Raw genomic sequence first — 72089 nt, 5'->3', positions numbered from 1 at the left:
TTCTAGATCAGATCCAAGGCCTCAGATTTATTGGATGAAAACTTATTAGAAGATAAAGTCATATAAATGACTTTTAGATGCCGAAACATCATGTTTCTCTAGAAGAAATATGTAGGCACGCTCCTTGACCCCTTGGAGTCCTTCTACTTGAAGGAACTGAATTTTCTATGGAGAAAATTAAAGAAGGGGATGTGGACTTGGGATGTGATGTTTGTTGTGGTGCCTCCTCTCTTACTATAAATAAGACTCGTATCTGAGAGTCCAAGACATCGAAGTCTCAGCAAATCCTCTTCCTTCCTTTGTTAAGACAAAGTCTTTCTTTAAGACAAGTCTGCCATTTTAAGACAAGGGCTTAGGAAGAGAATTAGCAAGGACTAAAAGAGAGGGAGAAAGAAAAAAGAAAGGGAGAGGCTAAAGAATAAATCTAGAAAAGTTCTAATCTTAGAAAAGCGAGTGAATTCTGAAAGAAGAATTCAGCAAGCAAGATTTTGAAGGAGTACTTCTTTGATCGAATCCTGTGTAGATCACTATTGGAGGATATACACTTGTATGTCTTATAGAAGTTGATCATCACTAAATCAGAATTAAATAGATATGCTTCCTTAATCTAGCTTTTATACTTAGCTCTGATTGATGTCAATAATGGGATCTTAGGTCTAGGGTTTCGATGAATTTGAGTTTCATTAAGAAAATTTTTGAAATTCAATCTTTTGCTATGCCACCGTAACCCAACATAATGGCCTCAATAATTGCCTCAATGAAGGCCTTAATAGCCTTTCTATACTAACCCTTATAAGGAGGTGACAACACGTGAGTAGGAAATCATAAGGATATTGGTGAGTATCCAAAAAGAATAGCCATATGGGCATTCGTGTTGTGCATGCATGCCATGCGCACATGTATGGCATAACCTCCCATCCAAGTCGGGCAAGTGTTTCTGTTTGTCAGCCCAACACCCACAAGGCATTCATCTCGTGCACGCACGCCATGCGCATGTGCGTGGGCGGCATGGTTACTAATTGTTTGATCGGCAATATATGCACAAGAAAATTATAAGGATATCAATTAATTTGGCAATATGCATGGCTAAAAAGAATAGCAATACAACGTGCACAGTGCAACCAACCTGTCAAGCTAAGTAGCACACATGTCGTCATTGGGCCAACACCTGCAAGGCCCAATTAGACTGGGAACTCATAGAATTCAATAATTAAAAGTTCATTTCCATTTAAACATCCAATGTAGAATTATCAAATAAGGACTTAAAATTTGAAGCATCCTAAAAGAAAATAATAAAATTTTCTAATAGTTTTGTGTATGGTTAACACTCTTTAGAATATTATATCATCCAAATCAATCTTTTTGAAGTTGTTGTCAACAAAAAAGTTCATCTTAATTGTCATGGAATTGAGCTTAGTCATGAAAATTGAAACATTTCTTCAATCCTAGTTTTAACACTATTAGAACTCAGCTCATCTTTTCCTTCACCTAACAAACCAATTTAAGAAAAATCACAGTTTAGGTTAGGGGTGCTGCGAAGTAGTTAGGATGTCAAGTGATTCATACATAGAGGATGAGGTTAGCCAACACCTTTTACGTTCACCAATTTCCATTGAAAATAGAGTCACGAAAAGTATATCACCTTTTCTGTAATATTTTCCTTTATCTCATTGAGTTTGTGTTTGACAATTGAATGTTACATGGAGGTCTGGAGCTCATGCTCAAATGCTTCAATCATAGAAGACAGATGAAGAAAGAGATACATAAGAAAATGACTATTTTAAAGGCAAATTGGGAAATGGTGGCCAAGAGTCCGATTGCTAATTACATTAGAGAATCTTCTACAACTAAAGTGAAAAAAGATGGAAAAGAGGAGTACAAGGGCATCCAAAGACCATTTAGGTCCCCCCCTTTTCCTGTGTGGGGTTGACACGGGGGCATCCATCCCTCTCTTTGATGCATAAAAGCATACGTTCTGGTTGTTTAATAATCCATCAGACCATTTAATAATCATTCAAAATGCAGGGCCTTTATTGGTCTCGAGTTTTGGAAGTTGACACCTCCCATGCTCGGCTCAAGCCACCGCCAAGCACCTTAGTTAAGAAGCAAAGTTGATTAGGTTAAAAGGTTTGATGCTTGTCTGTAAGCTGGAATCAATATTATTTTTTCTGCTAGTTAACCAATTGAACTTGGAATCTCGACCTAGCTCTAGATGTCTCTAAAACATTGAATTTGAAAAGTCACCTAAATATACATGCATAATGATAAATTGACTAGTACAATGACCTACATCTTCTCAACTAGATGATCACATCTTTTGTGAACACCAACAAACTTGGTCAATTGAGCAAGTTTCTTGATCCAACCTTTCTTGAGTTAGGTTTAAACAATTAAATTAAGTGTAATTGGTCGGGATGGATCTGTTCCCTGATCGACTTCCTATGAGGATGGATTTGAGCTTAGCCAATTAGACATATTAGGAAAATTATACACACACACACACACACTAAAGAATTATATGTTCAATTTAAACATATTTATTATGATAGATTTAGTATGAAATTTAGGACTTGTAGACCAAAAATGTAACATGTTATCTAAACAAATTTAAAAAAAGAAAGTTACGGGTTTACTTTCATTTGTATTGTTTTTGAACAAAAGTATAAATTTTATCAATTTGGTGGGTTATATTGTACAGTTAGGTTGGATAAAACTAAATTGATAAATTGATTAAAAGTTAGGTCTAGCATCGTACACTATATAGGGTCTGGCATTGATCAACCTCCACTATGAACCAACTTAGAGAGTTGATATTCTTGGAGGCCAACAGGGCTCTGATGATAAATCCTTCAAAAGGTTTCTCTCATTTGTTTTTGAAGTTTCTTCTCTTTATTGTGCTATTATAAGTTGTTATAGGTTTTGAACACTTTGATTCAATTAGGTGTTGGGTTGTGATCATGTTATTCTTTACTATTTTTTTTTCCAAGAAAAGGAAGGCACAAGCCCCATGGTCCATGTGAAAATTAAACCATAGATACAAGAAGGGATTCCCAATTGACTAATAAAAATGGTCTCCATCAATAAATGTCTAAAAGAGATGACAAGAAAAGGAACATATACAACAAGTTTAGTACTTTCTTTCCATTCCTATTTTCAAGTAAAAGCCTGTAGGAAAAATTAGGATTTAATGACATATTTATATCTAACATTCTTTTGTTTCTTTTCACTTAAGGCTATTATTTTATGTTTATTACCATTGTTCATGAGGAATTTCTTGATCTTGCTAAATTGTGGCTACCAAATAATGAGTTTATTTCATATCAGATGTTGTCCATTTGAAATCTTAAAAGTTTCCACTATGGTGTAATTTTTTTCAAAACAAACTAGATAAATTACAAGGCCTTCCCCTAAGATTAGATGGTAAATTATACTTACAATCATAGCTTGAAAACCTACAATTATCCTTTTGAGGTTTTCGTTTATCCAACACTTCAATCCATAACTTAACAAAATGTTAGTCAAACTGTTAATCTTAAATGAGACCCATATACCATGTCTGAAAGATTTTAGAAATGATCAAAGTAAATTTAAGTAACATAACAACCACTTAGGGATATAAGAAAACACGTATATCCTCCTTTGTTGGGTTCCGACCGTACATCAGAATATGAATTTCAAAAATTTTTAACATATATAGAAGAAGTTTTAACAATTAAAACTAGCCGATCGGAACGCAAACCCAAGAATCACCTTATACATTTCAATCAAACCAAAACAAGCATGCATAAGGACAGAAGTAATACTTCCTAAAGATGATGATCTGATAACATAATGATTTTTACAAGACTCTAATATAGAAGCCGTCTAATAGTGATCCACACAGGACTGATCAGGATCCTTTCCAACCAATGTAATGCTGCAGCCTTCTTCACAAGAACACCGTTGGCTTTTTTTTTTCAAGAACCGATTGCACCACCATCTGTATGCCTTCGAATCCTCCACTAGGACCATACCAAGAACCTCTTCTCAAGAGATCTCACCATCCAAATCTGATTTAAAAATCTAACACTTGGATTTTCCAAACCCTAGGACAAGCAACCCTTGCTTTCCTTTTTCTCTCCTCTCTTCTTTCTATTTTTTTTCTCTTATGTTTCTTATCTTTTTTCTCTGATTTTTCTTATATTTTCCTCTCTTATCACATGCCTAAACACTAGGATTTTTCATCCCTTATCCCGTAAGTGGCGTGCCCTTTATATAAGGCATGAAGGGATGCGAAGGAGACCAAGGAGATGCCAACTCTTGGCGCTCCACTTTCTCATGTGGAGATTAATTTCTCTATGTGATTTTAATGGGCGTAGAAGAGTCCTTCAAATAGAAGGACTCCTCCCCTTCTGCATCCAATAAATCTCCTAATTAATTAAGCATGTGATAATTAAGGAAACACGTGGAATAATAAGAGGATGTTAAGAGACTTAAGTGAGAAGGACTCTTCCTTCTCACCGTAAGAAATAAATGGGGTGGCATTTATTAAATGGCATGGACCTAGGTGGCATGGAGGACTTCATTCACACATGAAATTCTTTCATGATAAGGTAGTAAACTAATTAAATCCATACCTAATCCAATTAGGTCAAAGGCAACAGGTTAAGCTTAGCTCAAACACTTTGAACTAACCTAATTGGGAACTTGGGTTAAGACAATATACTAGCATATCAAATTAATCCATAGAATTTATAACAAATCCTAATTAGATCAAATCAAGATCAAATTCTAAAGTGTATGACCCATTGGATTCCATATCTAGCCAGCAGTGGACTCATGCTTATGACCTAAACCAATCCAATTAAATTAGGTCAGCCTAAATGTATCAATTAATCAGAACTCTTTCTAATTAATTTTTGAATTAAACTTCTTTAATTCTTGCAATTTCACAAGTCAAGATTAATGTCTAACAATGTGTTATGACTATCCAAAAGATATAAAATTTGATAAAAATATCAAAATTATCCTTTAGTGGTAAGTTATCGTACAATTCAATCCTTCGAGCATACAATATCTCAGATGAGCTATGGGTATGGAATCATGTCAAACTCAAATACTTATTTATATGTATCTCAATCAGATGGTGATGATTCAGTTGATGATACATTAAAAATTTTTTTCTAATTATCATCCTGCTTTGGCCAAAGACTTTTCGAATCATCAATCTATGAGATCACATAGGATATTCGCTCCCCTTATTAGAAGTGACCGATCTCTTATTTACCACTCATAACCTTCATGTACACTGCATCATATCTAGAACACCCCACACAAGGATCAGAGAACCAAGCTAAGGAATGAATCAAAATATGGATTTATGTACACAACGTACCATGGTGATCTCAGGTCTAAGGATTACTTGCACAACTCCCACTAGAGAACAATATGCTGACATACAAATAAGGCTCCATCAGATATTCTCTCGTAGATCAATTCAATGAACTCATTTTTTAATAAGCACCCACATCTTTGTATTAGTGTCACTATATAAGTGGTTGTGAGATTAACCACCCTCTCTATCAAGTATACATAGGATGTGCCAGTCTTACCGATATCATTGATCCTCGACTCAATGAATCAATGACTGAAAATATTTTAGATTAAGACTATCAAAGATTTAGGTCTCACTAGCATGATCTCATCATGGTCCTAAAATCATTTTTCTAACCTATGGGGTTCATTATAATCTTAAACAAGCAGAAGATGCTGCATATAATGAATCAAAATACCTAACTTTATTAATAATAAATATCAGTTACGTGAGTTTGAAAGATAAAAATATAGAAAAATATCCTATCGCATCAGTCATGTGATTGTCTTATAGGGCATTATTCTTTCAATCTCTCACTTACACTAAAGTCAATCGTCCCTATACTTGATGCTCATGTAATCTAGGTGACGGTCAAATTACTACAATGACAAGGCCTAGTGAATGGATTTGCTATATTATTCTTGGTGTCAACTCACTCAACGATCACATTGCGTCTTTCGATTATCTCCCGAACGAGATAGAACCGCCTTAGGATATGCTTGAATTTGTGATAAGACCTTGGTTTCTTAGCTTAAGCAACTGCCTCAGTATTGTCACAATAAAAAAGCACTGGTTGTTCAATTTTAGGAATCACACCCAACTCTAAGATAAACTTCTTCATCTAGATGGTTTCCTTAGCAGCCTCACTAACAATAATATACTCGATCTCAGTGACTGAGTCAGTAACAGTCTGCTGTTTGAAATTCTTCTAACTTACTGTACCACCATATAGGGTAAATACATATCTAGATATGGATTTGCTATCATTCAGATCGGATTAAAAACTAGAATTAGTAAAGTCTTTTAGTTTTAAATCAGATCCACCATATATGAGAAAAATATCTTTAGTCCTTCTCGAGTACTTGAAAATATTTTTCATAGCTTTCTAATGATCTTCTCTCAGATTTGCCTGAAATATGGTGATAATGCTTAAGGCATAAGCTACATCAGGCCTGGCACACAGCATAGCATACATAATCGATCCTACAGTCGAAGCATAAGGAATAGAACTCATTCTATTTCTCTCTTCAGATGTCTTAGGAGATATCTTCTTAGAAAGTTGTATGATATAACTCATGGGTAAGTAACCTCTTTTATTTTCCTCCATGTTGAACTTCTTCAACACAAGATCTATGTACCTAGACTGGGATAAGCCAAGCATCCTTTTCGATCAATCCTTATAGATTTTTACACCAAGTATATAGGATGCTTCATCCAAGTCTTTCATAAAATTTTTTTGTTATAACTATATTTTGACCGATTGCAATATAGAGATGTCATTTCCAATGAGTAGTATGTCATCCACATATAAGATCAAGAAGACAATGGCACTTCCATTAGTCTTCTTATATATACATGATTCATCTATATTTTTGATAAAGCCAAATGATTTGACTGTCTCATCAAAATAGATGTTCCAACTCCTCGATGTCTGATTTAATCCATAAATAATTTTTTTTAGCTTTCATACTTGATTTACCCTCTCACAAGAGATAAATCCTTCTAGCTAAGTTATATAGACTTCTTTCTTAAGATTTTTATTAAGAAAGGCAGTCTTGACATCCATCTATCAAATCTTATATTCATGGTATAAAGCTATAATAAGCATGATCCGAATAGACTTGAGCATTACTATGGATAAAAGGGTTTCTTCATAGTCAACATCTTGCCTTTGTCTAAAATCTTTTGCCATCAGCCTGACCTTATAGGTCTCTACCTGACCATCTGCTCCAATCTTCTTCTTGAAGATCCATTTACGGCCTATTGGGGTTACACCCTTAGGCACATCAATCAAAGTTCAAACTTGGTTGGCATACATAGAGTTCATCTCGAATTTCATGACCTCAAGCCATTTATCAGAGTCACTACTCATGACAACTTTCAAATAGGTCAAGGGATCATCATTCTCAATGATGTGTGATAAGTTGTCATTCTCAATGATAAATCCATATCTGAGTGATATATTACATACTCTACTCGACCTTCAGAGAGAAGGTGTGTGTAGTAGCTGTGCCTCAACAATAGGCACATCAGGCTGAAGATCAACTTATAGACTCTCCATATATTACTTCTGGATAGACTGTAGATCTTGAACTTTCTCAAGTTCAACTATCCTCCCACTGTCTTCTTCTTGGATAAATTTCTTTTTCAGAAAAATGGCATGCCTACTAATAAATACCTTTTGTTAAGTAGGGTGGTAGTAGTATCCTATACTCTTCTTGGGATAACTTACAAACTTGCATTTATCCGACCTAGCACTTAGCTTATGTCCCTCAATATTTTTGACATAAGCAGGGCAGTCCTAAATCTTAAAATACTTAAGATTAGGCTTCCTTCCTCTTCATAACTCATATAGAGTACTAGGCACAGATTTACAACATATCCTGTTTAAAATATGTGCAGCGATCTCTAGCACATAACCCCAAAAGGAGATCGAAAGATCTGTGAAGCACATCATGAACCGCACCATATCTAGTAAGGTATGATTCCTCCTTTTCATAATACCATTTAGTTGTAGAGTGTAAGGAGGAGTCTATTGAGAGATAATTCTATTTTCTTTTAAATAATCAAATAATTTATTAGTTAAGTATTCTCCTCCTCGATCAGATCGAAGAGCCTTGATACTCTTATCAATTTGTTTCTCAACCATTTTTTGATACTCTTTAAACTTATGAAAGGCTTTGGATTTGTATTTCAATAAATACACATATTCGAATCTAGATAAATCATCAGTGAATGTGATAAAATAAGAGTATCCTCCTCAGATCTGAGTCGATATTGGATCATAAATATTAGTATGTACTAGGCCCAAAATGTCACTTGTTCTATCTTCATGTCCAATAAATGAAATCTTGATCATCTTATCCATGAGACAAGATTCACAAGTTTTATATGATTCAAAATCATAAGGATCAAAGAACCTTTCTTTGTATAACTTGTTAATCCTTGACTCATTGATATGACCAAATCAGCAGTGCTAGAGATATGTGATATTCACATCTTCTCTCTTTCTTTTCTTTATATGATCAATATGAAGAATATTATCATTAAGTGATAAGAATAAAAGATTATTATTTATAAAAGCATTACCATAACATTTATTAGAAAAATAAATAGAGCAACCATTTCCCTTTCTTTTTATTTTACAATCTTGTTTCAGTAACATAAGTATACAAATATATTTCTAATAATATTTGGTACATAGTAACAATCTTTCAATTCTAAAATTTTGCCCGAAGGCAACTTCAATAACTTGATTCCTATGGCTTTGACTTGGATGGACTCTCCACTAGTGCCGAACGGCACGAAGTCATCTTCATTCAGACTTCTTATTTTCTGCAGACTCTACAACGATTTGCAAAAGTATGAACCACAGACGATATCTAATACCCAAGAATCTGAAGTTGAAGTATTTAATGATAAGTTTGTTTGTATCATATATAAACCTTTAGCAACACTTGCTTTCTTGTACTTCAAACTTGTAAGGTAGTCCTTGTAGTTCCTCTTTCAGTGCCCTTCTTTACCACACTAATAATAGGTACCCTTGGTGGAGACTTTCTTCACCTTCTTTTTGAAGATGCTAGTCTTAGGGTTCGACCTTTTCTTAGAATCTTTTTTGCCTTTCTTCTTGGATATCTTATCCACAAGAAGAACATGAGCTTTTTCACCCTTGAAATGGCTCTCTATTTTCTTAAGCATGTTCAGTAGCTCAGATAGGCTAATGTTCAGTTTGTTCATATGATAATTTATAACAAACTATGAGAAAAGATCAGGGAGTGACTATAAGATCAAATCCTGACTAAGCTTACCATCCATAGCAAAATCCAACTGTCCCAGACAAGTGATCAGATCAATTATCTTTAGGATATGAGTCTGCACAAATGTGCCTTCACTCATCCTGGCACGGAACAACTACTTAGATATCTCATATCTAGCAGTCTGACTTTGTTCTCCATATAACTTCTTTAGATTAAGAAGAATGGAAGAAACATTCATACCTTCATGTTTCCTTTAAAGCTCATTGCTCATAGAGGCAAGCATGACACACTTGACAATCACACTGTCATCTTGCTACATCTTGTATGTGATCCTTTCCTCCTCAGTTACATCTTCACCAATCGAATCAGATGCAGGAGTATCCAAAATGTAGGAGACTTTCTCCTGTATGAGAACAATTCTCAAGTTCCTCAACCAGTCCACATAATTGGGTCTGATCAACTTGTTGGCATCGAATATACCATGCAGTGAAAGTGAGGATGCCATTATGCAATTAAATCTACAATAACAAGAAACTAATATGAGCGGATAACTCATGATGACATGGACAACTAGATTAAGACTTTTATCTAATAATTACTCTCATTATTTTATCGAATACCATAGTCCTCTCCTATGATAAACGAGAAATCTCTATTAATTTTTTCAGTGGGGTTGAGATTCTAATTCCTCACAAAAGGCCTTGTGGTTGCACAACAAATCTTCATGAGTTTAAAAGTAGGAACTCTTTCTAGTTGCATCTCATGCAACTCTCAACATCTTCCTGCCTCTAAAATATTTATAGCCTTGTGGTTGCATAACAAACTATAATATTTTAGTTAAATTAGATCCTTCATTTCTATACAGTCATATCTGAATAATGCTACCCTTGTGGTTGCACAACAAAGCAACATAACCAAAAATGTTGTAATCATCTACTATACACTAAGACAATCCCACATCAATCTCCATAGTATACCTTATGGTTGCACAATAAACTTACTACAGTTTCTGACATAAAATTGGCTTAGCATGAAGGAAGGCCTTTGTAGTATCTACATCACTAAGCAATCCAAATTCGAAACTCAATAGATCAAATTGGCCAGGTAAGAAAGTGGGAGGCTCCTTGATGATTTCCTTAGATACCAACAATTTGGCCAGATAAGTAAATGGACTTAATTAAAAAACTACCTTTGACACTTGTTTTAGACACCAACTGATCAATGAATCCGACATTCGGTTAGCAAGTGAATCCCAACAATATAACTTAATATAATTTTTAATGAGGGTTTTAGACTAATCTCTAGCACATCCTAACATTTACATCATATATAAAAATATATGTCATAAGAAGAAAAATAATAATATCATGCATCGTAATATGCTATTCAAGTTGTAATATCATTCATATACATATGCCAAAAATATGATTCCAAAAATCATGTAAGGTACATTCAACACTTGAGCCAAAGTTATTTGACTATGATTTGGATTCAACACTTGGTCCAATTCACTTGTCAAATTTGATTTAAGCCAACATTTTGAATCGTAATCCAACTTGGATTACATCATATTCAAAACCCTAATCACATTAGGTCTAATCGAATCAACAATTGACCTAAGTCCAATGCACCCTAAAAATTGATTAAAACATTAATCTATCATGAATCATAAAATTTTAGATTATAATAAATTATAAATTTAAAATTTAAAATTTAAAATCTAACTACAATCATGATCCAAAATAATTTTTGATTTAAAGATCAATATAATTAATCAATTAAAACAATCGGCAACATATGAATCAGATCAAATCTATATTACAATAATAATATTTGTTTGATTTAATTTAACAAGGATGGCTTTGATACCACTATTGGGTTCTGACCACACAGTGGAATATGAATTTTAAAAATTTTTAACATGCATGGAAGAAGTTTTAACAATTAAAACTAGCCAATCGGAACGCAAACCCTAGAATCACCTTATAGATTTCAATCAAATCAAAATAAGCATGCACAAGGACAGAAGTAATACTTTCTGAAGATGATGATCTGGTAACAGAATAATCTCTATAAGATTCTAAAGTAGAAGCCCTCCAACAGTGATCCATACGGGACTGATCAGGATCCTTCCCAACTGATGTAGTGCTACAGTCTTCTTCACAAGAACACCGCCAGCTTTTCTTTTCAAGAACCGATTGCGCCACCAACTATATGCCTTTGAATCCTCCATTAGGATCATGCCAGGAACCTCTTCTCAACAGATCTCATCACCCAAATTTGATTTAGAAATCCAACACTTGAATTTTTCAAATCCTAAGACAAGCAACCCTTGCTTTCCTTTTTCTCTCCTCTTCTTTCTATTTTTTCTCTCTTATTTTTCTTGTTTTTTTTCTCTAATTTTTCTTGTATTTTCCTCTCTTATGACATGCCTAAACACTAGGATTTTTCAGCCCTTATCCCATAAGTGGCGTGCCCTTTATATAAGACATGAAGGGATGCGAAGGAGACCAAGGAGATGCCAACTCTTGGTGCTCCACTTTCTCATATGGAGATTAATTTCTCCGTATGATTTTAATAGGCATGGAAGAGTCCTTTAAATAGAAGGACTCCTCTCCTTATGTGTCCAATAAATCTCCTAATTAATTAGGCATGTGACAATTAAGGAAACGCATGGAACCATAAGAGGTTGTTAGGAGACTTAAGTGAGAAGGACTCTTCTTTCTCATTGCAAAAAATAAATGGGGCGGCATTTATTTAATGGCATAGACCAAGGTGGTGTGGAGGACTTCTTTTCACACATAAAATTCTTTCATGATAAGGTAGGAAACTAATTAAATTCAGACCTAATCTAATTAGGTCAAAGGCAATAGGTTAAGCTTAAATATTTTAAACTAACCTACTTGGGAACTTGGATTAACACGATGTGCTAGCATATCAAATTAACCCATAAAATTTATAATAAATCTTAATTAGATCAGATCAAGATCAAATCTCAAAGTGTGGGATCTATTGGATTTCATATCTAGCCAGTAGTGGACTCAGGCTCATGATCTAAACTAATTCAATTGAATTAGGTCAACCCAAATGCACTAATTAATCAAAATTTTTTCTAATTAATTTTTAAATTAAAATTTTTTAATTCTTGTGAGTCCATAAGTCAAGATTGATATCTAGCAATGTGTCATAACAATCCAAAAGATATAAAATTTGATGAAAATATCAAAATTATCTTTCAATGGTAAATTACCGTGCAATTCAATCTTTTGATCATACAATATCCCAGATGAGCAATAGGTATAGAATCATATCAAACCCAAATACTTATTTATATATATCTCATTCAGATGGTGATGATTCAGTTGATGATACATTAGAAACTCTTTTCTAATTATCATCCTGTTTTGGCTAAAGACTTTTCGAATCATCAACCTATGAGATCATATAGGATGTTCGCTCCTCTTATTAGGAGTGACCGATCCCTTATTTACCACCCACAATCTCTATACATACTGCACTATATTCAGAACACCTCACACAAGGATCAGAGAACTAAGCTAGAGAATGAACTAAAATATTGATTCATATATATAAGGTACCATGATGATCTTAGGTCTAAAAATCATTTGCACAACTCCCACTAAAGAACAACCTACTGACATACAAATAAGGCTCCATCAGATGTTCTCTCATAAATTAATTCAGTGAACTCATTCTCTAATGAGTACCCATATTCTTATATTAGTGTCACTACACAAGTAGTTGTGAAATCAACCACCTTCTCCATCGAGTATACATAGGATGTACTAGTCTTATCAGTATCATTGATCTCCGACTCAATGAACCAATGACTAAAAAATATTTTAAATTAGGACTATCAAGGATTTAGATCTCACAGACATGATCTTATCATAGCCCTAAAATCATTGTCCTAACCTATGGGGTTCATTATAATCTTAAACAAGCATAAGATGCAGTATATAATAAATAAAAATATCTAACTTTATTAATAATAAATATCAAATACATGAGTTTGAAAGATAAAAATACAGAAAAATATCCTATCACATCACACATGAGATTGGCTTATAGGGCATTATTCTTTCATCCTTCCCATCCAAGGGCAATTTCAATTTTTCATTTGAGATAAATAGCTTCATTAATATTGTTAATTTAACTAGACGTAAGTGCAGGTTCTACAAACTATTGGATGTAAGTATAATAAACATAAATATCAAAAGAAATTTATAACTTATTCTAATATTTAATAATTATGCTTTGGTTATTATAAGTACTTAATAATATTTTTGGTTGATCCTTGAATTAAATTGGACCCTAAATCTAGATATGATCATCCAACTAGTTAGGTTTGAGTCTAGAAATAAAAATATTTTGCATATTCAATTTAACCCTACATAAGGCAGTTGGTTTAGCCTGCAAAAGTCGAGCCTACATGAACTTGACCCAATTGGACTTGATTGCCCTAATCTTAATAAGTAAATGATTCACATCTTAATCCAAATTCTACATTAAGCACAAACCTGTGTAGTTTGGACATTGTTGTTTGCATCTTGACCATGATGTTATTGAATTTCAATAATTGTGACAAATTTTAAGAACTTCAATGATCTAGATTGAAAATGAAATTGTTTTAGATGTATGGTAAGCCATTACTAGCAACCAAGGTTGAGACTTTGTTAGGTGACTACGTTTATTCTTTGCACACAATGAAATTTCTTTGCAAGTGCTAGACTTTTCTACTAACATGAAAACAAATGTATTGAAAGGGGGGAGTTAAAAAAAATCAAACAAGATGAAACTTGCCAACTAGAGAAGATCCAAAGTCCTTGTACTAGCCACTAGCATAGGGTCTATTTCTCCCATCTAATGGTTGCCTTTTTCTCGATGGATCCTACCTAATGGTTGTCCCCCCTCTCTCTATGTAACTTGGAACTATCATGAAGCGTCTAGCTATATTCACTTTCCTTGAAGCCCTGCATGCTAAATAAAATTAAAAAAGAAAATTTTGAACTCCAAATTCATTCCTTCTCAAAATCATTTGAACTCCAAAGTCTCCAATCTTGATCTTTGTAGTATCATTGGTGCTTAAAGGTGCACCTATTTCACTATCATTTTATTCGATTAGATGGATAGGATTCTTTCTCTTTAATTTCTTTTGTAATTATTTTTAGTTTTATTTTTTAAGGAAATTGTAAGTATTGTACTTTAAATGAAATATCAATAAATTTAGTTGTAATTAGGTGTTGAGTACTAGGATAGCAACCGTATGGCCAATGACTCATAGTAAGTCTAACTTATCCTAAACAACTGGTGCAGTTGGATTAATACCAATCCTTAAACTAAAATTCCTTAATAATGGACTTGCTGCAAGCCACATCCAAGCTTTACGATCCTTTAAGGAGTAGTGCTAAAAGACAGAAGAGAAATAACAAAGCTAAATCCAGCCCCACCAAGGACACTAGTGAAGCTAGCTTATGGTCCTAATTGTGAGGTGTGTCATCTAAAACTAGCAGAGGTGATAGTAAAATTCTCTCTTACTCTCTCCTCATGAATATCATTTAGTTAGGAATTGCAAAGTTGGGAAGCCTACTTGGTTTCTACTATGAAGCACATGATTATGATACAAAATCTGAATGTTTTATGCTTTCTCAACAACAAGATTATCTCGTATTGTAGTTAACAAAGTCCACTGCTGCCAGGCCCAAAATGAAGCTGTAAGAGTATTCCCTTGCAAGGTCTGTTTGGAGGCATTATTGCTCTTTGGAAAGGAAATCTTGGTGAATTTGACTTCTTCTTTAAATCTTCTCAATACTATATGGAATAATTGTTTCCCAGATGTGGCAATTCAAAAGAGGGGCTAAATTGGATTTGTTAAAAAATTATTTGAAGAACTTGTGCCCAACAACAAATTTAAATGTGTTTGCAAAGTGTTTAACAAAAAATACATATGCAACAAAAAAGTAAAACTAAATACAAACATAGAAGATTTATAGTGGTTCGGTGCTCAATTCAACACCTACGTCTACTTTCCAAGTCAATCCACTTGAAAATTTTAGCTATAATTTTATAAGATTATCATCCAATTATTTTCATAGATTCACAATCCAATTCAGTTGATTTTTCTTAGCTCACCAATCAAAATATTATAATCGATTATTTTTTTGAGCTCACAATCAACCTAGTTGATTTTTACTAGCTCACCAACCAAAATCTTATATAAATGATTATTTTTTTAGAGTCACAATTAATCCAGTTAGTTTTTATTGGTTCACCAACTAAAAACTTACACTATCTAATTTGTGGCTTGGACTAATCTTTAAAAACCTAAGTTTCTTCCTCAAGAAACTTATCACAATAATTTAAAGAATTATATATAAGAATTTAAAAATATAAATAATAAACTACTTAAACTCTTGAAGAAGTCGAAGTGGTTGAGCTCTTAAATTGCTTTGACTTCTTCCTTGAATGCTTAAGAAAAGATTGATCAAGACTTGAATACTCTTGCTCGATGGCTGTTGGCTCAATTCAATAGACTCTTTCTCTCTTTTAAGTTAAATAAATGTAGGATGGTTAGAATTAAAAGTACTTTTAATTTTCTTCCTCTCTCTTTTTGTTCCACTCAAAATAGCTTGAATAAAATCAATATGCTCAAAATTTTTCAATTGCTTAGTTCTCCATTTGAATTCTTAACTTTTATGGCCTTAAAAATATCTATAATTAATGCTCTAGTTGTTAAAAGTTTGAACATAGCTATTACAAATAAAATATAGTAGTTTGAAATAATCTGAAAAATCAATTATTATTCTATCAAAAATCTATGAGTCGACTCATCCAAGCTCTTAATCAACTAATCAGAAGTATTGAGTTGGCTAAGTGAAACTCTGAGATGGCTCAGGAATAGATAATTTTTTTTTCTTTCTATCTATTATGTCTGTTTGAGACTGAATTAGCTCTGGTATCTTCTTAGTCGGCTAACTTTCATTACTTGATTGGCTAACTGATTTTTGGGTTGGCTCAGAGAATTTGTGAATTTTTACTATTTTCTATATTCTTCTACCTCTGAGACTGAGTCAACTACCCAATTTTTGTAAGTTGGCTAAGCTCCAATGTTGGTCGGCTATATTATTTTTATGGATGGCTTAGGAGAATCTCTGAAATCTTCAATCTTTTATTCTTATCCTGAGTCTAAGACTGAGTCGGCTATCCAAACGGATAAGCCGTTTATGACCTTATCTTGGTCAACTTAGATAAAAATTGGGTCAGTTGAGGAAAATTATCTAAATTTTATCTCTTTCTATTTTTTCTTGAATTGAGACTAGATTGGCTAAGCTTCTTTCTTAGTCAACTCAAAGATGTGGCAAGAAAATTTCTTTTAATTTTAAGTAGCTTTTTTTGTAACATATTCTAGGTTAGATTTACCTTCTCAAACTTAATTTTTGAATTATTGAGAATCTTTTTAGGCTAGACTTTCCTTTATCATATTTCTTTTCTGCCGAACTCATTTTCTTTGCTTCTAAAACTTGAATCTTTGACTTGAAAATGCGAAATCACTTAAATTTATAAAGAATTCCTCTTGAATGAGGTCAACCTTAGAGCATTATAAGAAATCTTACAATCACTCTCAAAAGTATCATTAATAATCATGATTTGTACTCAAACTCTTTTAACATATCAAAAGTAATTTTAGGGCTAATAATCTCTTCCTTTATGATGATGACAGAATCCTTTGAGTACTATCTTTCCAGCACTAATAAGTTTTAAAATTTTGATACAAAACATCTTAAAAGCAAAGATCAAGCATTTATCAAATTTTAATCAAAGCTCCCTCTTTCTTATGTGAATAAGGCAATATTTTTGAAATAATTTTGATCAAATCAAATTTCCAGCAAATTTTATACAAAGCTCCCCTTTTGTTATGCAAAAAAATAATATTTTTAAATTTGCTCTTGATAACTTCCAATTTCTCTCAAATTCTCCCAATTTTCCAATTCATTCATTTCTCCCAATTTCTCCATTTCTCCACCTTTTTGTCATAATCTAAAAGGGTGAATACATTTTTCTTTCTTATTTTCTCTTTCATTTTGTTAAGTATAATTATTTATCAGCATAATCAATTATAATCCAATCAATCACTCATTCCATCATTTTAATGATAATGAATCGGTCATTCAATCATTCAAACAAGAATGCACTCATTCAATCATTTTGACAAAACTACAACATCGCATTGATAAGTAAAGTCCTTACACAATATTGAAATGTCTGTCCTTTTACAAAAAGGAACACATAAGGACAAGGCAAGCATACATAGACAAATATGTAAACATGCAAAGCATGAGGCATCTTAAGATGGGCATCAATCAAAGGTAGGTGCAGGGTCAGAAGTAGGTGGTAGATCTCAGGAGTCCAAGGGTCCTTAAACATGATCTTGCTTATCCAACATCTCTCTAATCACTATCTTCATGGAGCACAGAAGCCTGTTGACTATCTCCTCCAACTAATCTTTAGCTAATCTGATCCCCTGATGAGTAGAATCTTCTAACTAAGTGGGCTGAGTAGTAAATGTACAAGGGGCTTGCTCTTGTTGTTCCTCTAGCTCAGCTCTTTCTTTGTCTCTATCTTCTTTTGCTTCCTCTCTTTCCCCTCCTTTTCAAATCTAGTAGCCAATGACTTTAATGTAACCCATTCTGCTTAGTGATAGGCTATTGTATGTGTCAAAATGCCACAGCTTCTTTGAAGGTTCACCATCAAGATTTACTCCAAACTCCTTGAATACAAGTGTGAGGAACATCCCATAAGGTACAACTGGTTTTGCATGTGAAGCAGCATCTTGCATTACCTTGATCATGAGAGCTGGAAGGTTGAAGGGTATTTCTTTGATGATATGATGCATGATCGTTACATCCCTTTTAGTGATGAAGTCAAAGCATCCAACTCTCATAATAAAAATCCTAGCTATTGATGCAATAACTTGATCTCAAATGGCAGATGGCTTGCTAGCATTTCTTCAAAAGCCACTATATCTTCTCTTTCTAAAATGGTCTTCAATCCACTGTATTTATCTTTTAATCTGTCAGTTTCAGCTGTGGGTGCACAAAGAAGACAGCCAAGTGAAGCAGCATTCAGAAGTATTTTAACCCCATTCACTTTGGATTCAGTTGTCCTTCCTCCCACTTTGCCATTCTCATGGAATTCTCTAAAAAGATTGGGATAAGCAGGAAAATTCAAAGTGCATAGAAATTTCTAACCAAGATTCTTGATTTTCCTACAAATCTCAAATCCCTCCTTATCTAGGAAACTAAAATGTATGTCAGTAACTAATCTTGAAGATAGAGGAACAACTTGACTTAGAGAGGGAGGATGAGGTGTTGTTGGTTGTGGTCGAGGAGGTGATAGTACCCACGGTTGAAGAGAAGGGTGAGTTGATGCTTCTGAAGGGAAGGAAACAGTTTCCCTCCAGAATGCCCAAGTTACATCTAAAAATTATTCTAATGTTCTACTTGTTTAAGGATCAAATCCTTACCTGAATCGTAGTGGAACCAAAGATCAAATCTCAAATTATCTGATATAAACCTTTACGGAGGTCTGGATATACAGACCCTCTACTTTGCATGCATGTCAGACGTTGCAGGAAAGCAGGATGAACTCCAATTCAATTGGCTTCACAACTCAATCAATCGAGGGATAAGATGTGATGATGTGACATCTCACACCAGCAGGTAGGATGCCCAAGAAGGATCCACGTCCAAGGAGAGGAGGCGGCAACAAAGGGAGAGATGTAGAAGATGAAGGACCTTTCTTTTCACAAGCCTGTCTCTCTCTCTTTTTCTCTTCTCTCAATTTGATTTGTTTGCTATTCTATTCTCTTATTTCATCCATAAGTAGAGACCCTCTCTATTTATAGATGATTTTCATGATCCAATGAGAGGAGGACTCTTTATTCAAATCTGATTTGAATTGGTCCAATACTCGTGAAAGAAGGACTCCTACATGAGATATAATTGCCATCACTTATGACATCCACTTTGCACCCACTCCTACATCCACTTGGGACACCCCAAATAAGCACCAAATCAATTTTTGATCATACTTCATGAGTGGATATTTTCAGTGCAAGTAGAAATACTCATATATCATCTAAAACATGTCCGATTCGAATCTGATTCGAAGTCGGTTCGAAATAATTTTGAAAGACTGTCAATTCTAAACTCTTTAAGACTTTTGTACCAAATTTAACTTAAATTTTAGACCTATTTAAGTTTAATTAATTCAGATCTAATCTAAAATTAATTAGTATTTAAATTCAATCTTTCATATATTCCATGGATCATAGATAGAAATTGTTCATCCCCGAGATTGAACCTGAACCTCATGTGTAATGCTAGCTAGACATAATCAACTGGTCAATCTTGTTTGACCCATAACTCAATTCTCAATCAAGTTAGCTTATATGTTCAATCAAATCAAGTACTTTCAGATTGGACATATAAACATAGGTCAATTCCTTCCTACTTTGTCTGACTTGTGTGCATAACTCCATAGGTTCAAACTCTAAGCCGGTAGCACAGGAATCAATTTCTGCACTAATCGAGATATCATCTAGCAATGGTTCCTGACATCCAGATAGGTCAAATTATTGCAAAAAAATATTTCAGAATCCATACTCATGGTTATTGCATAATTCATCCTTTTAATCCTGGATGCTCTAGGATGGTCTCAGGTTAACTGTCAATCGAGATTGCTTCATCCATATTGTATTTCAACTTTTCAAATCTATCTCATAGATTATCCTAGTCAAGACTTTACTAAATTGAAATACAGCGATACATCAACTCCAATAATCCGAAGAGGTCAATCCCATCTTGATCCACACACAAACTTCGCAAGTACTTAACTGTACCCAGTAGCCTTCCATCACTGTATTAAAAATCTAGGTAGTTCGGCACCAAAGCACAGTGAGCTACTTACAAGTCACTATGATGATCTCAAGTCTGAAGGATATTTATATCTATGTGTTTTGCGAGTAGCTCTTGACAGCAGAATGCTTAGCAGGTGAGTCACTTGTTCAGTGATGATGTACCATTATATCTCACTTGTATGCCATACCAGTGTCACCACACTCCTTGGTTAAGAAGACAACCAACCCATATGGCACACAACGACCTTCACTCGATAAATATCATCATCCTGTAATGACGTATCATTTGATCGCAAACTTGTTTAAGAACTATATGATAAATCCTCTTTTTATCATACATTAGCATAGTTCTAGGGACTTCATCACAGTACAAGAGTTTAAGGAAGATGTCACTTTGTGATGAAAAATATTAGAATAACTATTATTCAATAATCAATAATTCATATACAAGGATAAACTCAATCATCACACGATTGATTTTAGGACACAATTTTCAATAACTCCCACTTGGACTAAAGCCAATCGGGGCAATATTTTATACCCATCCTCCATTTGAAGTCATCAAACTCTTTGATCCCGAGAGCTTTAGTGAAGGGGTCGGCTAGGTTCTCCTTTTCATCGATCTTTTGAAGCTCAACGTCACCTCGATTCATGATCTCTCGCACTAGGTGATAGCAGCGTAGAACATGTTTAGTGCGATGGTGCGACTTAGGTTCTTTCGCCTGAGCTATGGCACTGGAGCTGTCATAATACAGCAGGACAGGACCATCAATGGAAGGTATAACTCCCAGCTCGATAATGAACTTTCACAACCACACCGTCTCTTTTGCAGCATTCGATGCAGCAATATATTCCGCTTCACATACAGAATTGTTCACAGTATGTTGCTTGAATTTTTTTTAGCAAATAGCCCCTCCATTCAAAGTAAATACGTAGCCCGCATGCTTCTGCTGTCATCACAATCTGACTAAAAACTGGAATTAGTATATCTCACAAGTTTTAGATCAGAGTCTCCATAGATAAGTCCTTGGTCTTTAGTATTTCTCAAATACTTAAGAATTGCTTTTGCAATCTTCCAATGCTTCTCATCCGGATTTGACTGGTACCTACTCACTACCCTTAGTAAATAGGCCACATCTGACATCGTACATGTCATAGCATACATGATAGATCCCACTGTCGAAGCATATAGTATTCTACTCATGCGCTCTCTCTCCTCAGGAGTTGTCGGACAATCCTTCTTGAAAAAAGTAATTCCATGGCCTATCGAAAGATAGTCTTTTTTGGAATTATCCATGTTGAACCACTTCAACAAAATATCAATGTACATGGATTGGGACAATCCAAACAACCTTCTAGATCTATCCCTATAGATCTTCATCCCTAATATGTAAGATGCTTCTTCCAAGTCCTTCATGGAGAACTGTAATGATAACCATAGCTTCACACTCTGCAAAGTTAGGATGTCATTTTTTAGTAACAATATGCCATCCACATACAGCATAAAAAAAATGACCACAAAATCGCAAGTCTATTTGTAGACGCAAGGCTCTTCTCTGTTCCTAACAAAGCCATACGTTTTGATTACTTTATCAAAATACATGTTCCAACTCCTCGATGCCCGCTTAAGTCCATAAATTAACCTTTTCAGCTTACACACTTTCGACTCGTCTGTGGATGTGAATCCTTCAAGTTGTATTATATATACATCTTCTTCCAGCTCTCCATTAAGAAAAGTAATTTTGACATCCATCTGCCAGATCTCATAATCTAAGTGTGCAGCGATAGCAAGCATAATTTGGATGAACTTGAGCATAGCCACAGGAGAGAACATCTTATCATAGTCAATACCATAACGCTGACGTTAACCCTTAGCATCTAGACGGGCTTTATAGGTCTCTATCTTTCCATCCGCTCCTCTTTTTCTCTTGAAAATTCATTTACATCCTATGAATTTTATTCCTTCGGGCGGATCAACTAGTGTCCAGACACTATTGATCTCTATGGACTCCATCTCGAACTTCATAGTCTCAAGCCATTTTTGAGAGTCGGACCTTTGTATGGCCTCCATATAGGTGATCGGATCCTCATCATTCTCATCAAGTTTAATAGAATCACCATCCCAGACCAAAAAACTGTAGTATCTGTCCGACTGATGCGGTACTCTACCGGATCTCCTTAATGGGCCTCTACTGACTCCATATTCAATTCACCAACCAAATCTAATTCTGTATGTGTCAGTCCTTCCACCTCATAAACTTCATCAAGCTTAATTTTATAGGCATTAGCTCCTTCACCAAGGAACTCCTTTTTCAAAAAGACTATCCGATTGCGGACAAACACTTTTTATTCTGCAGCAAGGTAGAAGTAGTACCCTTTAATTTTTTTTGGATACCCTACAAGCAAGCATCTATCAGACTTCAGTCCAAGCTATCTATCTTTAAACGCTTGACATAAGCTGGACACCCCCAGACCCTAAGATATGAGAGCACCGGCTTATGCCCAGTTCATATCTCATATGAAGTTTTATCGACAGACTTGCTGGGCACCTTATTCAAAATATTGCAGGCAATCTCTAGAGCATATCTTCAAAAAGATATTGACAGACTGAAAAAATCCATCATGGATCGGACCATGTCTAACAAGGTTCGATTTCTCCTCTCGGATACACCATTATGTTATGGTGTTCCAGGAGGGATCCATTGTGAGAGAATTTCATTCTCTTCTAGATATGTCAGAAACTCACTGGTGAGATATTCACCTCCTCAGTCTGACTAAAGGATCTTAATACTCTTTCCAGTTTATTTCTCTATTTCAGCATAAAATTATTTGAACATTTCAAATGATTCTGACTTATGCTTCATTAGATAGACATACCCATACCTCGATAGATCATCTGTAAATGTAATGAAGTAGTAGTATCCTCTTCTGGCACTTATGTTCATAGACCCACATACATCAGTATGTATTAGACCTAGGACATGACTGGCTCTTTCACCTTTTTCTTTAAAAGGTGACTTAGTCATCTTACCAAGTAGACAAAATTTACAAGTAGACAATGATTCACAATCATCTATCTCAAAGACACATTCCTTAATCAACCTGTCAATCCTATTCTTGTTCACATGACCAAGCCTACAATGCCAAAGGTAGGATTTGCTGACATTATCTATTTTGGGGCATTTACTAGGTGTGTACATTATACTAACAGGTCATGATATTATGTATATGCCACATTGTAATTGTCCATACATAATTATAGTATCATTCATAATGATATCACAAAAATCATCTTTTATTATAAACTTGTAACCAAGTTTGGCCAAAAGGTTTACAGAGGTGACATTCATCATAAAGGAGAGACAATAATGACAATCATCTAACATGACACTACTGAACTCAAAGATAAGCTGCAAAGTTTCCAAGGCCAGAACTAGAACCAGGCTTCCATCTCCAATGTTAAGGAACCGCTCGCCCTCTCAAAATTTCTACTTACCTACATCCCTACAACGAATTGCATATATTAATAGGACTTTCAGTATCCAATACCCAGGTAGTAGTATTACAAACAGAAAAATTACAAGGTGTTATCATATAAATACCTTGTGAAGCAACCACTTGCTTCTTTCTCTTATTCTTAGGCCTGTTTAGGTCAAGGGTGGCTATATAAGCAGGATAATTTCTTTTTCAATGACCTAACTTCTTACAAAATAAGCACTCTGCCTGGCTCTTGTCAACTTTGACGGTTTGCTCTGCTTGAAATCGACGGCACGAGATTTTTGCATCTTTTTCTTCTTTCCTCTCCTAGAGGATCGACGTCCTGCAGATGAATCTCCCACTAAATTCATTGGCTCCTTTTAGAGCTGGTGATCCTTCTCAAAAGTCTACAGTAACCCTAGCAAACCATGGTAGTTTACTGCAGGCTTCATCATTCTATAATGACTAAGAAAGGGTAGGTAGAATTTTGATAGCAAATTGAGGATAGCATCCTTGCCTAACTATTCATACAATGGAAAGTCAAGTTTGCTAAGGCGTTCAATCTGCTCAATCATGTATAATACATGATCGGTGACTGAAGCTCTCTCTCATATATGGGCATTGAACACTGCATAGAAGATTTTATGTCTCTCCGCATCCTGGTGCTGAAGGACTCATTCAACATTTAAATCATCTCCTCAGGCTACGCATCCTCGAGCTTACAACTAAGTTCATCATTCATAGCTGCCCTCATCACGCAATGCACAGTCATGCAATCATTAAGCCACTTCATGTAAGTGTCTCTCGCAGTACGAGGAGCATTGACTGCAGGTTCTTCAGATGCCTGATCCATAAGGACATACAAAATCTTCTCATGCTCTAACACGATCTTCAACTTTTGATACCAGCTATTGAAGTTGGGTCCGATGAGCTTATCGCTATCCAACAGCGAATGGAGGGATAGTGTGTTGGCCATAACTGAAAGAATAAAATATTAGCCTATTAGTATATTAATTATTTTTTTAATCCTAAAGATATGGACTTTAGTCTAAAGGTCCTCTCACTATTTTTTTGCGAATTGGTAGCCTCTACCTCCAACTTGAGGAATTTCATTAATTTCTTAGTGGGTACTAGAATCCACACGGACTGCATTTGGGTCTGAGTGTGGCTCGGCCAATCCTAGTGCATCCATGGGTAGGTTCATAACCAATTGTTTCTACAAACAACTTCTAGCATTGGGTTTTGCCCCAGACTTCCCTTCAGCAGGCATGTGACGCCTCCATTGAAAATTCTGGTTAGGTCCAACCATTAATATGACACATCAAGTACATCCAACAAATGAATGTTCAGGCCTGAGTGTGGCTCGACCAACCTGAGTATTGATCTGAAGGTACATCATGATGGTCATATAATGAATGACAATTCCAATACGTAATAGACACCAAGCATGTGGCGCCTCCAATGTCTATTTAGAATATTGGACTCATTATCACACACCTTAATGGGAGGCAATAATCAAGTTATCTCATAACTTTATCACTTTATGGACTTAATAATTTAGAGAATTTGATTTCATTGACCTAAGAATAAGAGAAGAAGTCGACCTATAAGCTGCAAATCCTTCCATTGACTTCACCAAGTCATGTAAAAGATTAAACACAAGCTGGTCTAAAGACACCTAAATCAGTCACACTGATTCACCTTAATGGCATGGGTCTCCACGAATCGACTAGTGATCTAATCAAAACATAGCTTACCATATTGGCCAAGTAAGTGAGATCAATGGAAGGGATCTGCCCTTAACTCATCATAGACGCATCTAGGTGAATAGCTTCTAATTAAAAATCACTTGATTGAATCTACCAAACTTACCTTAGACACCAACTGGTTAATTAGTTTCGATTTGGCACACCAGAAGATTCGGGCTCAACCACGGAGCCATGATCATGGTCCATTTATTAGGGTCAAACACATGGACTTGATCAGACTTCAACTATTAAGATTGATTTAGAGAAATACTGACCTAATCTAATTCAACACTTGATTAGACTTAATCAATTTCTCTACTTAGTCCATATGTGTTTCTAACCCTAGGTTAACCCATTAAAAGGATCTGATTCATGCTAACCCTTTGCTTATCATATTATGTGGTGTCTTAATGATCTTCAATTTTCAATTCTAGATCATTCAAACTTAATTCAAAATTAAGTGTGTGAAACGTGTATTTCAGTCTGTAGAACTATTCTACAAGGGTTTCAAGTGAAGCATACCATATGTTTCAACATATGAAAATAATTTTTCATAATATGCTTAACAATTAAACAAATATAGGTATGATCTAAACTTCATTCATACATCTCATGTATTATGATAACTTTTAGATCAATACCAATTACATCATATTTAACATGTAATTCAGATCTAAAATAATTTTATATCTAAATTTTATCCTATTATAATGAATCATAAATTATTTTAGATCTAATCTAAATATATTTATGATCAAAATAATATATAAAAATCTATTTACTTTTTTCTTCATGAATTGGATCACAACGACACCCCTACATGTCATAAGAGAACCCATCGAATAGGCAAAAGAGAGATTAATCTCTTCAATCTCTTATGATCGGATAGTCTGGTGATCTCATCAATCCGAGTACTAGACTACCAAGATCTGAAATCTAATTTCATATATAATTACATCAACATGTAATTATTGACAAAACTATTTTATGTCTTGAACATATCTTTGATCTCATCAATTATGTTCTTCATCTAATCTAATTAGATTTGATGTATTATATACATCATATCAAATTTAAAATTTATTTTATACTAATTATAAAATATTAATTTTAGATTTAATATCAAATAAAAAAATAATTAGATACAAATATGAATGCATAAGGAATTAATTTCTGATAAAATTTATTTTCACGCAGTGCTGAATTATGATAGGATTCAAATCTAAATATCCATCAAAATGGATCTAATTTAAATTTGAAATAATCCTCACTTCATAAAAAAATAATAAAATTAAAATTTTGTTAAAATAAATTTTTAATTCATGTTGTTTTTCATCAAAAATTCTGCAACAATAGAATTCTGTTATAACATATTCATAACAACCTCAATCAACCATTAATTAGGTACCTCAAATCCAATCAAAATCAGATCAAAAATTTTATATAAATATATTTAAATGAGATTTAATATCACATAAAAAATTTTAATTATATCTCATATAAATAATTATAAAAAATTATATTTTGTATGCATATATTTTATGCCTACTCTGATACCAGTTGTTGGGAAGGAAATATTTTTCTTCCAAAATGCTCAGATTGCATCTAAATTTTTTTTTTAATATTTTACTTATTTAAAGATCAAATATTTACCTGAATTATAGTAAAATCAGAGATCAAATCTCAAATTATCTTATATAAACCTTCACGGAGGCCTGGATGTGCAGACCCTCTACTTCGTATGCACGTCAGATGCTGCAGAAAAGTAGGATGAACTCTAATCCAATTGGCTTCACAACTCAATCAATCGAAGGATGAGATGTGATGATGTAACATCTCACATCAGCAGGTAGGATGCCCAAGAAGGATCCACACTCAAGGAGAGGAGGCGGCAACAAAGGGAAAGATATAGAAGATGAAGGACCTCTCTCTTCACATGCCTATCTCTCTCTCTTTTTTTCTTCTCTCAATTTGATTTGTTTGCTTTTCTATTCTCTTCTTTTATTCATAGCTAGAGACCCTCTCTATTTGTAGATTCTCATGACCCAATGAGAGGAGGACTCTTTATTCAAATCTGATTTGAATTGATCCAATACTTATGAAAGAAGGACTCCTACATGAGATATAATTGCCATCACTTATGATATCCACTTTGCAGCCACTCTCAGACCCACTTGGGATGTCCCAAATAAGTACCAAACTAATTTTTGGTCATACTTCATGAGTGGGTATTCCCAATGCAAGTAGAAATACTCATATCTCATCCACAACAGGTCCGATTCGAGTCCGATTCAAAGTCGGTTCGAAATAATTTCGAAAGACTGTCAATTCTAAACTCTTTAGGACTTTTCTATCAAGTCTAACTTGAATTTTAGACCTATTTAAGTCTAATTAATTTAGATCTAATCTAAAATTAATTAGTACTTAAATTCAATCTTTCATATGTTCCATGGATCATAGATAGAAATTGTTCATCCTCGGGATTGAACCTGAACCTCATATGTAGTGCTAGCTAGACATAGTCAACTCTTCAATTCCGTTTGACCCATAACTCAATTCTTAATCAAGTTAACTTATATGTTCAATCAAGTCAAGTACTTTCAGATTGGACATATAAACATAGATCAATTCCTTCCTACTTTGTCTGACTTGTGTGCGTGACTCCATAGGTTCAAATGCTAAGCTGGTAACACAGGAACTAATTTTTGTACTAATCGAGATACCATCGAGCAATGGTTTTCGACATCCAAATAGGTTGAATTATCGTAAAAGAATATTCTAGAACCCATACTCATAGTTACCGCATAATTCATCCTTTTGACCTTGGATGCTCTAGGATGGTCTTAGGTTAACTGTCAATCGAGATTGCTTCATCCATATTATATTTCAACCTTTCAAATCCATCTCATGGATTACCCTGGTCAAGGCTTTACTAAATTAAAATATAGTGATATATCAACTTCAATTATCTGGAGGGGTCAATCCTATCTTGATCCACATATAAATTTTGCAAATACTTGACTGTACCTAGTAGCCTTCCATCACTGTATTAAAAATCTAAGTAGTTCGGCACCAAAGCACAGTGAGTTGCTTGCAAGTCACTATGGTGATCTCAGGTCTGAAGGATACTTATACCCATGTATTTCGCATGTAGCTCTTGACAGCAGAACGCTCAACAGGTGAGTCACTTGTTCAGTGATGATGTACCCTTACATCTCACCTGTATGCCATACTAGTGTCACCACACTCTTTGGTTAAGAGGACAACCAACCCATATGGCATACAATGACCTTCACTCGATAAACATCATCATCCCGTAATGACGTATCATTTGGTCGCGAACTTGTTTAAGAACTATACAATAAATCATCTCTTTATCGTACACTAGCATAGTTCAAGGAACTTCATCACAGTATAAGAGTTCAAGGAAGATGTTACTTTATGATAAAAAATATCAGAATAATTATTATTCAATAATCAATAATTCATATACAAGGATGAACTCAATCGTCACATGATTAATTTTAGAATATAATTTCCAACAGCTTCAGCCCATGAAGATGATGGAATCTCTCAACTTGTACCCATTGCTACTCTTGGATCTGACAAAAACTGTCCTTCTTTCTTCCAATGAAGATTTGTGAGGGTGTGTTCTTGGTGGAGGATGCTAGCATTGTCTCTTCATTCGATAAGCAAGTTTTTTCTTGGGAATTATTTGAACACCGAAACCACCACAAATCGAAGGGAAATCACTATTTAATGGGGCAAGGTGTTTGCAAGAGGACAGCTAAGAGAGTGGAAATGAAATTGTGAAAGTGGTCCCTTAGGGCTTCTATTAAAAAGTAGGATCCCGAAATCTGAGTCGACTCAGTTCACAAGTTAATTGGCTCAATGTAGATCAATTAAGATTTTTGGCTTAGTCAACTAATGATGGGCCGACTAAGATTCTAAATTAGCCAATTTATTGTGGCATAAAGAAAGTTTCATAATAGAGCCTTCTAGAAATGGTGCAATCAATCATGCCATATTTAATGCACATCCAAATCAATCAAACATACATTCAAATATATATCTAAATAAGTATAAATTCAATGAATTAACTGTGGGAAAAATTCAGTGCAGGGGTAAAATGATAATTTTAAATTTTTTTCAAAATTATGATTTTACAGTGAAAAATATTAATTAATCTAATTAATTAACATAAATTTACCCTACACTAGGATTTAAATATGATTTATAGCATACATTCATTTAAATTTGAATTTCAAATTCAAATAGTAAACACTTTACTGTAATATGTTCAGAACACAATACCTTTGTGCGGGTAGTAGATCGTCGCAATCTGATCACTGTCGGAAGAGTCTGATCATCACGATGTAGCCATATAGTGTGTCTGGCCTCTGTGGATTGTCCACACGAAGCTCCCGATCTGATCGACTTCTCACGAGTGCTAGCTCGTTGTAGAGCCCTTTTGACGGTCGATGCTGATCGAACTCCTTCGATCGATGTCTGTTGATTCTTTGGATTCTCCGGATCATCAACAGATATGCTGAGAGGATGTTGAAGATCTTCCTAAGATTTTGTGGGCTCACGACACTCGTAGCTCACTTTCTCACTTCCCGAACCCTAGGCTAAAACTCTAAGGAACTCACCGAAAACCTTGCACCCACTTTTCTTTCTTTTCTTTCTTTTTCTCTTGGAAGGATATGGACTTTCTTCTCGCGCACAAGACTTCTCACGTCCCAAAATTTTTCTCCAAAAATCTTCTTCTTGCACGCCCCACTCTTCTCCTCCTTTTATAACAACGTCAAACGTCTTATCCAAAAGAAAGGATAAAGATGAGTAATTGCACATTTGAATTTAAATGGACACCAACTCATCCCTTATCCACTAAAGGCATGAGGCATGGCTTAAATTGTGCATGGAGTGATTTCATGAGAAATTTTTTCTCATGTAATAAACGGGGCATAAAAAAGGGAGAAGGTGCAAAGATTGATTGCCCATTCAAATTCAAACTTTATTTTGAATTTGAATGGCCAACCAATCATCCTTATCCATTCATATGGCACATTAAAGTGGGGCATGGAGAGGGCTTGGCATGAGAAAATAATTCATGAGAAGTTTCTTCTCATGAATTCAAATGGGTGCAATGGAAGTGAGGTGGCGCATGGAGATTGGGTCAAGGTGGTTTAATTATTTAAACCAACCTAATTGAACTAAATAATTTAGGTCCAATTAGACTAATTTAAACCCAACTAAATTAGGCTTAATTAGGCTCAATAAATTTCTAATCAAATCAAAAATTGACTAAGCTCAACCCCTGATCAAATCAGGGACCAAACCATCTCGACAATTAGGTCAACTCTTAACCTAATCGGGTCAAACCCAACTAAATCCAATTCAATTAGACTTGATCCAAAAATAATTATTCAATCAAATTGAGTTAATTAGTGATCAAATCACTAATTAAATCTCTCATAAATACTGAGTCCAAATCCGATGGGCAATCAGGCATCATAATTCATCGATATGTAACCCTGATCGAAAAGTCCCAACCAGTGGGACTCTTGACCCCAGTACCCATAATGTGTGGAACTCATGATCAGATAATCCTGATTCTCGATCATTGAGTTTCAAATATGTAAGATTCTATATCAGCCATCAGATTAGATAGGAACCTCTAATGTGTGTGACCCCGCAGGTTTGAACCTAAGTCGGTAGCACAGGATCCAATTCCTGTACTAATCGAAGTGACCATCTAGCAATGGTATCCAACGTCCGAATAGGTCGAAGAGTCACAATCGCAATACTCAGAACCTACATGAATATGGTTACTGTATAATTCATCCTTTTAACCCCTATGTTTAGGATGACTCAGGGTTAAACTGTCAACCCTGATCAGATCATCCGAATCGTGCTCAACTCAAACAGTCCTGTGACTCCTCACAAGGACTACCCTGGCTAAGGTTTTGCTAAATTGAAACATGACTATACACAGCTCCTAAACTGGAGTGGTCAATCCCATCTTGACACATGCACCGACAAGTCAAGTACTTGACTACACCCAGCAGCCTTCCGTCACTGAATTAAAAATTTAGATAGTCCAGTACCTAAGTGCAGTGAGTTGCTTGCAAGTCACCGTGGCGATCTCAGGTCGAAGGGACATTTATACCCATATTCCATCAGAGCAAATCTTGACAGTAGAAATAGCTTCAGAGTTGGTCACGTTCAGTGCAGATGTACCCTTACATCTCACCTGTATGCCATACCAGTGTCTCCACACTCATTGGTTAAGAGGATAACCAACCTATATGGCACACAATGACCTATGCTTGATAAACATTGTCGTCCTTGGTAACAACGTATCATTTGATCGCGAATAGATTTAAGGACTAAACGACAAATCCTCCTTTGTCGAGTCTAAATAGTCCTAAGGACTTCACCACAACATAGGAGTTCATTAGAAGATGAAATATTTTATGATGAAAAATATCAAAATAAATTTTATTAATTCATAATTCATGTACATATACAAAAATGAGCACAACCGTCAACAAGCTGACGATTGGCTTTGGGATACTATTCCCAACATTAACCTCATAGAATTGATTTGAATAGAATTAAGCAAATCAACTATAAGGATCATAAATGCTTAATTCTTTTTTAATCAAGCAAAATCTTTCTTATTTGATTAGTAAAAATATCAGCAATTTGATTATCAATGGATATAAATTCAAGAGTAACATTATTACTTTATATATAATTTCTAATGAAATGATGTCTAATTTCTATATGCTTTGATTTAGAATGTTGGATTAGATTCTTAGTTAAATTAATAGCACCAGTATTATTATATCTAATAGAAATTTTATTTCAAGTAATACCAAAATCTTTTAATTATTGTTTGATCCATAAAATTTGAACATAATAACTTTCAGCCATAATATATTCGGCTTTCACTGTAGACAATGCTATTGAATTTTATTTCTTACTAAACCATATGATTAAATTAACTTCTAGAATTGACATATACCATTTATGTTTTTTCTATCTAATTTACATTCAATAAAATTGACATCAGAATAATCAATCAAATTCAAAGAAGATTATTTTAAATATTATAGACTAGCATTTTGAGTATCAATCAAATATCTAAAGATTCTTTGAACAATAATTACATATGGTTGTTTAAGATTAGATTGATAATGAGCACACATGCATACACTAAATAGAATGTCGGATCTACTTGCTGTTAAGTAAACTAGCGATGCGATCATACCTTTATAAGGCTTATGATCCATTATTTTTACTTTTTATATCTTGATTAAGCTTGTAATTTGAGCTTGTGGGGTACCAATACTTTTGACATTCTTCATACCAAATTTTCTTAAAATTTTCTTCAAATGTTTACTTTACTTTATAAAGATCTCTTCATTTGATTACTTGATTTGAAGTCCGAGGAAGAATATCAATTCTTCCATCATGCTCATCTCAAACTCTTCTATATTAGACTTGGAAATTATTCACCTAGAAGCTCATTAGTAGTACCAAATATTATATCATTAATATAAATTTGAATAATTAAGAGATTATTTGATTTTTTTTGATAAAAAAAAGTTGTATCAATATTTTCTCCTTTATGATCATTATCAAGCAAAAACTTACTTAAACAATCATACCATAGATGTGAAGCTTATTTCAAATAGTATAAAGCTTTGTTCAATTTGAAAATATGATCAAAAAATTTATGACTTTCAAAATCTGAAGGTTGTTCTATATAAACTTCCTCCATAATATATCCATTTAAGAATTCACTTTTTACATCAATTTGAAAAAGCTTAAAATCCATAAAACATGCAATTAATCAAGGAGGTAATATTCATTGCCATCCAGCATAATGAATTGGCTGTCAAGGTCACTTCTTAAAAAAAAAATTAGGGTTGCCTTAAATGCATACATGATAGTCATAGATAAACTTCATGCTCGAAAGTATCCAGTTGTGTCCCTTAAAGTGCAATTGATCGATGCTTGTTGAGAGGTACAACTCTTAAACAAGAGCAAGCAAAACTTGAGCATAATAATAAGGAGAAATCTCTCCTGAACATAGCATGACAATAGCTAGAATCATGCAAGTCTTAATTCATAGCTCTCTTTGACAACATAGTTGCTTCCAAATTGATGTTCTAAGCTCTTTAGGATGAGTGGAAGAGGATACAAATAATTAGGAGAGGTATTTAGAATGGTGTCCATTATCCTTAGAGTATTGCATTATGTTAATTCTTGGAATTACTTTTGATGATGTCAAAATAGTTTGAGTACAAATTATTGTTACTGATGATGCTTTTGAGAGTGATTATAGAATTTATGATAATGCTGAATGATTAATTTCATTCAAGAAAAAGTTCTCATTGATTTGAGCAAATTCTTATTCTCAAAGTTAAAGTTTCAAGTTTTGAAAGCAAAAAAACTGATTTCGGAATGAAAGAAATTTGATAAAGAAAAGTCTGGCCTAAAAGGATTTCTCAACAAGTTCATCTACTCAAAAATTAAATTTAAGAAGGAAAGATTAGCCTAGAATATCTTTGAATAGAAAAAGCTACTCAAAAATAGAAAAAATTATTTTTGGCATGCATGATATGTCCTTGAGTCGATCAAGAAAAGAGCTTAGCTGATCCAGTCTTAGTTTAAGGAAAAAGATAAAAGGATGTGAAATTGAAACTTTTCCTTAGCTGACCAAGTTTTCATTTGAGATGATCAAGATAGGGTTATATCTAACTCATATATATGGATAGCTGACTTAGACTCAGACTTAGGTTGAAGATAGAAAGATTGAAGATTTCAAATATTCTCCTGAGCTAGCTATAAAAACAACATAGCCGACCAAGATAAAAACTTAGCCGATTCACATAAATGAGATAGTCGACTTAGTCTCAGAGGTAGGAAAAAATTGGAAGTAATAAAAATTCATAAGTTATCTAAGTCGATTCAAAAAATCAATTAGCTAACTAAGTCATAAAGTTAGCCGATTAAGAAGATATCTAAGCTGATCCAGTCATAGACAAATAGAATAGATAGGAAGCAAAAAAATTTGTATATGTTCTTGAGCCATCACAAAGTTTTACTTAGCTGAATCAGCACTTCATATTAGCCGACTAAAAGCTTGGATGAGCTGACTCAATGATTTCTGATAGAATAATGGTTAGTTTTTCAGATTATTTCAAATGGCTAAAAACTGCATGCATTTTAAAGTATTAAAAAAAAAGGAGAGAAAAGGCCAACACCTGCTCGGCACATACTAAGGAAGCTGAAAAATTATGATGAAGAAGGAATCCCTCCCTTTTTCGAATTTCTTTGTTCCTCTTCGATTTTCATTAAAAATAAAAAACCAAAAGTCCTTCAAACTTTGATTCATCCTTTATTTAAAGCAATTTAGGATTTGCTTATCTCTACCTCTGATCTTTGGTTCACAAAGCCAATCAATCACATCTATTTTTTTTTTCTTCTTCATGGAAGCCTTTCATCGTGCTTGTTGAAAATGAGGTTGGAGCACCTATCGGAGCCCAAGGTAAGCCCCATCGCTCCATCTCTCTTTTCTCCTCCTTCCCATCACGTTAGATAGGATTGTCGGCTATCAATTTCATCAGAAAATTTGAAAAAGAGAGTCCTCTATTTTTTTTGCTTGCTTCCACCCCTTATCTTTTTAGTTTTTTTTAGTGCTAGTGGTCACCGCCAACTGACAATCTAGAATCTTTGGGTTGTGCTATTGTAGCCTCAGTTGCCATCGACCACAGCTGCACCGGCAATGCTCCAATCCAAAGACAAATGGGGACCACAAGGTCTCCTAGTCTATTAAGAACAAAATAAGAAGAAGAGAAAAAAGAAAAAAAAAAAGGAAAAGAGAAAAAAAAAGAAAAGAAGAGAGAGAATTTCTCTGTTTCCTCTCTCCTTCCTATGAGTTTTAAATCCACACTTTCTCTCTCTAAAAGTTTTATTTTCTCTCTCTATGATATTTTCTCTCTCTAGACTATTTCTCTCTCTTTATGTATTTCTCTCTATGATTAATCTAATAAAAGATTTTCTTTCAATGATTCTAATATGACTTTTAGCAAAGAATCCTGATCTACGGTCATCAGGCAGTGTGCCGGCACCCATCTTGGTTAGATCCAAATACTATTAGATTTGATTATTTATGATTTTTAGTAAACTATATATATACTAATTCAATCATGATTTGATTAAATCACTTTGATCGGATCAATCGGGATGTCGAATAGTATAGCTTGATTAATCATATTCCATCTTGTCAATTTCTCCTATGATATTCTGTCTTTACGTGATTTGTGAATTTAGTCAACCTAACCTACTACTTTGAATCTGAGTTGATTTCAATAAAAAATTTTGAATCGCTTTGTTAACGGAACAACATGCCTACACCATTTGAGCTTTTGTTGAGCATTGTAAGATCTGATCCTTGTTGATCTCTATCAATTCATTATATTTTAAGTCCCTGATTAGATGAAGCTACTTGATCAAATTGATCCTTAATTGCTAATCGATTTACCAATCTCTACTTTGACTTTTGTCGAGCATTAATAGATTTGATCACCATTGATTTCTATGAAACTATCTATTTTCTGTTCTAATCATGAGCGGATAAGATTACCTTAATTCGATCGACTGAGATATTAAATGCTATCACTTTTGTCAGCCTTATGAGTGTGTCGAAACTTAAGATTTTATTAGTTATGGTTTAAAACTAATAGATGAATATATTTTGAATAATAGATTCTGAAGGATGCTCTCAAGATTGATTGAATCTACCCATTCAGTGTTCTACAGAGGTAGGTAATGAACCATCTATTTTATAATTTATTTTGAAAGTAAATAATTATTATTTAAATTATGCATGATTTATGAAATTATATTTTGAATGGAAAGTGATTTAAAATTTTAAGATTTTAGGAATATTATAATTTATTGATTTATTATGGAATATGCACGTATTGAATAGAATTATGATATTTATATGTTATGTTCAAAAGTGCTTTGTGCTCTTAGCCTAACTATGTTTCAATGGATCCCACAAATAGGGGTTATATATTGGTATATAGTGGACCTTGCCCATGGAGGTTATAAGTTGGTATTCAGTGGATCCTGCCAGTGGATGTTGTGTGCTGATATTCAATGGACCCTACAAGGGAGGGTTGTACGTTGTATTTAGTAGACCTTGCCAATGGGATTAAACATTGGTCATAGTCAAAGGCTATTGAGTTATATGTGTTTTATTTTGAGTTGGATTTATGATTATACACACACACACACACCACATATATATACATACACACACACACGCACGCACACACATATATATATGAGATTTAAAAAGATTTGATTTACATTAATTAGCATGGAATATATATTTTTATGATATTCATGATATTTATTTTTGAAATAATATATTTTATAAATATATTTGAAATATCTAGTTGAGATATTCATTACTTATTGAGCTATTGAGCTCATTACTTCTTTTTTCTTTTCAAATTTAGATTTTTAATTACGAACACGGGTACTGCTTAGGAGTGAGCTTAAAAATGAGAGTCAATAGTATCAATTGAGTTTAGATATAGATTTATTATTATGTTTATAGAATTATTATCTGAGGTTTAATTGATGTAAGATCTTTTGAATATTGTTAAAATTTTATGAGAGATTAATATTGATTTTAATTAGTCAAATTTTGGACTTAATTTATTATGAATTTTGTTATAATGTATTGATATCATGTTTGGAATGCCTTGCATGCTTGTGGATAGGTTTTTCTTGAGTATGCGGTGATTGCCATGACTCCTAGACTCATAATCTCAGGTCGGGGGTATGACAATTAATATAGTATCAAAGCATAAGTAGATAAGTTACCTATAATTAAACATAGGATAAGTATAATTAGGTAGACATTATGGAATTGAAAATAGATTTATGGTGATTGCAGTATAAGTTGTCTTCATGATTTTGACTAAGCTTTGAGATTATACATATAAAGATTACTAAGAAATTATGATTCATAAGATTTGATATATAATGGGCAATATGTGGATCATTTTATGATCAATTGGATTTTGATCTAAAGTAATTTCAAAAGGATTGATCATGAAATTTTATTATGTATTATGATTAATAATTTGATCATTAATTATTTAAATAAATTGCAAGCTCAAATATGATATGGAGAATATTGTAATATTTCTCTTGATTTTGAAATTTATTATTTAATGATGAGATAAAGATTTATTCATAAAATGTTGTTTAAGTTTGAACTAGGAAAATCATTTATGATATCATTTATGATATGTGATTAGAATATTCTTTGAGATTTATACTAGAATGTGGGTTGGGTATGAAGCTTGCATATCGAAACAAAAATATAGTTGGAGACATTACAAAGAAGTTTAATTCTTATTGAAGAAATTGATTATGAGGTTGTAGAATATTTATTTTGATGGAATCTTTAATTACCATCTTTGGATCCAAATAATAGATCATATTTATGTCCATTGGAGACTATATGGTATGTATGAAACCTCACTTCGAAGTTTCAGTTTATAAATTGATCGAGAGATTTTCTGCCATCATGGTTGAGGTTGCTAGTGAAATCCTTAGTTACTATCTTTGAATCAAGATAAAAGATTCTATTTATGTCTATCTAAAGATATGTGGAACTGTAATTTAAAATATTTGATTTATGAACTGATTTGAAGTTCTTTTGTCCTTGCTATTGAGATCTTAGATAAAATCTGGTATTTCATGGAGATTTGAGTTTAAGAGGGTTATATGATTGTTGTGGAAGGTATTTGATAGATATTAAAGATCTCAATAGAAGAAACTCTAGAAAAGATGATTGGTTTGGTTTTAATTATATCTTTTGATTTAAGCTGTAACTTGACAAAGCATCAGAAGATTTTTCTTATCAATTTTACTTATAGGATTTTAATTTAGAATTATCTAAATAAATTGATAAAAGAATTAAGATTGAATTCATATTAAATTATAGTAAACATATATGATGGTTTTGAATGTGATATTGGACTCAAAGGTTAATCAAGATGGCTGTGCTCCAAGCAAAATTAGGGATGAGAATTGGAATTTCATCTTTGATTTTAATTAAAATTTGAAATTTTAGATCTTCTTTGACTATAATATGGAGTAATATTTGAATCAAAATTATTTTGTGAATCTAAAAGATTTTGATGGTTTAGATCAGAGTATGCAGCGAAAGTATAGTGATCTGGATTATTTTGAGCTAGTTAGTAATATTGATTCCTTGAGTTAAAATTTATGATAGATAATATAATTTGATATTTCTTATAAAAAAAATCATTTATAATAGAAAGGATAATATTTTTTTATTCTAGATTATTTTGGATGTCACTATGTGATTTTCATAAGTAGGTCCTCTATGTACCATAATAAGAAAATTTTTAGTATTCTAAGTCTAGAATGAGTGGACCATTAATTCTTGATCTTGGATTTAGAATATTTAGCAATAGATTTCTTTTCTCCTAGATTTGAAGTTTATATTCCTCTATATATTAGAAAGAATATGAGATTATTTATTGATTATATATTTGATACTCGAGAGTATGTTAGAATTTGTTTTTGATCATGTGATAGATTAATTAAATCCAGTTGATGTATTTGGTGAGAAACTTGATACTCTTATCTGAAATTAAGTTATTAATTTTGATTCCAAGAAATGAATGGTTCTGATTCAGATCAACACTTGAGGTATTGATTCTTTTCTTATGAAATAATTTAATAATAAATTTGCATCAAGAATTAGAATATTGAAAAGTCTAAGAATGAGACTAGAATTATGAATCACAATTTTTGAAAGCACAAGCAAGAAAAATTTTGAGGATGAAATCTTTTTTAGGGAAGAAGAATGTGATATCCCAATCTATTAACCTAAAAGCTGCATCAATCTTAAAACATTAAAAAAAGAGAGAAAAGGCCAGCACGTGCTCTACATATGCTGGAGAAGCTAGAAAATTATGGGGAAGAAGGAATCCCTCCCTTTCCCAAACTCCTTCATTCCACTCCAATTTTCACTAGAAATCAAACACCAAAAGCCCTTCAAACTTTGATTCCTCCTCTATTTAAAGCAATCTGGAATTTGCTTATCTCCACCTCCAATCTTTGGTCCTCAAACATGATCAATCCCATCTATTTTCTTCTTCTTCATGGAAATTTTTTATCATGCTTGTCGAAAATCAGGTTGGAGAGCCCACTGGAGTCCAAGATAAGCCTCGTCTCTCCTTCATCTCTCTTTTCCCCACCTTCCCATCATGTTAAATGATGCCATCAGTGCCAATTTCATCAGAAAATTTGAAAAAGAGAGTGCTCTAGTTTTTCCTTGCTTCCACCCCTCATCTTTCTAGTTTTTTCTGGCACCTGTGGTCACTGCCGACAGCCAGTCTAGAACCTTTGGAATGGACCGTCACAGCCCCAGCTACCACCATCCATAGTTGCATCAGCAATGCTCCGATTAGGGGAACAAGCAGGGACCACAAAGTCCCTTGTTCCGTTAAGAAGAAAATAAGAAGAGAGAAAAAGGCAAAAAAAGAAAAGAGAAAAAAAGAAAAAAAAAAGAAGAGAGAGAATTTCTCTCTTCCCTATCTCCTTCCTCTAAGTTTCAAATCTCCACTTTCTCTCTCTAAAAGTTTTACTTTCTCTCTCTATGATGTTTTTTCTCTAGATTGCTTCTCTCTCTTCATGTATTTCTCTCTCTATGATTGATCCAATATAAGATTTTCTTTCAATAATTCTGAACTGACTTTAGCAAAGAGAGTCTTGATGCGCGATCATCAAGCAGTGTACCGATATCCATCTTAGTCAGATATAAATATCATTAGATTTGATTATCTATGATTTTTATTGAACCATCTATATACTAATTCAACCATAATTTGATTAAATCACCTGGATCAAATCAATCAGGATATCAATAGTTTTACCTGATTGGTCATGTTCCAACAAGTTAATTTCTCCTATGATATTCTCTTTCTACGTGATTTATGAATCCAATGAACCTGACCTATTGCTCTAAATTTGAGTTGATTTTTAATAGAGAATTTTGAATCACTTTATTAATTGGACAACATATCCATACCATGTGATCTTTGGTTAAGCATTGCAAGATCTAGTCCTTATTGATCTTTATCAATTCATTATATTTTAAGTCCTTAATTAGATGAAACTATTTGATCAAATTGAGTCTTAACTGTCAATCGATGTACCAACCTTTATTTTTACTTTTATCGAGTACTAATAGATTTGATCACCATTGATCTCTATTGAGCAATCTATTTTCTATTCTAATTATGATCAAATAAAATTATCTTGATTCGACCAATCGAGACATTGAATACTACTACTTTTGTCAGCCTTATGAAAGTGTCAGAACTTAGAGTTTTATTACTTGTAGCTTAAGATTGATAGAAGAATATATTTTGAATAATAAGTTTTGAAGAATACTCCTAAGATTAATTGAATCTATCCATTCAATATTTTTCAGAGGTAAGTAATGAACCATCTTTTCAAAATATTTTATAATTTATTTTGAAAGCAAATAATTATTCTTTGAATCATGCATAATTTATGAAATTATATTTTGAACAAAAAATAATTTGAAATTTTGAGATTTTAAAAATATTATAATTTATTAATTTATTATGGAATATGCATATATTGAATGGAATTATAATATCTATATATTATGTCACAAAAATATTTTGATATGGATCGAATTTGTACTCTCAGCCTAATAATATTTCGGTGGATCCCATCAATGGGGGTTATATATTGGTATATAATGAATCCTACTAACAAGATTTTTAAATTGGTATTTAGTAAATTCTGCCAATGGGGGTTGTGTGCTAGTATTCAATAGACCCTGTCAATGAGGGTTGTGCATTATATTCAGTGGATCCTATCGATGGGGGTTAAACATTAGTCATAGTCAAAGACTATTGAGTTATATATATTTTATTTTAAATTAAATTTATTATTATGCATGTATATGAGATTTAAAAAGATTTGATTTGCATTGATTAGCATGGAATATATATTCTTATGATATTCATGGTATTTATTTTTAAACAACATATTTTATGAATATCTCTAAAATATCTAGTTGAGATATTCATTACTTACTGGACTATCGAACTCATTATCTCTCCTTTCTTTTCATATTCATATTTTTAATTATGGACATGGGTACTGCTTAGGAGTGAGCTTAGAAGCAAGAGTCAACAATATCTATCAAGTTTAGACATAGACCTATTATTATGTTTTATAGGATTATTATTTGAAATTTAATTGATGTAATTCTTTTGAATATTATTGAAAATTTATGAGAGATTAATATTAAAATTAATTTTAGTTAGTTAAATTTTAGCCTTAATTTTTTATGAATTCTACTGTAATGCATTGATACCATATTTGAAGTATCTTGTATGCTTGTAAAGAGAGTTCTTCTTGAGTATGCGACAGTTGTCATGACCCTTAGACTCGCAACTTCAGGTCAGGTGTGTGATGACCATATTTTATTTGTAATAGCTATTTTCGAGCTTTCAATAATTAGAATATTAATTACAGATATTTTTGAGGCTATGAAAGTAAATAATTTAAACTTAAAACTTAGTATTGAAGGCTATTGAATTTATTAAAGAAAATATTCAAGTTATTTTGAGTGAAAATAAAAGAAGAGAGGAAGGACATTCAAAAAGCTTTCAATTCTTACTTTCCATATTTACTTAACTCAAAAGAGAGGCTGTGTGCACTTAATTGAGCTAGCAACCATTAAGCAAAAGTATTTAAGACTCTCTCAATCTTCTCTTCAACATTCAAGGAAGAAGTCAAAGTAATTTAAAAGCTCAACCACTTCGACTTTTTCAAGAGTTTAAAGATTTTATTATTTGTGCCTTAAATTTTTATATGTCTTTCTTTTATAATTGTAATAAGTTTCTTAGAGAAGAAACTTAGATTTTTGAGGGCTGGTCCAAACTATAAATTGAATATCGTAAGATTTTAGTTGGTGAGCTAGTAAAAACTAACATTGTTGATTGTGAGTATGAAACAATAATCGATTATAAGATTTTGATTGGTGAATCAAAAAAAATCAACTAGATTGGATTGTGAATCTATGAAAATAATCAAATTGTAATCTTATAAGATTATAGTTGAAATTTGCAAGTGGGTTGACTTGAAGAGTGGATGTAGGTGCTAAGTTAAGTATGGAACTACTATAAATTTTTTATATTTATAGTTGTGTGATTGTACTTACTTTTATCCTTTTATTGCTCTTTTATTTACTATCAAGTACTGTACAAATACTTTTAAATTTGTTGTTGGGCACAAGTACTTTAAATAATTTTTAAGAAATCTAATTCATCTCTCTTCTTGAGTTGCTACCTCTGGGAAATACATTATTATTTGTACTAGTCTCGTGGCTGAAATCGAGTGGAATATCTTCTTGCTTGCTCATATAATATTATGTTATTTTGTCCACTTTCAAACCAAATTTAACACTCCCTCAATCTTTCAATAAATGTTTTTATGTAGCTTTAGAATTTATGGGATTTCTAACCATGAAAATGATCGACTCGGGTCTTCAAAAATCACTAAAATGACAATGCCCGTGAGCATATAGCTTTAATGTGAACAACATTCTAGGAGGATATAGTGTTTTCCTCTATTGTGGTTAAACCCCAGGCCTTATGACTACAATGTTGACACTTTGTCCCCCATCTATAAAGGGATGATTGATCCTTAGCTGAAGCATGCATTTCTTGCTAGGTTAGACATGATCTCTTGTATATAATCTTGTCTTAGCTAAAAAATTCTGAGAACATTGGATGGTTTTAGCCTCTTTTTTTTACTAGCCGAAATTAGATTGTTAGGTTTAAATATCTCAATCTTTGACTCTAAAAAATGATAGGCCAATTTATCTTCTTCAGCTTCTTGATTGGCTAAGTTTTCTATAGTTTGTATCATAGTATGCTATGGTTAGGAACTCTAGTCTTTGATAATATAATCAAGCTTTTTAGCTTATTCTATCATCATCTTCTAAGCTATTCTTTTTATCTTGGCAAGTGGTTTTAATATAGTAGCCACTTAGCATGAAAGCATCTCTAGTAGGCCACACCGGCTCTTCTCTAAGTAAAACTTAAGTTGCATGCCCATCTCTCATGTAAGATCAATCAATAGATTGGTTGCCATCATATGGCAAGCATTCATTCTACTTTCTCAACAATATCATGATACCCTTGTTGCAATGTCCCAGAGGGCATGCTAAAGAACTTGTTGTAGGTTTGCCAGAGCTTTTCTTACTGCCCAAGAATGGGTGCACCAAAAAGTTTGCTTGACAAGTTTGATTGTAAGTGATAGATGCATAGGCGAAGCACCAACATTGAGCAGCCGAAAGAGGATAATCGAAAGGAAGATAATTCAAATAGTGTAGGCCTAGGTGCCCGAACCATCAAAGACTTTTGCTATCATTACATTGCACATTCAAAAGTAGATGGATAGGATTGGATTGGTTGGATGCAGCTAACGCTATGATAGAAGAGATCAATGTTATAGCTATGTCAAAGGTGATTCCTCCTGGTAATCAAAGAGTAGGGTAAAGAAAAGGTAAGCAAAAATAAATAGGACTGTTTGTTTTGTCGAATGTCCTAGTGTTAGGTTTTGATGGTGTAGTGGAAGGACCAGGTGTTTAAAATTTTCATTCAAAACATCTGATGCATCGAAAACCCTAATGCCTAGAAACTCTTGACTATAACAATCAAAGTATAATTGAATTAAACTTGGATAAGAAGAATACTTGTAGTGCTAATCCAATTTCTATGAGGTATCTAAGTGTCCGCCCTCCAAAGGTGATCCATACAAAAATTGGACCAAAGACAGTGCTCCTCCTTCACCTTGCTTCCAGAGTTCTAGTCCTTAGAACTCGACTAGTCCTGTATCGATCAGGCTTCTCCAAGAATCTGACTCGACCCACTTAGAACTTTCTCTGAACTTCTGAATCTCCTTCTTTAGGACCTTCACAATCCTTTTCTGGATCAGATAAAGCTTTGTCTTAAATTTCAAAGCCTTGTCCTAAAACTAAAATAGGTTGTAAGAAAGAAGGGAGAGTAACGGAGATAAAATTGGAAAACTGATCTGAATGCCTCAGACACCCAATGCCCAGGCCCTTTTATAGCCATCAAAGGGGCACCAAAAAAGAGGGACACACCTCATCTAAGAGGCTTATCTGATTTGAATATCAGAGATAAGAGTTCTTTTAAGTAGAAGGACTCTTATCAATGATACGTCGATCATCACATCCACCTGCACGCATGACCAGAGAAGGGATGTTTTCGCATCCCTTCTCAAATTAGAAAAATCCAAAAAAATCTACATGGATAAAGAATTTAAATTTGATCTCAGATCACCTAATAAGGGAGGAAAAAATCCCACAGAGGGAAGTGTTCTCACATCCCTTCATGTGAGACCTTATCACCATGTGCACGCACGTGAGGAAAGTTTCTGGCATCCGTTTGGCCCCTTGATAAGTCTGGAAAAATTTCAAAAAATTATCCATAAAAGAGCTGATCAAATGTGGAACAAAATTTGATAAGTGGCATTCCAATTTAAATGAGTTTGATCAGTAGAAGGACTCTCTAAAATGCGAGGAAATGCGATGCTTCAACACGCATGGGTGAGAGATCCTTTTCTTTCCAATTTTTCTCCATCCCATATTTTTTAGAAAAATTCCATCTCATGACTTGAGATGTGCACCAGAGGATGGAGGGTGATATGGGCTACCACACATGTTTGAATCCCAAGCTAGAAGGACTCTTTCTGCTCACACCAACATGTGCATGCAAGGTCTTTTTTGCACCAAGAGTCCTCATCCAAGAGGACTCTTAATTTATGACATTAACTTGAGATGTGATGCCTCATTTTGGGCTGCTTTCAAGTAGCATGACTAGACCCAAATATTCACCAAATTGGGCTAGTTAATTAGCAAGGTGTGAGACCAAATTGATCTCCCAAGGAGCTAGAGTTTCCACATGTGCTAGCATGCTTATCGAAAATTCTGATTGGATCCAAAATTTTAATCAACCTTATCAAAAGGATCCTTGACCAATTTCTATATGTGTGTGACCCATTGAGTTTCATATCTAGCCAGCAGTAGGTTCAGATATAAGTTGACCTAATTTGATTAGATTCCAATTGTTGGGTATAAAATACCCACAGCCGAAACCCTCAGCGGAATCGACGACGGAACAACACAGCTCCGCCCGGACTCCTATGGGAGCCGGGCTCCGCCTCCGGCATTGACTACAACACAGCTCCGCCCGAACTCCTACGGGAGCCGGGCTCCGCCTCCGACATCAACTACAGCACCGCTCCGCCCGGACTCCTACGGGAGCCGGGCTCCGCCTCCGACATCGACTACAACACAGCTCCGCCCGGACTCCTACGGGAGCCGGGCTCCGCCTCCGACATCGACTACCACACAGCTCCGCCCGGACTCCTACGGGAGCCGGGCTCCACCTCTGACATCGACTACAACACAGCTCCGCCCGGACTCCTACGGGAGCCGAGCTCCGCCTCCGACATCGACTACAACACAGCTCCGCCCGGACTCCTATGGGAGCCGGGCTCCACCTCCGACATCAACTACGGCACCGCTCCGTCCGGACTCCTGCGGGAGCCGGGCTCCGCCTCCGACATCGACTACAACACAGCTCCGCCCGGACTCCTGCGGGAGTCGGGCTCCGCCTCCGACATCAACTACAGCACAGCTCCGCCCGGACTCCTACGGGAGCTGGGCTCCGCCTCCGACATCAACTACAGCACAGCTCCGCCCGGACTCCTGCGGGAGCCAGGCTCCGCCTCCAACATCAACTACAGCACAGCTCCACCCGGACTCCTGCGGGAGCTGGGCTCTGCCTCCGACATCGACTACAACACAGCTCCGCCCGGACTCCTACGGGAGCCAGGCTCCGCCTCCGACATCAACTACAGCACCGCTCCGCCCAGACTCCTACGGGAGCCGGGCTCCGCCTCCGACATCGACTACAACACAGCTCCGCTCGGACTCCTACGGGAGCCGGGCTCCACCTCCGACATCGACTACCACACAGCTCCGCCCGGACTCCTACGGGAGCCGGGCTCCGCCTCCGACATCAACTACGGCACCGCTCCGCCCGGACTCCTGCGGAAGCCGGGCTCCGCCTCCGACATCGACTACAACACAGCTCCGCCCGGACTCCTGCGGGAGCCGGGCTCCGCCTCCGACATAAACTACAGCACAGCTCCGCCCGGACTCCTACGGGAGCGGGGCTCCACCTCCGACATCAACTACAGCACAGCTCCGCCCGGACTCCTGCGGGAGCCGGGCTCCGCCTCCGACATCAACTACAACACAGCTCCGCCCGGACTCCTGCGGGAGCCGGGCTCCGCCTCCGACATCGACTACACCACAGCTCCGCCCGGACTCCTGCGGGAGCCGGGCTCCGCCTCCGACATCAACTACAGCACAGCTCCGCCCGGACTCCTACGGGAGCCGGGCTCCGCCTTTGACATCAACTACAGCACAGCTCCACCCGGACTCCTACGGGAGCCGAGCTCCGCTCTCAGTGTCAACTGCTGGTAAGCTCCGTCCGGACTCCTACGGGAGCCAGATTTCACCTTTAACTTTGATTACAGAGGGCTCCGCCCGGACTCCTACGGGAGCCAGGCTCCGCTCTCAGTATCAACTGCTGGTAAGCTCCGTCCGGACTCCTACGGGAGCCGAACTTCACCTTTGACTTTGATTACAGAGGGCTCCGCCCGGACTCCTACGGGAGCCAGGCTCCGCTCTCAGTATCAACTGCTGGTAAGCTCCGTCCAGACTCCTACGGGAGCCGGACTTCACCTTTGACTTTGATTGCAGAGGGCTCCGCCCGGACTCCTACGGGAGCCGGGCTCCGCTCTCAGTATCAACTGCTGGTAAGCTCCGTCCGGACTCCTACAGGAGCCGGACTTCACCTTTAACTTTGATTGCAGAGGGCTCCGACCGGACTCCTACAGGAGCCAGGCTCCGCTCTCAGCATCAACTGCTGGTAAGCTCCGTCCGGACTCCCACGGGAGCCGGACTTCACCTTTAACTTTGTTTGCAGGGGACTCCGCCCGGACTCCTACGGGAGCTGGGTTTCGCCCGCAACTTCAGCTCCGGGAGGGTTCCGCCCGGACTCCCACAGAAGTCAGACTCCACCCACGACCCCAACCGCCAGGAGGACCTCTCCCGGACCTCTACAGAGGCCGGGCTCCGACCGCTGCCGAGCTTCAATCAACAGATCCGCACCCCCTGGCAGGCCACCATAACGGCCACGATCCTGCTCCACTTCTTGTGGCGGATTCCGCGCAGCTCCATCATTCCCTGACAGGCCGCAGTAACCATCGCTGCTCTGCTCCACTCCCTGTGGCGGATTTCGCATAGCTCCACTACCCCCTGGCAGGCCACCATAACGGTCACGAACCTGCTCCACCTCCTGCGACGGATACCGGGCGATTCTCCCATCCGCTGGCAAGTCACGACAACGGACGCTGTTCCACTCCTTGCAACAGATTCCACATGGCGAGCTGCGGTGATGGCCACGATTCCGCTCCACTACCTCTCGCAATAAATTCTCCCTGACTACGGGCGGCCCACGATCAAACGGTTACAGACGTCGCTATCGATCCGTTACCTCCTCCACCTATAAAAAGGGGGGATCCAGATACGTTATTCTCTAAGCTCATTTCTTATCTCAAAACTTTGCTAAATTCTCCGTTCGAGCACTCCATTCTTGTTGAGGCAGAGAACTGACTTGAGCGTCAGAGGGTCTTGCCGGAGCAACCCCACCTCCGGTTTAGACTTCCTTTGCAGGTCCCGGCGGCGACCGCGGCTTCCCCGACTCCAGCTTCTCCGGCGCAAGCAGATTTTTGCACCAACAGGATTGGCGCTAGAGGAAGGGGCCTGTGTCTTTGCAGCATCCTTGTTCTTAAAGGAGTGTTCAACGGAGCCATCTCCGACCGTCTCTCCGTCACCCACTCCTAATCTCCCTTCGCGAGATCGACACTCGATGCCTCCGCGCAAGGCGTCCACCCGGCAGTCTACGGCCTCCGCGGCCAGATCTCAGGCTCCGGCCTCCCCTCCAGTTTCTCAGCCTCCTCCTCCTCTCCCTCCGACGGCGGCGGTCGGCGCGGAGCAGTTTGACTTGCTGGCGCAGCAGGTCAAAGGCCTCATCGAAGCCGTACAAGCAATGCAGCAGCAGCAACCACAAGCGTCGGTGCATCCGGAGGGGGCATCTCCGGAATGCCAGAACCCGACGGTGGGGCGGGCCACCTGGGCCAGCCGCCCCGTCCTTCTCGGAAAGGCAAATCTGAGGGTAGAGAGCCCTCAATCGGATCACGACTCCACCCCTGGAAGATCCCTGCCCCCGTTCTGCCAAAGGACCCTCGAGACTCGAAGTCGAGAGGATTTCCTGGATCGGAGGCTCCAGGAGATGAACCGACGGATTGAAGAACTCCGCCACGCACCCCCCGCTTATGGTGAGGATATTTGCACTGACCCTCCCTTCTCCCAAATGATTATGCAGGAACCGATCCCGCCGAACTTCAAGCTTCCCCAGTTCGAAAGCTACGACGGGACGTCGGACCCGGTTGATCATCTGGAGGCCTTCCGAACGATGATGCTGCTTCATGGTGCTCCTGACGCCATCTTATGCCGGGCTTTCCCGTCTACTTTGAAGGGAGCAACGAGGAACTGGTACTCGGCTCTGAAGTCGGGTACCATCTTTTCCTTCGATCAAATGAGCCACCAATTTGTAGCCCATTTTGTCAGCAGCCGGCATCCCCGGAAGGGTTCGGAGTCCCTCATCAACATCAAGCAGAGGGAAGGGGAGTCCATACGGGCCTACGTCAACCGCTTTAACATCGCGGCGTTGGAGGTTCGGAATTTGGACCAATCAGTTGCCATGGCCTCCCTGAAAGGTAGCCTTCAGAAGAACGATCTTTTGTACTCCCTGGAGAAGAAGTACCCCAGGGATTTTGCCGATTTACTGGCTCGGGCTGAAGGATACGCCCGAGCGGAAGAAGCCTTCAAAATGAAGGATGAAGAGACAGCGAGGGAGCGTCAAGCGGGAGATTCGAGTAAGCCCGCAGTTGAGAAAAGGCCCAAGGAAGCCCGGCCGCATTCCCGATCCCCTCCTGGACATAAGCGCGCCCATACTCCACCTCGGGCACGCAGGCAGAGAAGCCCGGACCGCGGGGTTCGGCGGGGCTCCCCACCAGGGAGATTTCGCAACTACGCCCCCCTCAACGCCTCGAAGGCCCAAGTATTAATGGAGGTCAGGGAGCAGCTCCCTAGGCCGGAGAGGATGCGCACACATCCCGAGAAGCGCAACCCCAACAAGTTCTGCCTCTACCACCGTGACCACGGCCACGACACCGAAGAATGCATCCAGCTCCAGGACGAGATCGAGGAGCTCATTCGGCGAGGTCGACTCGACAGATTCATCCGCCGTAGGCCTAAGGGTAGAGGAGACCGGCCAAGAGCCCTCCCACCGCCTGAACCGCAGAAAAGGGAGGAGCAGCCCGAGGACCGGCCTCCCATCGGGACCATCGACTCCATCACCGGAGGGCCTCAAGGAGGAGCGGGAAAACTGTAAATGTATCACTTACTATTTCGCCTTGAATCTACTTTTCTTTCTGCCTAACGTGCCCCTCCCACCTAGCGTGGATGTATTATGACTGGATATGATCCCTCCAAAAACACAGCCATGTCAGGAACAGGAGGAGAACCTCGTCCTGACATGAGCAAAGTCAAAGGCCCAGTTCTTTTAGACCGGATGGGGGGAGAGGCCTTACAACGCCCTAATGTGCCCCCACAGCCTTGTTAGGGACAAGAGGAAAACCTCGCCCTAACTTGAGCAAAGTCAAAGGCCCGATTCTTTTAGACCGGATGGGGGGAGAGGCCTTACAACGCCCTAATGTGCCCCCACAGCCATGTCAGAAACAGGAGGAGAACCTCATCCTGACATGAGCAAAGTCGAAGGCCCGGTTCTTTTAGACCGGAGGGGGGAGAGGCCTTACAACGCCCTAATGTGCCCCCACAGCCATGTCAGAAACAGGAGGAGAACCTCATCCTGACATGAGCAAAGTCGAAGGCCCGGTTCTTTTAGACCGGATGGGGGAGAGGCCTCACAGCGCCCTAACGCGCCCCCACAAGCCAGGCTGGTAACGCGAGGAGAACCTCACGCCGGTTTGAGTAAAATGGAAGGCCCGGACTCCTACGGGAGCCGGGTCCCAATGCCAGGGAAGACCTCGCCCGGACTCCTACGGGAGCCAGGTTCCAACACTAGGGAAGACCTCGCCCGGACTCCTATGGGAGCCGGGTTCCAACGCCAAGGCAGACTTTACCCGGACTCCTACGGGAGCCGGGTTCCAACGCCAAGGAAGACCTCGCCCGGACTCCTATGGGAGCCGGGTTCCAACGCCAAGGAAGACCTCGCCCGGACTCCTATGGGAGCCGGGTTCCAACGCCAAGGCAGCCTTCACCCGGACTCCTACGGGAGACGGGTTCTAACACCAAGGAAGACCTCGCCCGGACTCCTACAGGAGCCGGGTTCCAACACCAAGGAAGACCTCGCCCGGACTCCTACAGGAGTCGGGTTCCAACGCCAAGGCAGACTTCACCCGGACTCCTACGGGAGCCGGGTTCCAACGCCAAGGAAGACCTCGCCCGGACTCCTACGGGAGCCGGGTTCCAACGCCAAGGAAGACCTCCCCCGGACTCCTACGGGAGCCGGGTTCCAACGCCAAGGCAGACTTCACCCGGACTCCTACGGGAGCCGAGTTCCAACGCCAAAGAAGACCTCGCCCGGACTCCTACGGGAGCCGAGTTCCAACGCCAAGGCAGACTTCACCCGGACTCCCACGGGAGCTGGGTTCCAACGCCAGGGAAGACTTCACCCGGACTCCTACGGGAGCCGGGTTCTAATGCCAAGGAAGACTTCACCCGGACTCCTACGGGAGCCGGGTTCCGCCTACAAGGAAGACTTCGCCCGGACTCCTACGGGAGCTGGGCCCCATCCGCGACTTCTGCGGCAAGGGTTAATGGCGACGAAACTCAACCGCCTAACAAGATCGGATGAAAGGAAAAAGCCCCCCCTCTGATGACGTCTACATCAGACAAGTCAAACGTCAAGAAAGGTTCTGCAGACAATAATATTAGCGTAGCGTGCGGACGAGGTAACGTAAAATGCTCTTTTCATTTCATTTTTGATATATACACACTACAAGGCCAGGACGGCCAAGGAAAGAAGGACAAAACGACAAAAAGGAAATAACTGCATGATAAGACAGAAAGACAAAAGAGCTCTAAGGAGGTCCTGCTCCCTCCGACCTAGGGTTATCTACTCCATCCCTCAACCAGGACTGCCTCAGGTTCTCTATTGCTTCTTCTAGTTCTTCCCTGTTCCGCAGCGCATCCTGGAGCGCCCGACGAAGTTTCTGGCTCTCAGCCTCCGCTTCTCGATGCCACTTCCACAAAACTTCAGACTCCGCCTCCGCGTCTGTGACGACCTTCCGCTCAAGTGCCAGTTAGATCTTCACTTGTTGCAGCTCGGCCGTCTTCTCCCCGAGGGAGACAGAAATCCCTTCAACAGTGCCTCTAAGGGCCTGGAGCTCTTCGAAATCTTGGACGGAAGTAAGCTGCACCCTATTAGCCAGCTGTCTTTGGAGACGAATGACTTCGTCAGCCGCCGTCCGGAATCTCCCTTTATACTCTTCCACTTGCCGGCACCAGCTGGCCCGCTGCACGTCGTGGCTCATCTCAGCGTCTTGAAGCTGCTTCTGAAGGTCGGAGACCTTCTGCGACCACTTCTGTCCATCATCAACCTGGGCCAAGAGCCGGGATGAGTTTCCTTCCAGCTGGTCGATCTTCCTCTTAGCAGCTGACAGCTCCACCTTAAGGGCGCTGATCCTGGCCTCTTGAGCCCAAATTCGGTCGCTGGTGCTCTTCTTACATTCCTCGAGCTCCTTTGTGAAGTTCGCCTTCCTTCGGCTGTAATCCATGATCGCCTTCACATGGAGACTCCGAAAGTGGGCGGCCTTGGTGGCGGCTTCAGAATGGCCTTCTCTCGATTTGCGGAGCTCGCCTTCCGACTTCTTCAACTTCTTCGTCAGGTGAAGGACCTCCTTTTTCAACCGCTGGATTGTCGATTTCAGCGGGACCCCCAGGGGCAAGGGGAGTGCTTCAGCAGGGTACTGCCATCGGAAGATGTAAGCATCAAAGATCGACTCATTACAAGAAGAAAAGCAGAAAGAAGGAGGGGGGGAAGGAGAAGCCATCCACAATAAGAAATTCGACTTTATTGATTGAATAATTTTGAAGACAAACAAAAAGAAAATATGGCGACAAAATAAGGGCACAAGATCAGAGGTCTCAGACCTCAGGGGCAGGAGGTGGAGAACTCGGCACGGGGGGTGCGACTGCGGTGGCGGCGGACGAAGGGCCGACCTCATCTTCAGACTCCTCAAGAAAGCCGAGGTCGAGTTCGGGGAATTTACTGGCCACCTTCTCTTGGCAGAGCTCGAACCCCTTGGTGAACGCCTCCTGGCCGAACTAGACATTCAGGACCCTCATCTCCGCGGAGGCCTTGAATTCCTCCACCGCAAGGGCCCTGGCCTCCGAGACCAGAACCGGAGTATGCTCGACCAAATGGGCGACCTCGGCCTCCGCCTTCCTCGCTGACTCCTCCAAGATCCGTCTCTCCTCTTCCCGGGCTTGTCTCTCCTCTTCCCGGGCTTGCCTCTCTGTTTCCAGGGCCTCCTGGAGGGCGACTACTTCGGCCGTCTTCGCTTGGAGGTGAGCAACCTCGGCTTGGTAGCGTTCCTCCGCCTGAAGGAGGTCCCTCCTCATGCGGCTCGCCGCCCCGACATAGGTGAAGAGCTGGTGCCCAATCTGCAAGGACGGATAGAGAATTACGACAAAGGCCGGGTGACCGTGTAAATAAACATCCGCTTACCTCGAGGAAGGACCCCAAAGAGTCCCAAGCCCGCTGCTCAGGGTCAGCGCGGTCGATCCTCTCTACGACGTCGGACAGGATGCAGCCGTCGAGCAGCCGCCTGATCAAGTCCCTATCGTTGAAAGGGTTCTCCGATCCCCCCTCGGAGCAGACAGACTCGTCTGCAGCAGCTCGGTGGCCACTCGCCCTGCGAGCCACCGATTTCCTCCTCCTCCCCGCGGTGGGCGCCTCCGTGGGGTGAATCCCCGGAGCGGGGGCCCCAGTCGGCGGGCTCCTCGAGGAAGCCCGGGGGCCGCGGGCTCGGCATCTGAAGGAATGTCGATGGCCGGGGCCGCCTGGGCGGGCGCAGCCAAGCTCGTCTCCTCCGCCCTGGCCCTCTTCGTCGATCCAGAGGTCGCCGCGCCCTTTTTCTTCTGAGATCTCATGCCTTTGGCGAGCATCCGCGTTGCTTCGGCATCCATCGCTTAAAAAAAAAAAAATGAAATGATGAGAAAAGGAGAAGGAAGAAGGAAAAAGGGAAAAAGAAGCAACACCAATCAATCAAGAGTCAAAAAAAAAAAAAAAAAGAAAAAGAAAAAAAAAGAAAAGAAGAAGAAGAAAGAAAGAAAAAGAAAAGAATGGGAAGGAAAAAGAGGTAAAGAGAAGAAGAAGAGGAAGACAAGAAAAGAAGAGGTAAGATGAATACTCGCTGGATCCTGAGGGCTCAGGCCGATGTTGAAAAGAAGCTGCTCCCTCAGAAGATTAGGAAGAGAAGGAGCGGGATAAGTTAGAAGCTTCTGGGCGGCCTGGAGGTCATCCTCCCCCAGGCTGGGAGCCCGACGAACGGAATCCCTTAGAGAACCCCAAGGGGGCAGGCCCAGTTCCAAGGTCGGGCAGTGGACGAAGAGGAATTTTCCCTTCCAATTGTGAATCGAAGAAGGGGCGCCCTTCAGCAATCCCTTCTTACCAAACTGGGGGGAGAAGTACCACCAGTCCTTCGCCGAAGGATGGCGTTTGAAGGTATAAAAATACCTAAACAAGGAGAGGGATGGCTGAACCTCGGCTATGTGGCAGAGGGAGAGAAACCCTATCAAAAACCTAAAGGAATTCGGGGCCACGGAAGCGAGAGAAATGTCCAAGAAGCGGAAGAAGGCAGCGACAAAGACAGGAAGCGGAAGCCGGAGTCCGGCACGGAATGCTTCCTGATACAAACAGAAGCGACCGGGAGGGGGAGTGCTGGCCCGGTCAGAGGGGTCAGGTAGCTCCAGGTCGTACTTCGGAGGAACCCCATACCGAACCCTTATCAGAAGGAGTTCATCCGAAGTCGACGAACATGGAATAGCGCCCGGCGCGAAAATCGAGCGAGGCCCAGCCCCGAACGCGGGTTCGTCCGCAGAGACAGGGATCTGGGGGTTTGAAGCAGAAGAACTCTCAGAACTGCCGGGAGCAGAAGAGCCAGAGGACATTTTGAGTTTCGAAGGGGGATCTAAAGGACCCTAAAAAGACGGACCGAAAGGAGAATGAGAGGCTAACTCGGAGGGAGGCACAAAAGTAATGATGAGAGGAGAAGCCCCTAGGCGGTGAGAGGAAGGTTGGCACTAACCTATGTTACTCTGAGGGACCTGGGGGACGAGAAACAGGAGGCGCCTATGGCTCGAGAAGACGCTCCCTAAAGCAGGGCTCTCGAAGAGAGGACAGACACCAGCAAAAACTCAGGAATGGAGTAGAACGCCTAAAGGAGGGAGGATGGGTTTAAATAGACCCTGGGATCCGATGCCATAATGATCGCGAATCCCCCAGGCCAGTCCGCATCCAACACGTGTCCCACTCCCCCTGGCAGATGGCTAAAAGTGGCTGACGGTTGGCAGGATCATAATTGCGCCGTACCTAGGCCAGTGTACCTATGGGATTTTTGAAGCGTCCCCTCGTACCGCTCCAATTCGAAAAGACTCCGGCACGCGCTCATTTAATGCCAAAATATCTGGAGGCGGCAGTGCGCAGGATTCGAAGAGACGGTTCCGGCTGTACCCATCTCTCTCTCTGTACTTCCTTCATTTGAAATTCAAACTCGGAAGTAGGGGGACTGGTGTTGGGTATAAAATACCCACAGCCGAAACCCTCAGCGGAATCGACGACGGAACAACACAGCTCCGCCCGGACTCCTACAGGAGTCGGGCTCCGCCTCCGGCATCGACTACAACACAGCTCCTCCCGGACTCCTACGGGAGCCGGGCTCCGCCTTCGACATCAACTACAGCACCGCTCCGCCCGGACTCCTACGGGAGCCGGGCTCCACCTCCGACATCGACTACAACACAGCTCCGCCCGGACTCCTACGGGAGCCGGGCTCCGCCTCCGACATCGACTACCACACAGCTCCGCCCGGACTCCTACGGGAGCCAGGCCCCACCTCCGACATCGACTACAACACAGCTCCGCCCGGACTCCTATGGGAGCTGGGCTCCACCTCCGATATCGACTACAACACAGCTCCGCCCGGACTCCTACGGGAGTCGGGCTCCACCTCCGACATCAACTACGGCACCGCTCCGCCCGGACTCCTGCGGGAGCCGGGCTCCGCCTCCGACATCGACTACAACACAGCTCCGCCCGGACTCCTGCGGGAGCCGGGCTCCGCCTCCGACATCAACTACAGCACAGCTCCGCCCAGACTCCTACGGGAGCTGGGCTCTGCCTCCGACATCAACTACAGCACAGCTCCGCCCGGACTCCTGCGGGAGCCGGGCTCCACCTCCGACATCAACTACAGCACAGCTCCGCCCGGACTCCTGCGGGAGCCAGGCTCCGCCTCCGACATCGACTACAACACAGCTCCACCCGGACTCCTACGGGAGCCGGACTCCTACGGGAGCCGGGCTCCACCTCCGACATCAACTACAGCACCGCTCCGCCCGGACTCCTACGAAAGCCGGGCTCCACCTCCGACATCGACTACAACACAGCTCCGCCCGGACTCCTACGGGAGCCGGGCTCCGCCTCCGACATCGACTACCACACAGCTCCGCCCGGACTCCTACGGGAGTCGGGCTCCGCCTCCGACATCAACTACGGCACCGCTCCGCCCGGACTCCTGCGGGAGCCGGGCTCCGCCTCCGACATCGACTACAACACAGCTCCGCCCGGACTCCTGCGGGAGCCGGGCTCCGCCTCCGACATCAACTACAGCACAGCTCCGCCCGGACTCCTACGGGAGCTGGGCTCCACCTCCGACATCAACTACAGCACAGCTCCGCCCGGACTCCTGCGGGAGCCGGGCTCCGCCTCCGACATCAACTACAGCACAGCTCCGCCCGGACTCCTGCGGGAGCCGGGCTCCTTCTCTGACATCGACTACAATACAACTCCGCCCGGACTCCTGTGGGAGCCGGGCTCCGCCTCCGACATCAACTACAGCACAGCTCCGCCCGGACTCCTACGGGAGCCGGGCTCCGCCTTTGACATCAACTACAGCACAGCTCCACCCGGACTCCTACGGGAGCTGGGCTCCGCTCTCAGTGTCAACTGCTAGTAAGCTCCGTCCGGACTCCTACGGGAGCCGGACTTCACCTTTAACTTTGATTACAGAGGGCTCCGCCCGGACTCCTACGGGAGCCAGGCTCCGCTCTCAGTATCAACTGCTGGTAAGCTCCATCCGGACTCCTACGGGAGCCGAACTTCACCTTTGACTTTGATTACAGAGGGCTCCGTCCGGACTCCTACGGGAGCCAGGCTCCGCTCTCAGTATCAATTGCTGGTAAGCTCTGTTCGGACTCCTACGGGAGCCAGACTTCACTTTTGACTTTGATTGCAGAGGGCTCCGCCCGGACTCCTACGGGAGCCGGGCTCCGCTCTCAGTGTCAACTGCTGGTAAGCTCCGTCCGGACTCCTACGGGAGCCGGACTTCACCTTTAACTTTGATTGCAGAGGGCTCCGATCGGACTCCTACGGGAGCCAGGCTCCGCTCTCAGCATCAACTGCTGTTAAGCTCCATTCGGACTCCCACGGGAGCCGGACTTCACCTTTAACTTTGTTTGCAGGGGACTCCGCCCGGACTCCTACGGGAGCCGGGTTCCGCCCGCAACTTCAGCTCCGGGAGGGTTCCGCCCGGACTCCCACAGAAGTCAGACTCCACCCACGACCCCAACCGCCAGGAGGACCTCTCCCGGACCTCTACAGAGGCCGGGCTCCGACCGCTGCCGAGCTTCAATCAACAGATCCGCGCCCCCTGGTAGGCCACCATAACGGCCACGATCCTGCTCCACTTCCTGTGGCGGATTCCGCGCAGCTCCATCATTCCCTGACAGGCCGCAGTAACCATCGCAGCTCTGCTCCACTCTCTGTGGTGGATTCCGCACAGCTCCACTACCCCCTGGCAGGCCACCATAACGGCCACGAACCTGCTCCACCTCCTGCGACGGATACCGGGCGATTCTCCCATCCGCTGGCAAGTCACGACAACGGACGCTGCTCCACTCCTTGCAACAGATTCCACGTGACGAGCTGCGGTGATGGCCACGATTCCGCTCCACTACCTCTCGCAATAAATTCCCCCTAACTACGGGCGGCCCATGATCAAACGGTTACAGACGTCGCCATCGATCCGTTACCTCCTCCGCCTATAAAAAGGGGGGATCCAGATACGTTATTCTCTAAGCTCATTTCTTATCTCAAAACTCTGCTAAATTCTCCGTTCGAGCACTCCATTCTTGTTGAGGCAAAGAACTGACTTGAGCGTCGGAGGGTCTTGCCGGAGCAACCCCACCTCCGGTTTAGACTTCCTTTGCAGGTCCCGGCGGCGACCGCGGCTTCCCCGACTCCAGCTTCTCCGGCGCAAGCAGATTTTTGCACCAATACCAATCTAACCGATTTAGGTCCAATCGAGCTAATCTGAATTCAACAATTAGAATCCTTTCTAATTAATGATCGAATTAAACTCTTTAATTTGATCAAATCTATAAATCAAGATTGACGTCTAGTAATATATCATGACTATTCAGAAGATATGAAATTTGATGAAAATGTCAAATATATCTTTTAGTGGCAAGTTACCATGCAATTCAATCCTTCGATCATCCCTACATCCTGAATATGTTCATGAGTATGAAATTATATCAAACTAAAATACATATTCATATCGATTCTCAATTAACCAATGATGACTTCGATGATGAAGCATTAGAAACTCTTTCTAATCTCCTTTTTGCTTTTGGCCAAAAGATTTTTTCTGAGTTATCTAGAGATGAGAATATACAGGATGCGATCTTCTCTTATTAGGAGTGATCGATTCTATATTGACCTACTCATAACCTATACACACTCCATATCCAAAACATCCCGTACATGTCTTAATGCTATGTCTGGGTATGAACCAAAATATAGATTCATGTGCACAAGATTCTATGGTGATTTCAGGTCTAAGGATCACTTACACAACTCCCAACTATCTTTGATATGCAAGTAAGGCTTCCATAAGATGTTTCCTTTCATCGAGTCAATTCAGTGGATTTATTTTCAAATGAGCACCCATATCCTTGTACTAGTGTCTCACACACAAGTGGCTAATGAGATCTGCCACCCTCTCCATCGAGCATACATAGGATGTGCCAGTCTATCCAGAACATTGATCCCCGACTCAATGCTCCTACGATCAGAAATATTTAAGATTAGAATTTTAGGATTTTAGATCTCACTAGCATGACCCATTCATGTCTCCTAAAACTATTGCCATAATCTTTAGGGTTCATCATAATCTTAGACATAATAAGATGTAACTAAAATGATGAATCAATACTTTATTTTATTATTAAATAATAAATATCATTACATGAGTTGAAAAATTACAAAGAAAAGTTCCATCGCAACACATTTGCGATTGGCTTATAGGGCACTCTTCTTTCACTAGCAGAGTATAATTTCACTTATTTATATATAGAATCAATATAATAATTGTCCACTCCAATGATGATAATCTATGTTTAGCTTCCATCTTTGATAGTTTTGATAACTAATGCAAGTTATCCTCCAACTACTTATATTCATTAGAACGATGAAGCTTTACTCCATCTATCAGATCGATAATCGTATTTGATCAGCTTTGACTTATAATTTGCCTTCATTTGGCATATCTCATAATAGCTTGTTTTGGCCGTCTCCCTTTAATCAACTTATAGCATGGTCTTCTACACTTCGAAGTGCCTTTGGATCGATTTAGTCATCTCTCTCTATTCAATAGTTATTCACCTCGGTCCACCAAATATTTCTTTTACCAACCATATGGGTAACCACAGGCGTTAGGATGTGGTGTAAACATTATCAAAATTTTGGACATATCAACCTCAGCTTCATCTTGATCTATAACCCATAGGTTGAGATCAATGTCTACTGCCGAGATCTTATAACTTGGGTTCCTTATGTAGGTTAGGTTAGACATTCTTCTTTATTCTTCTTTCAAAGAGTAGTCTTTATTTCACCATCTATGTACTCAAATGGAATAATCTTAGAATTGTTGCCAGTGCGAGCTTCATAGTTCAAAATTGAGGCTGTTCTATGCCATTTTAACAAACTCGGCCTTTTTGAGTGAAGCAGGACATTTGTTCCTGGCCCATTTAAATCTATACATATACTTTTATATCGATTCACAAGGTGGTTGAGTCATTCTGGCTAAATTTGGTACTAAGAGTTCAGGTTCCATTCTATAGAACTAAACATGAAATTGATTCTCCAAATCCTACCAAGTATGGGTGGAATTGGGCGGTAAATTGGCATAGCATGTGAAGGTAGAACCATTATTAGTAAAAGTAAATAATTAGTTTTAGTCATGAACATTGCCAAAATATTAGCGTTGAAAGGAAAAGTCTGGTTACAATTATAACCATCGTTAAATAATCTGCAAACTATTACTAAAAATAAGTAATTGCTACTATTGTCACTAAATATAAGCTTTTAGCAATGGCTACACAAATCATTGCTAATCAATTACTAAAGACCTTTAATAATGGGATTATGTATAACAATTCTACTAACCATTGGTAAAACTTAGAGCAATGACTTTAGGATTTCTAGTGATGAGTTTTTTTTCATCTAAAAGCAACATAATGACTATCCTTTTAAGTCGTGGAAACTCTGCAACAAAATCCCCAATTTTGTTTTGCTCTAACTTGTGCCACTTTAACATCTCTTCAACTTTCCTAAGAAAGAAATCAAGTAAATTATTGCTTGTTGTATCATGCCTCTATGAAATCCTCCCTTTATAGTGGATTTTATTTTAGCTATAGAAAGTGATGTCGTTGAACTTGGCATCAGTGATGGAGCAGTCATAAATCAATCATGGAAGTAAAATAATTTTAGATGAGTCCAAGAGGCTGGGAGTAAATAAGGAGGGGAGTAAGATTGAGAGAGGATGATTCACTTGCATGGAAGCTGACCATATGATCATTGCCTCTATCATGGGCATCCTTCTCCACAGCATACTTGCAGCCACCTGCACTGTTAAAGATCTTGCGAGTATTTTAACAAAAAAGAAAAAGATCTTATGAGCAACACTATAGCACTTGCCAAGAATGAATAACCAAGTGATGATTGCAGAAGCATTAAAGTCAAAAGAAAAAAAAATCACGAAAGTAAGAATTTCTCTCTCCTTTTGATAGGACAACCATCCAAATCAGATTGGATTCAACCTTAGAAATTCTTAATCATTATTATCTTTCAGGAGAGATTGAGGATTCACAATGTTGCATCTTTGTTGGTGGGAGAGAGAGATCAGCAAGGTGGCGAAAAATCAAAGATAAGAGGATAGTGGGTGATCAAAAGTGAAGATAGCATAAGATGGTAAGTAGAGGCATATGACACTAGAACGGGCACCATCTCCGATATTGGTGGCAAAAAGATTATGGGAAGAGAAAAATGGGCAAGCTTTTTTTGTTTTATTTTTTTTTATTTCCTTAGGTGAATGCACAAAATGGAGTTCTCTGTATTTGCTAGGAGTCTGTTTGGGGATACTGTAACTTTTGGCCCAAAAAGAGTTTTTAGCAAAAGCTACATTTTAAGATCAAAACCTATTTTACGACAAAGTAATTTTTTGCTGTAAAAGTATTTATCTATCAAGTTCTAAAAGTTGTTCTAAAGTTGTAGAAGTCGTTTGTTGTGTGTTTGGTTGGTAAACTCAAAAATTGGTTTTGAATGACAAAATGATCAAAAAAGACAAATGCCATACCAAGATATGAATCTATCATGGCATCTCTTTCTTCTATGGCAATAAATGCACCTTGATTAGCATCCTACCTTCATGATTATGCTCCTTGACAAGCTTTGTTACAACCCATTTCTCATCACCTCTTTGAATTACTATTATGGGGTGGTCATCCATCATACAGCAGAAGAATCAAAAACTACGATAGCTTCAAAGAAACTAAAGAATCAATTTGCCTTCTTTTCACAATCAAAAAAGTATGGATTGATAGAAAAATTGCAACAAAAAGGATTACCATAAAAATAGATGGCAACTCTGGAAAAACAAAAATCAAAAGCCTAAAGTGCTCAAAGAAACCTACTTTTCTTTTTATTTACTTGACAACTAGAGGAGCCAAGTTTTCTTAGATAAATGAAAAATTGGCAACAAAAAGATGGTGACACAATGAAAGGCACTTCTAAGGAAGAATCGAGATTTGAGAGATCTCAAAGTTGAACCATTTTTTTTTCAGTTCTTGACAATTAGAGCAACCAAGTGTATCAAATTGATGAAATCTTTGTAAGTGCTTCTGTAAGACTAGGAAGAATTAAAGGTGTATCAACTCCATGGCACATCATCTTGCTCAATTTTAGCATATTCGGATGTCCTATAAAGAGTATATGCTTTAGATTGATATAAAGATATCAATGGCATTTTTAGAGGTACATCAGTGAGCTTCATGGCACATTCTTTAGAGATTCATGGTATATTCTTGTCACACCCCTGATCCGTGATCATGAATCTAGAGGTCATGGCAACCATCGCATATTTATGAAGAACTCTCCACAAATATGCAAGGTATTTCAAAAATGATATTAATGCATCATAGTGGAATTCAAAATAAATTAAATCCAAAATCAACTTTAATCTCTAACAAAATTTTAATAATATCCAAAAGATCTTACATCAATTATATCTTAAATAATAGTCCTGTAAAAATATAATAATAAATATTGTTGACTCTTGCTTCTACTAACTCACTCCCAAAGCAATATCCATGTCCACCATTAAGAATCTAAATCTAAAAAGAATGGAGAGGTAATGAGCTTGATAGTCCAGTAAATAATGAATATTTCAACTAGACATCTCAGATATTATCATAAGATATGATATTTGAAAACAATGCCATGAATAAATATAAGAACATATTTTATGATTAAATAAATCAAATATTTTCAAATATATATATATAACCATAAATCTGATTCAAAATAAATCACACATAACTCATCAATCTAAACCATTGAAAGAATGAGCCCTACAAACCAACCGCATACGAGATGCGATAGAGTGTTTTCTATAATTTATCTTCTAGACTCATGTAATTGATACTAATTTATTAATAAAATAGGTATTTTTGATTCATTGTATGCTGCATCTTATTGTTTTAAGATTATAATGAACCCCATAGGTCCAAACAATAGTTTTAGGGTCATGATAAAATCACGCCAATAAGACCTAAATCCTTGATAGCCATGATCTAAAATATTCTTAGTCATTGGTTCATTGAGTTGGAGATTAACGATACCTATAAGACTAGCATGTCCTATGTATGCTCAGAAATGAGGATGGTTGATCTCATAACCACTTATGTGGTGACACTAATATAAAGATGTGGGTGCTCATTAGAGAATAAGTTCACTGGATAGACCTACAAGAGAATATCAGATGGAGTCTTATTTACATATCAACTGATAATTCTTTAGTGAGAGTTGTGTAAGTGATCCTTTGATCTGAAATCACCATGGTACCTTGTGTACATAAATCCATATTTTGATTCACTTCCTAACTTGGTTCTCTGATCCTTGTATGGGGTGTTCTAAAAATGATGAAGTATATATAGAGATTGTAAGTGATCAATAAGAAATTAGTCACTCCTAATAAGGGGAGAAAATATCCTATGTGATCTCATAGGTCAGTGATTCTGGAAGTCTTTGGCCAAAGCATGATGATAATTAGAAAAGAGTTTTTAATGTATCATCAACTGAATCATCACCTTCAGATCGAGATACATAAAGATAAGTGATTGGGTTTGACATATTTTCATGCCCACAGTTCATCTGGGATATTGTTTGATTGAAGGATTGAATTACACGGTAACTTGCCACTAAAGGATATTTTGATAATTTTTTATTAAAATTTTAAATTTTTTTAATAGTCATAACATGTTGCTAGATATTAATCTTGACTTGTAAACTCATCAAAATTAAAAGAGTTTAATTCTAAAATAAATTAGGAAGAGTCCTAGTTGATTGGGACTCTTCAGGTGACTTAATCTAATCGGATTAGGGTTACATCGAAAGTCTTGGTCCACTGCTGGCTAGATTTGAAATCCAATGGGTCACACACTTTAAAATTTGATCTTAGTCTGATTTAATTAAAGTTTAATATAAATTTTATGGATTAATTAGATATGCTAGCACATTGTATTAACCCAAGTTCCTAAATTGGTTTAGATCAAAATATTTGAGCTAACCTAGACCAGTTGTCTTTGACCTAATGGGATTGGGTCCATCTTAATTGGTTTCCTATCCAACTTGAAATAATTTTAAGTGAAGAAGGACTCCTCTGTACCTGTTGGGTATAAATTACCCGCAGCCGAAATCGACAGCAGAACGGCTACGCCCGGACTCCTACGGAAGCCGGGCTCCTCCTTCGACAGCAGAACGGCTCCGCCCGGACTCCTACGGGAGCCGGGCTCCTCCATCAACAGTAGAACGGCTCCGCCCGGACTCCTACGGGAGCCGGGCTCCTCCTTCGACAGCAGAACGGCTCCGCCCGGACTCCTACGGGAGCCGGGCTCCTCCTTCGACAGCAGAACGGCTCCGCCCGGACTCCTACGGGAGCCGGGCTCCTCCATCAACAGCAGAACGGCTCCGCCCGGACTCCTACGGGAGCCGGGCTCCTCCTTCAACAGCAGAACGGCTCCGCCCGGACTCCTACGGGAGCCGGGCTCCTCCATCAATAGCAGAACGGCTCCGCCCGGACTCCTACGGGAGCCGGGCTCCTCCTTCAACAGCAGAACGGCTCCGCCCGGACCCCTACGGAAGTCGGGCTCCTCCATCAATAGCAGAATGGCTCTGCCCGGACTCCTACGGGAGCCGGGCTCTGCCATCGACAGCAGGGTGGCTACATCCGGATCCCTATGGGAGCCAAGCTCCGTCCTCAGTCTCCGACCTCAGTATCAGCTACTGGAGCCGGACTCCACCCACGACCTCGTCCGAAAGGGGGACCCCTCCCAGACTCCTACAAAGGCCGAACTCCGACTACTGTCGAGCCATGATCAACAGATCCGTGTCCTTTGGCAGATAACAATAACTGCCATGATCCTGTTCCACTTCCTGTGGCAGATTCCACGCGGCTCCACCTCCCCCTGCGACAGGTGCTGCACGATCCCACTACCTTCTGACAGGCTGTGTCAACAGCTATGATGCTGCTCCGCTCCCTGCGGCAGGTGCTGCACGATCCCACTACTCGCTGACAACTAGTAGTAACGGACGCCGCTCCACTACCTGCAACAGGCCCTATGTGGCGGGCCATGATGATGGCCACGTGTCTGCTCCATTATCTTTCGCAATCAATTCCCCTGACCATGGGCGGCCCACTACCAGGCGGTTACAAACGTCGCCATCAGTCCGTTGCCTCCCCCGCCTATAAAAGGAGGACTCAGATACGTTATTCTTTAAGCCCTTTTGCCTTATCTCAAAACTCTGCTAAACTCTCCGTTCGAGCACTCCATTCTTGTTGAGGCAGAGAACTGACTTGAGCGTCGGAGGGTCTTGCCGGAGCAACCCCACCTCCGGTTTAGATTTTCCTTGCAGGTCCCGGCGGCGACCGCGGCTTCCTCAACTCCAGCTTCTCCGGCGCAGGCGGATTTTTGCACCAACAGGATTGGCGCTAGAGGAAGGGCGGCGTGTCTTCGCAGCACCCTTGTTCTTGAAGGAGCGCTCAACGGACCCGCTTCCGGCCATCTTTTCCGGCACCCAATTCTCTTTTTCTCATCCGATGCCCTCCCGTGAGGTTTCCGCACAACTACCTCCGGCTATGGTTGATGATAAAGGGTGGCCGGATGACCAGCCTTCGCCGGATTCCGTCAACGTCATCTCGGGAGAATCCCGGCCGGAGGCAACCAGCACATCAGCTGCACCCCTCAAGCGGCAAAAAGTTGAAGAGCTCATAGCCTTCACTGAAGAAGACGCCCAGGGAGTCCAATTCCCTCATAACGATGCGGTCGTAGTTTCCTTGAACATAGCAAATTATGATGTCCGTCGCATTCTCATCGACAACGGAAGTTCGGCCGACATCTTATTCTACAGCGCCTATTCGAGAATGGCCACTCTTGGCGGTCATCTAAGGCCGATGTGCTCTCCCCTGATAGGGTTTACTGGTGACGCCGTTCCGACAGAAGGAATGATAGCTCTAACTGTGACCGCTGGTCAGCATCCAAAGCAGTCCAGAGCCCTGGTGAATTTCCTAGTGGTAAAGGCGCCGTCTGCCTACAATGCAATTCTCGGCCGACCCGGCCTCAATGCCCTTAGGGCCGTTGTTTCAACCTACCATTTGAAGTTGAAGTTCCCCACTGACAAGGGGATTGGAGAAGTTCGGGGAGACCAAGCGCTGGCCAGGCACTGCTACAATATTGCCCTGCAAAGAAGTGATCAAGCGGACCTCTGTCCAGTCGACGGGTTGGATGCGCGCGACGACCTCACTGAAGAGAGGGGCGGCCCGATCGAGGACCTAATACCAATTCCTTTGAATGATGGGAATGCGAAGCATGTGGTGTTAATTGGCTCCAACCTGGAGGAGGAGGTGCGGACGCATCTCGTGGATTTTCTCCGAAGGAATGCGAACGTTTTCGCATGGGTCCCGGCGGATATGCCGGGGATTGAGACAGAAGTCATGGAACATCATCTGGCGGTCGACCCTAAACATCGGCCAACAAAAGAGAAAATTCAGAGTCATGCCCCGGAGAGGCAGAAGGCGATAGCCGAGGAAGTGGATAAACTTCTCAAGGCCGGATTCATCAAGGAGGTCAATTATCCAGAGTGGATCTCCAACGTCGTCTTGGTCAAGAAAGCAAACGGCAAGTGGAGGATGTGTATCGACTTCAAAAAGCTGAATAAAGCTTGCCCAAAGGACAGCTACCCCCTTCCCAGGATCGACCAACTGGTGGACGCTACCTCAGGCCATGAGCTTCTCACTTTCATGGACGCATTCTCCGGCTATAACCAGATTAGAATGGCATCGAAAGATGAAGAAAAGACTGCTTTTATCACTAATCGCGGCCTTTACTGCTACAGGGTTATGCCATTCGGCCTCAAGAACGCGGGTGCAACCTATCAACGACTGGTGAACAAAATCTTCAAGGAGCAGATCGGCCAAAATATGGAAGTTTATGTGGACGATATGCTCGTGAAAAGCAGGTCTTTCGAGAATCATGTCACCGACCTCGAAAAAACCTTTGGCGCTCTTCGAAAGTATAGAATGAAGCTGAACCCAACCAAATGCGCCTTTGGGGTAACCTCGGGGAAGTTCCTGGGCTTCATGGTATCAGGGCGCGGGATCGAAGCCAATCCGGAGAAAATCCGCGCCATCCAAAATATGATTGCCCCAAGATCGATCAAAGAGGTTCAGTGCCTCACAGGAAGAGTTGCGGCTCTCAATCGCTTTGTCGCAAGGTCGGCCGAGCGATGTCTGCCCTTCTTTCAAACTCTCAAGTAGCCGAAAAACTTCTGTTGGACCCCTGAATGCCAACAGGCATTCGAAGAGTTGAAAAGCTATCTTGGCTCACCCCCGCTGCTGGCAAAGCCCGAGCCCAAGGAGGAATTATTTTTGTACCTGGCAGTCTCTCCCACAGCCCTTGCAGTCGTCCTTGTTAAGGAGGAAATGAAAGTCCAGCGACCGGTCTACTACATTAGTCGCGTGTTGAGGGACGCCGAGACCAGGTATACTAAATTAGAAAAACTGACCTACGCCTTGTTGATTGCAGCTCGGAGACTTCGACCTTACTTTCAAGGGCACACGGTGACGTTACTCACCGACCAACCGATCAAGGCAGTTTTACACCGAGCTGATATCTCCGAAAGAATGGCGAAATGGGCCATCGAGCTCACAGAATTCGACATCAACTACAAGCCTAGACCGACGATAAAAGCCCAAGTGTTGGCGGATTTCATAGTAGAATGCACCATCCCCGAGGAGGCCGAACCTGAGCAAAACAAAATCGACGACCTGAGGACTCAACCGAACTCCCCCGACGAAGAAGCCAGTTCGTCCGATAACTTTTGGACCCTCCATGTGGACGGATCGTCCAACATGGCAGGCGCGGGTGCAGGCCTGATCTTGACCAGCCCGGAGGGAGTCATTGTGGAGTACGCTCTGCGTTTCGAATTCCCCGCAACGAACAATGGAGCGGAGTATGAAGCTCTGATCACAGGGTTGAGGATCGCTAAGGAGCTTGGAATAGGTCAACTCCGGGTGCATAGCGATTCCCAACTTGTGGTAGGGCAGGTCAGCGGGAGCTTTGAAGCACGGGAGGACAGTATGGCCAAATATCTCGAAAAGGTGAAGGAGTTCATTTCTGCCTTTGGCAGTTTCGACATCAGGCAAATTCCAAGGTCGGAGAACATCAGAGCCGATCTTCTCTCCAAACTGGCGACATCGGTTCCGGCCGAATTGCCAAAGGGCGTCCTCTTTGAAGTTTTAAAACAACCGAGTACGGAAGAACCGTGACTCGTAATGGAGATCGACCACGAGCCCAGCTGGGTCGACCCGCTAATAACTTATCTTAGAGATGGGATTCTCCCCCAGGATGCGAAAGAAGCCCGAAAACTCCGAAATCAAGCCTCCCGGTACATCCTTTATGAAGGAAAATTATACAAAAGATCGTACTCCTTGCCTCTCTTGAGATGCCTCCGACCCTCAGAAGCTGACTGCGCTTTATGGGAAGTGCACGAGGGAGCTTGCGGAAGCCATTTAGGTGCCAGGTCTCTATCCCACAAGCTACTCTGCCAAGGGTATTACTGGCCAACAATGCACCATGATTCAATTGAATATGTCAAAAAGTGTGATCGATGCCAGAGGTACGCCAACATCCAGAGACAACCTGCTACCGAGCTTACACCCTTGAGCGCCCCATGGCCTTTTGCACAATGGGGAATGGATATTCTTGGCCCCTTTCCCATGGCGTCTGGTCAAAGGAAATTTCTCCTTGTAGCGATCGACTACTTCACCAAATGGGTCGAGGCCGAGCCACTAGCCAAAATCATAGAAGCGAAAGTGCAGGATTTCGTCTGGAAATCGATCGTGTGTAGGTTCGGTTTGCCTAGAACCCTCATCACTGATAATGGACGACAATTCGCGGGAGCCAGATTTGCTGAATTCTGTGAAGACCTAAACATCTCCCACAAATTCACATCAGTGGCCCATCCCCAGGCGAACGGCGAAGCTGAGGTAACAAACAGAACCCTTTTGCAGGGGATTAAGACCAGGCTCGAAAGAGCAAAAGGGACTTGGGCGGACGAACTTTATCATGTACTATGGGCTTATCGGACCTCCCAGAGGTTGCCTACAGGAGAGACTCCCTTTGCTCTAGCCTTTGGTACGGAAGCCGTCATCCCGATCGAGCTTAAACTCCCGTCGGCACGAGTCGTGGCATTCGACGAACCCCAAAACGCGCAAAGTCTCAGAGCCAACCTCGACCTACTGGAAGAAAGGCGGGAGATTGCTCAGGTTCGAATGGCAGCCTACAGACAGAAAGTTGCCCGATATTACAACGCCCGAGTGAAGAACAAGGCATTCAAAGCAGGGGATCTGGTGCTCCGACGAGCTGCTGTCTCACAACCTCAAGACCGGGGGAAGCTTGCCCCAAACTGGGAGGGACCTTATGAGGTCAAGGAAGTAATCCGACCTGGAACTTATTATCTCAGGGAACTCGGGGGAGCTGACCTCCCGCGACCGTGGAGCTCAGAAAACTTGCGGATGTACTACCAGTGATTTCGTCCTAATCGAAAAATGCGTGCCCATTTGTCTTAGGACAATTCAAGCAGGCGGTATCAAAAACGAGAGGGCAACCTTATAAAAGTCGAAGGCCCGATTCTTTTAGACCGGATGGGGGGAGAGGCCTTGCAACGCCCATATGTGCCCCCACAGCCCTGTTAGGGACAGGAGGAGAACCTCGCCCTAACTTGAGCAAAGTCGAAGGCCCGGTTCTTTTAGACCGGATGGGGGGAGAGGCCTTGCAATGCCCATATGTGCCCCCACAGCCCTGTTAGGGACAGGAGGAGAACCTCGCCCTAACTTGAGCAAAGTCGAAGGTCCGATTCTTTTAGATCGGATGGGGGGAGAGGCCTTGCAACGCCCATATGTGCCCCCACAGTCCTGTTAGGGACAGGAGGAGAACCTCGCCCTAACTTGAGCAAAGTCGAAGGCCCGGTTCTTTTAGATCGGATGGAGGGAGAGGCCTTACAACGCCCATATGTGCCCCCACAGCCCTGTTAGGGACAGGAGGAGAACCTCGCCCTAACTTGAGCAAAGTCGAAGGCCCGGTTCTTTTAGATCGGATGGGGGGAGAGGCCTTGCAACGCCCATATGTGCCCCCGCAGCCCTGTCAGGAACAGGAGGAGAACCTCGTCCTGACATGAGCAAAGTGGAAGGCCCGGACTCCTACGGGAGCCGGGTCCCTACGCCAAGAAAACTTCGCCCGGACTCCTACGGGAGCCGGGTCCCTACGCCAAGAAAACTCCGCCCGGACTCCTACGGGAGCCGGGTCCCTACGCCAAGAAAACTTCGCCCGAACTCCTACGGGAGCCGGGTTCCGCCGCAAAAAAGACTTCGCCCGGACTCCTACGGGAGCCGGGTTCCGCCGCAAAGAAGACTTCGCCCGGACTCCTACGGGAGCCGGGTTCCGCCGCAAAGAAGACTTCGCCCGGACTCCTACGGGAGCCGGGTTCCGCCGCAAAGAAGACTTCACCCGGACTCCTACGGGAGCCGGGTTCCACCGCAAAGAAAACTTCGCCCGGACTCCTACTGGAGCCAGGTTCCGCCGCAAAGAAGACTTCGCCCGGACTCCTACGGGAGTCGGGTTCCGCCGCAGAGAAAACTTCGCCCGGACTCCTACGGGAGCCGGGTTCCGCCGCAAAGAAGACTTCGCCCGGACTCCTACGGGAGCCGGGTTCCGCCGCTAAGAAGGCTTCGCCCGGACTACAACGGGAGCCAGGCCCCGCCATCGACAGCAACAAAGGCTTCGCCCGGACTCCTACGGGAGCCGGGCTCCACCGCCAACGACAGCTACAGGACAACTCCGTCCGGACTTCTACGGAAGCCGGACTTTACTTATGACTTTGATTGTAGAAAAACTTTGCCCTGGCTCTTACGAGAATCGAGCTACTCCAACTCCCGGAGGACTTCTCCGTTCGGACTATCAAGGGAGCCGAACTTAGCCCCGACTTCAGCGGAGAAGAATCCGGGCGAACCTGACAAGTGGGTATCCCCGAACGGCACAAAAGCCGAAAAGGAGCTCGGCAAATGACGACCCCACTGAAAAAGTCGCCGACGACCTTGGAACAACGTAACGCAGACAAAGAGAACGAAAGGAAAACGAAGAAGTCCGGCAGACAACTATTTAACACAAGATGCAAACAAGGTACTGAAATCACTTTTTCATTTAACAGAAGTACACATTACAGGATCCGGTGGGTCAGGAAAAAAGAAGATACACGTCATCGTAAGTATCGCGGGCACGGTTCGGGCAGGACGAATCGGAGATCGCTCCGAGCTACGAACTCCATCTCTATCCTTCTCAATCGCATTCTCCAGTGCGTATAACAGCTCTCGCCCATCTCGCCTCATTCTGTTCCCGAGGTCCCAACCTTGGCAGAAAAGGGGTGGGGTAGATCCCCGGAGGCGGAGGGGGCAACGACGGCCGCCACCCGAGACACTCCGGCAAGGTCGGCATGCGTTACTTCCACCGCCCCCGCAACAAGTTCTACTGCCCCACCATCAACGCCGACCGCCTCTGGTCTCTCGGCCCCGACGGCGTCAAGGATCCCGTCATGGCTTGTGACGTCTATTCTACCCTCTTGACCGGTATCACCCCGCCTTGCTGCCCCGAGATTCGCGGGCAGAATAGCTTCCCCGACAGCCCCCGTTATTAAACCCCTGTTGTTGAAGGAATTCTTCCTTGGGCTCCCTCTAGAGCGACGGAGATTCTCACTGGCCGCCATTCTCCTTCTCTCCTTCCTCCAAACCCTAAGAATTCCCTCAAGGACAGCCTCCCAAGTAGATAA

This window comes from Elaeis guineensis, chromosome 16 (genome assembly GCF_000442705.2).
Source record: "Elaeis guineensis isolate ETL-2024a chromosome 16, EG11, whole genome shotgun sequence".
NCBI lineage: Eukaryota > Viridiplantae > Streptophyta > Magnoliopsida > Arecales > Arecaceae > Elaeis > Elaeis guineensis.
The sequence above is the reverse complement of the archived record's forward strand: the minus strand, read 5'-3'. Positions refer to the sequence as shown.